The sequence below is a fragment of the Bidens hawaiensis genome, unplaced genomic scaffold (assembly GCF_021521415.1).
Source record: "Bidens hawaiensis isolate Kalapana, Puna unplaced genomic scaffold, B.hawaiensis_p1.1 tig00027754_1, whole genome shotgun sequence".
Taxonomy (NCBI): Eukaryota; Viridiplantae; Streptophyta; class Magnoliopsida; order Asterales; family Asteraceae; genus Bidens; species Bidens hawaiensis.
In genome coordinates this window covers 15527-87615 of record NW_027505104.1, presented here as the reverse complement: position 1 = coordinate 87615, position 72089 = coordinate 15527, and the positions used below count along the sequence as shown (strand labels likewise).

The window sequence follows — 72089 nt, the reverse complement described above, 5'->3', positions numbered from 1 at the left end:
ATTTTAGAACATAAAGTTAATGGGGATTGAAAATCAACTATTCATGTATCACCATGACTTTTCGGATTTTCAATGTTAAGTCCCAACAACAAACGAATATGTAAGTAAAGAAACGAATTGAAATTTAACAATAAAAATCGAAAGATCGCGGATAAAACATGAAATCATGTGCTGCGTATGCGCAAGCATATTTTATAAATATCGAGTAATTAACAATTAGCGCGCAATCATGAGATTTTTCTCATGCGCGAGAAGGGACTCTTAGGTATTCTAGGTCGTTACGTCTAACCACCTAATCCTAAAGTCACGGAGCTCTGATACCAATCTGTAACACCCCGACCGACGGCGGATTATACATCGGGGCGCTACGAATTGTTTCATTACTCGCGACACTATTTGGGTGTCAATATTTAATAAATACATTTCATTGCGCATGCGCAGAACACACCATAAAGTAACATAAATCACATATCATAACTCATAATATTTAAGTACATAAATTTGTCTTGTTATATTTTAAACTAGGTCCAAAGTAAAAGAAAACATCCTACGTGTACTCGAGTTTCCAAAAGCAGCTACAGCAAACCTGAACATGTGTTAAAATAAAACGTCAACACTTGCGTGTCGGTGAGAAATCAAGTTTAATAGATATAAATAGATAATAACAAAGCACTGCGCGCAATATGTGTATAACTGGTGTTCAACATAGTGTGTAAACAGATTGTGATCAAGCCTAAATAGATCATAGCTCATAGTTCATAGCGTGCTCCAAATCGAGCAAAAACAATTAATCATTCGTGTATGTGCAAACAAACCAATAAAATCAAAACAATAGGTCTCCCGTGTTCATCTAATGGATCCATGAAAACTTCGGAATAGGCCGATCAAAGCGGTTAATGATCCACACATACAAATATACAACACTAGTAAACGTCCATAACACATGGGTTTTGCGCTCAAAATTTCATAAACAAGTTTAAGACTCAAGTTGTAAGAACACATGAACATCCCAAAACGTTAAAAATAAAAGGGGATTAGGTACGAGATTACTCACTTGTAAAAGGTGCGTTGAAAGATAATGCAAGAACCAACTTTTAAACAAGCGAAAGTTAACCTATAAATAAGAGGTTATTGATATAACGATTGGTTTTTATGTCTTGAATATATGCAAGTCAGTTAAACAAATTATTTAAAAGAAATTATATATTAATTATTTACCGAGATTTCTGGGCAGAAAAGAAGAGAAGACGGATAGCAAAGAGGGGAGTTGGAGGCGTCGCTGAAGATCTTCGGCTGAGAGTAAGGAAGAGAGATTTTGGGGAGTGTTTAAGTGTTTAATTATCCAAGAAATTAGCTTTATTTATAGGAAAACCCTAGGGAACACATCCCTAGAATTGGGGAAAAAGATCTTATCAAATCAAAGCAAAAGATATCAAAAGCAAAAGATATGGTGGCAGCTGCAGGGGATGGGGAAGGCTGACAGGTTACTGCTCATAGCATGGGAGGGGTCAGTCAAAGTACTGTTCAAGACATGGAAAAGAAGATTTTAAAAGATTATGCCAGTTACTTTTTCTAACAACCAAGAGGGTTGGTAAGCAAACTGCGCCGAAAGTGACTTTTCGGACAGATGTCAGATCTGGCCTACTGTGCCCATACCTTGGCAGGTATAGCACAGGAGATAAGATATTTCAAAAGCATACAGGCTGGCTTAAACTGGGGAAAGGACTTAAGTGTCTAGCGCGAGAAGGCTTGAGTGCGCGAGGGCGAAGGCAGACATAACAATCCTTAGCGCGCCGCGGGAAGAACTACAATCCTTAGCGCGCCGCGGGAAGAACTACAATCCTTTGCGCGCCGCGGGAACAGTTCGCCTCGCGTATCACAGGAACAGCTGGTCTTCACGCAGGCTTCCTTGTAAGGAGTCTGGCGCGTGGAGCTGCGCAGACATCCTTAGGCGGGAAGAACCAAAGGACAAGCAAAGAGTTAAGAGAAAGGGGTTCAAGGCTTAAGGGTTAAGCAGAAGGGCGGGACGGCGACAAGAGAGAAAAAGGGCGGGACGGCGGAAAGGATTTATTATTATTATCATTATTATTATTATTAATAATATAAATATATATTTGATAAATTTATAAAGATTATAATCAATTTTTAAATCATAAAATCGGATCCGAAAACGGGTACCTGGGTCGGGTCGGATTTGGGCGGTTGTCACAGAGGACATCGTGATAGTGGGAGCACCGGTCGTGTTTCAGTTACAGTTCCAGATCCACAGTGGATTAAGAAAACCACTATTCCAGCTGTTAAAGTCTCTCCAGTGAATTAAATGTTGAATATGGAGAGTGTTTGTTCTTGGGGTATCTCAGGATCCGGCAGTTCGTTACAGTGGGAGCCGGTAGGGACAGAGAACGGGTCAGGGGCAGTTTTAGCCATGACTGACGTGTTGGAGCTCCGGGGAGCTTCAACGGGCCTTCAGGTTAATAGATGAGAATGCGGTGACAGCTAGAAGTTTAATGTTAGATTACAGAAGTACGATGAGGAGTGCAGACGAGAGTACTCAAGGCCTTCGAGTGGGAGATTGTTGGGTTCGTAGGCCTTTTGTTTAGGTCCGGTTTATTATTTGAAGTCTAAAGGTCAGACAGGAGTAGGGTGGCCAGACCGAAGCCCAACCCGGTTTGGATTTCTAGTTGAATAAGATGCAAACCCTAGATTAATCTTATATATTTGACATTTTGTACTTGTAATCCTTTGTCACTCAATAAACAATATCTAGTTTTTACCTATGGACGTATGTCAGTTTAGACCGAACCACGTTAAATCATCGTGTTCGTTTATTGCTTTCGTGTTTGTGTTCGGATCGTGTGTGTGTTTTTAATTCTAACAATATGTTATTTCTATGTTGTAATTAATGGAATGGATCAAGATTTATTCTCATTCATTTATTCTCTCCATATTTGGTTATGTAAATATTTTTCTGTTTTTAGCTCACCAAATTATAGCCTCATTCCTTACCTTGCTTACAAAATCCTCCTTATTATATAAAAGGATGTCTTATCTATCTATTCTAATAAAATGCTACTTATTATTACCACTTGTCAATGTCATAGTCCTCCTCACATTTTTTTCACTTATTTCAATATATAGTCCTTATCTTTCAAGTCATTTCAATATATGAATTCAAGTTTGTTTTTGTTATATGTAAATCCTAATCAATTCATTCATTAACATTAATAATGAAATAAGAAAATAACGAGATATTAAAATTCACGTTGTTTTTTATACTGGGATTTGAGCAATAGTGCATAATTTTTTATATAAGATTAGTTTCAAATTTGGATTTAAAATTTTCTCCTATGCATTTGAACTCAGGAAAATGTGTATTTTCTTAGTTTTCTCCAAACGTTTTGTATAAATATTGCAAACATGGAGAATACCTATTATATATATCTTGGTGTTTAGCATTAAATTATTGAAGTTGAATGTTATAATTAGTTTATATGAAGTATATGTCATTTATTTATATGATTTTTTTTTGTTTAGTATAAAGGGTTTTAGCAATAAGAAAATCAATATTTAGTTATCAATATTTTCTTTTATAACTCGGACAAAATGTTTCAGAAACATATATTTTCACATTAATATAAAAAATAGTTAATCCGGTTAAAATTCATTTACCATGCTTTCAACAAATTCGAAATCTCTCCTTTTTTTATAAGTTGTTAATATATATATATATATCGATTAATTAAATATTCCAACAACTCCCTTAATATTAACTAATAACACGGAATTAGTATTCAAAATTTAGGAAAAATTCCCAAAGTAGCCCCTTTCAAGAGAGAAAATATTAACTAATAACACGGGATAAGGATTTAGGGCTAAAACACACTGAGAACGTTTTACATGTTCTCGAATTCAAATGCAACTTATTGTTGACTTACAATGTTCTGTAACATTTTTTTTCCAAGTTCTTTGTGATGCAGGACTTACACTCGAGGGGCATTGATTGGAGCGGGTCAATGGTCTATACAAGATGGGGATGATCGGAACCGATAGGCAAACGATGTTGGTAACGTCTAAGACATGGCATAAAATTAGATTAGGTCATGCATCTATCTCTAAACTTTCCGATGTTGGTTTATTAAGAATGTTTCTTCAAACATGAGGGGTGTTTGTGATTCTTGCGTAAAGGAAAAGTTTTATAGAATTTCCCTTTTTCTGATAGTACCACGAAAATTAATGCTTGTTTTGAACTTATACATTGTGATGTGTGGGAAAAATATCGGACACCTTTCACAAAGGAAAACTATTTTCTCACTATTGTCGATAATTTTAGTCGTGTCGTATGGGTGTTTCTTCTTAATTCATAATCATGAATCAAGTACATGCTTAATTGATTTTCATAAAATGGTTCAAGTCCAACTTGAAAAGGATATTAAACGAGTAAGCTATGACAATGGGGGAGAGTTCACATATAACAACATGCTCGATTTTTATGCTAAAGAGGGAATTATGTTGGAAACAACGTGTCCACACACACACCTTAACAAAATGGTGTGGTGGAAAGAAAACACGACACCTCTTAGAAACAACAAGGGCTTTAAAGATCGAGGCTTACCACCCCATTAGATTTTGGGGCTAAGGGCGACCACATCATAGTTATGAACACTTGCTTTTTAGTTTCCTTGTGTACTATCGAAGCATGGATGCAAAAGAGGTTAAGTTTGCGATGAGCTGAAGACCCGAAATCTTTTTGGGGTATCCACCGGGCACAAAAGGTTACACATTTTTTGATCTTCAACACAAAAAAATATCATATCTAGAAATGTGAAGTTTGTAGAAGATGTTTTACCCCTCCTAAAATTCGATATCCCATAGAATGAGGAAGAAGCATTTATTTATTTTTTTTTATTTTTTATTTTTTACTTTTATGCACTTATGTGATTAGTAAAAAAAACATAGATATTACATCAACATAGCAGGTAGGCGGGCAACAAGCTGCGCCGTCACCCCTTTCTGAATTGCAAACCCTAACCTGCTAAAGACATACCCCTGCCCCTTTGAAGTCGACACATTGCTATGCACAACCCGTTGGACCCTGGTTAGGAAACGGATAGCTTCCGGTGCCAAGGAGCCAAAGGTATCAAAAGCCAAAGGGACAAAAACATGTTGGTTCTCTTCGCAGGCTTTAGCATGTTTCTCCACCTTCTTCGTTTCAGCCCTTTTCATTGCTTGCCCAGCTACAAACCCATTATCCCTCAAACCAGCTAAGGGCGATACCCCTGTGAGGTCAACACAAGCGTGTTTTCCCCCGGCCCAACCAAAGACGAGCAAATCTGCCGGTCGTAGAGTGGATCTCTCTTCCGTGGGGTCTGTAAGGAAGTTTACTGGGGCTTCCTTTTTAGCTGATATCCCAGCTCGCCTTAAGATGTCCCAAAGAACGTCCCGCACCCTATCATGTCGGTATTTGAACCCAGGCATCTCCTTGCAATGAACCGCATGCTCTCCGAATTTATCCAGGCAAGCCTTACGGCAGATTGGACATGTTTCGTCTTCTGGGTACATTGGGACCATCAAACGGTACTTAAGAATGGCCTTATACTCGACCGCAGACATGCTTTGGCCCAAGCCATCAATCGGGATAACGGTCAGAAAATCTTGGGCATGAGGACCTTGTTGGGAAGTTGAACTTTCTGTTGATGCAAAAAATTTTCCAATACACTAAAGTGAGGAGCCATTAAGTGATTTAATTCAAGAACCCAACTCCAACCAACAAGAATGTATGGACCATGAAGATATTAATAGTCTATCATGGTGCACCAGCCTACGAACAACAGGATTAGAAGACTTGACCACCCCATCCACACATACTAATGAGGCTACGTCATCTAGTACAATACCCGAGAATGAGCCCACAAAATCCAATGCCACCACATATGAACTAACGTCCGAAAGTGAAATTTTTTTTGAAGCTGCCTCAAAACCTTTTGAACGGTCCAAACATAACATAAATGTGTCAAACCTATTTGAAAGACTATGATATGAAGCTTCCCCCATCTTTAGACCAAGAGCATTCATCCTCTAGCTCTTATCAAAATCCCTCAACGGTATACCCTATAGCACATTTTGTTTCTTATGATAATTTTACTAACTCACATAAACTTTTCTTGGCGACCATTACTAAAAATAATGAGCTAAAACATTTCTGTCAAGCAGCTCACAATCCAAAATGGATTGAAGCCATGTAAACTGTAATTCATGCTCTTGAACAAAATGGTACATGGAAATTGGAAGAGTTGTCAAAGGGAAAACATGACATGAACTCGAAGTGGGTGTATAAGATCAAATATAAACGGAATGGAGAAATAGAACGGTATAAAGCACGTTTCGTCACTAAAGGTTTCACACAACTGGAGGCATCGACTTCCATGACGTGTTTGCACCTGTTTCAAAACTAGTAACTGTTTGAAGTCTCCAAGCAGTTGCGGTAAAAAGAGAATGGAATATTCACCAACTAGATGTTAATAATGTCTTCTTGCATGGAGATTCCTCAAGGTTTTGGTAAAATAAAAAAAATGATAAACGGGTTTGCAAACTCAAGAAATCACATTATAGGCTCAAGCAAGCATCAAGAAATTGGTTTCAAAAGTTCACCACGTCCCTACAAAGACTCAGATTTAAACAATCAAAAGCCGATCACTCTTTATTCTTGTTCAAAAGAGAAAGAGTTTTTGTTGTCGTCCTTATAAATTTTGATGATGTTATCATTACGGGGAAATACATCAAAAAAATATAAGAAACCAAAAATCTCCTTGACAAGGAATTCAATATCAAAGATCTTGGTCCTTTGAAGTTCTTTCTCTTGATTGATGTCGCTCGAACGAAATGTGGCATGGTTCTTAGTCAATGAAAGTACACGTTGGGCATTCTTGAAGACACGGGTATGTTAGGTTGTCAACCGAGTTTATTTTAAATGAGACAAAATTAAATTAGACAAACGAGAAGATGAAGCTCGTGTGGATGCCTAGGAGACTCGTTGGGAGACTTCTTTATTTACAAGCAACAAGACCCGATATCACTTACTTCGTTAATGTCCTAAGTCCGCTCGTTGGTGACCCACGAGAAAGTCATCTCGAGGCTGCAAACTGAGTGCTTCGATATTTAAAGGCCACACCCGGACAAGGCGTCCTTCTTACAAAATATAACGGAACAAATCTCACAGCCTACTGTGATGTCGATCGGCTTGGATGTCCTATTACAAGAAGGTCACAAATGGGAAATCACAGTCGTGTAGAAGGAGTTCCCAGGGAAGTCAAAGAAACAATTGGTTGTTTCCCGTTCTTCTGTAGAAGCCGAATATCGAGCTATGGCATCCACCGTAAGTGAAATCCCGTGGATGCGATGGTTTTTGCAAGAACTTGAAGTATCATGCTTGGGCCCACACAACTCTTTTGAGACAACCAAGCTGCAAGACACATCGCCACAACCCCGTTTTCCATGAATGAACCAAATATGTTTAAATGGATTGTTGTTTTGTCAGAGAACAAGTTGAGTTAAAGGACATACAACCCATGCCGATCAACACAAATGAACAACTTGCAAATGTCTTCTCCAAACCATTAGGGACACAAAGCCTACAGTCCCTACTCGACAAGTTGGGCATTACGAACCTCCATGCGCCAACTTGAGGCGGAGTAATGGAGTGGATCAAGATTTATTCTCCTCCATTTATTCTCTTCAAATTTTATCATGTTTCTGCTTTTAGCTCACCAAAATATAGGCTCAATTATATCCTAATATCGCTTACAAAATCCTAATATATAAAAGGGTGCCTTCTATTGTAATAAAGCAAAATATTATACACAAAAAATAATATACAAACTTGTTTAAAAGGCTATCTGAGTTTGGTGAGACCCATACCCGTCGGTTTAAATGCATGAGAAACATTCATTTACAAATAAAACAATCTGGTGGCTTGAGAGAACTTAAGGAGGTTTCGTTTATATATATTTAAGATTAAGATTTAATACATAATCTTGTTTTATTATTTATGGTTGGCTTGTACTTGAAAGACATGTGTTTTCACACGTATATCTATACGTCGCTTTGTCAAAATTTACATGCATGTAGGCATTGACTAAAAATTTTGATTATTGATAAACTAGTTATATTGACCAACACAATCGCAAACGTAATTTTTTTTTCTTATTAGTAAATATTTGTGTAATGTTTCTTTAATAATTCCTATAATTTTAATATAAATTTTAATTTTATTTCCAATATATGATAACTGTGTTGTTAATTGTATTTTGATCAATGTTCAAATTTTAAATTTTATATCAATTCTCCGTGTAATACACGGTGCTCAAAGTAGTACAATATAAAACATATGTAATAAACTTAATTGTTATACAGTAACTTAAAATATTTTAAATTTTAACTGTTATTATTATCGACTTAGTTGTAATTAAAAATGCTAAGTATTAACAACTGTTATACGGTAATTTTAATAAGCAAATTCTTCCTTATAGTGCTATACTTTTTGAATAAACAAAATTAAACCGATGAGAAATGAAATAATATTAGTAAAGAAAAACAAATAAAGGACTTACAAAATGCGGCCGAAACTTTAATGCTTTGTTCAACGCTTTCTCAAGTTTATCAACAATAATGAGAATATGTGGGCGGTTTGCTCGCTCTTTTTCTAAGCATGAATATGCTATTTTAGAGTATATTCTGAGTGAATACGGAAACATTTGAATCTTTAGATCAGGATGGATTATATCTTGCAACGTTTCGTTTTCGTAATGATATTTTGCCAATCGAGCTAAAAACCTATTAGCCTCGTTCTTAATATATGCTCTCCTCCCACACAATAATTCGAATAAAACCACACCGAATGAATAGACATCCGACTTGTGCGACACACCTTTGGTCTTTTCAATTTCTGGGTCCACATACCCTATTGTGCCAATAGGTTCAGAAAGGATTACCCGGTCCATTCGGTTAAGTGATTGTTTGAAGGAAACTTTAAAACCAGATAACTTGGGTTCCCAGTTCTCGTCTAATAAAATTGTGGAGCTGTTGATGTTAAGATGTATAACACCATAACCACGTTCCTCGTCATAATGGAGGTAACTCATGGCTCGAGCCACTCCTACACATATCTTCAGTCTTTGAGTCCATGTGAGGTTCTGGCTGTTTAAATGCTCCTTCAGACTTCCTTTGGCTGCACGCGTGGTTATGATGATCTTCTCATTTTGCTCATCACAAAAACCAATTATAGAGACTATATTTGTATGCTTGAGATCAGAAAGCACTGAAACTTCCGTCCAGAACTCGACGTCTCCTTCCCCTTGCTTACGATCTAACCTCAATGCAACAATATCAATCAGCTTCCCGAACCTCTGGAGTCGTCCTTTGTATGCTTGTCCAAATCCACCATGTCCGATGATGTTATCGTCATGGAAGTCGTTGGTGGCCTTTACTACATCTTCAAGTGGGATTTGCAAGTGAGCAAACTTGGTGATTGTTGTTGATGCCATTATCAAGTACAAATTAAGGATAAACAATTAATGGGTTACGAGTGATCAATGGGAAGCTGCAGTTAAGATCTCCGCGCTTTTATAAGTATATACAATTAGCAACTGGCCGGCAAGCAACCTTAACTAGATAACCTTAGCTAAACGAATAAATTATATTAATTCATCATGTGGTACACTGGTACCTACGACTTTAACAGCTGGCAATCAACCCCTGTATAAGCGCATCTTCATGTGGCAAGTAACACCTGCACACAAATTTAACACTATCAAATTGTTACGGCGATTAATTATACAACTTTCTTAGTATACCAACAAATAAAAGATGTCAAAATATATATTATCGAACGAGAAAAGGATAAATAATTTCATCTTTAAATAAGCAAACATTTACAACTACGTACTTAATTAGGAAAAGGGTCTTTTGGAAATTGAGGGTTACTGTCTGGTGAATTACAATTTTTTTTCAAGGTTATATGTAAAAGCTAGTGGACGGAACCCAGACGTTCACGTTGGGGCAGACATGCAGCACGAATTTGATGTGTATTTGCAAGGTTTTTTACGGTACCGGAACTTACTATAGCAACTAAATGAGAAATCATAAAATATAAAGTTATAATATTCCAAAAGGATATCGATCGAAAATAATAAAAATGAAACAATGAGTGAAACTAAAACTTTAGTTAAAAAAAAAGGTCCATACTAACTAAGGAGGGTGTTAAATTAATTTTGTGATGGTCGATTTCGACGATTTGTACATTAGTGTTACCCCCATCAAATAAAATTCATGTCAAAGCATTGATAAAAGCACACATATATATCATATAATTATAAGAAAAAATTAATAAAACGAAACCTTGAAGCAAATTTAACGGCTTGTACGATTATATTATTTCGATAACTTATACATTTCTACTCATAACTAGGTTTTGAATAAAATTTATATCGAATCGTAGATAAAATATTATAAGTGTCACAACGGGAAATTCGGAATCTATGTGTGGTCCAAGTCACATCTTTTAAAAAATCGTAAGAGAAAAAAAAAGAAAACAAAAGAATGTATATGTCGTCCAAGTCTTACATAGTAATTTAAAAGGGTAGCATATAGTGATAAAACCACTTTTGTGCTTAAACAACTTGTATCGATGATGGTATATAGTAATTTAAATTTTGCTATTCCGAATAAAAAGAGTCATTTATATTTTATAACTGATCACTTTGGGTGATATAATGAATAAGCTAGTCAGACCTTTGGGAATGTAAAATTGACTAAAAATATGAACAAATCACATGATCCATGTAATATGCATTTCTATATTGAATCTAAGCACATGCTAGCCTTGGAATTGTAGCACGTTAACTTGAATGTAACATGTTTTGAGCCCGTGATGGTGATGGTGATGGCGATGATACCGACTTTTGCGAGTTGACTTTATGTTGAGGGCACTTGTTATCCGTGGAGGAGCTTGAATATTTAAACTGAGGGGCTGAAAATACATGTTAGATTTGAGTTTTTATTAGAAGGGGCTCAACCATATAAAACTAATATTATTCTAACCTGACGGGCTAATACTTAACCTTAATTGACGAAATCATAAAACTTTACTAGAGGGCCGCGTATACATATTCATTTCTTGTTATCATTTAATAATATAAAATGAAAAATTTAATATAAAAATCCTGAATTAAACACAATAACGAAAAGAATACATTGATTTAAGTTTAATTTTAAGCGGTAATGAGTACTTTATTTGTTTTTTAAACTTTTTAAAAAAAGTCAATTGAAAAGAAAGAAAAGGAATATGTGCAAAGGTTTTAGTGAAATGTCTAAAATGACCCAAAATATAACTACACATTAAAATAGAAAAGAGTTTATCTTCTTCCAGCCATCTCGACCTACTTCTTGCTGCAACTTTCGGTGCCGGGACACTTTCCGGTAATCATTATTTTCACCTTTTCCTTCTACTTGAACTACCTTTTGGCTTCAACTACACTAGTATTAACAATATTGGTGTCAAAAATACATAAATCCAACGGATAAACGGCTAATCCTTACGCTTCTAAAGGAAAAAAACATGGGAGGCCAGGGCCCCTTCTGGTCCTAAGAAAGCTTCGCCTCTGCTTGTTACACGAGATAATGATTAAAATGGCTTTTTTTATTATCATCAGTATTCCTTGACTAACTCTTCAAATCAAAAAGACCTAAAATGGCCACTTTCTAAATTGTCGGACCCAACATATTAGAACTGACAACCGACGGATCTATCTGACGCATTTCCGTTTTTGAACCAACCACATCTAGTGTAACATCGTGAAAGTTTCGGCTTTAAAATACCGAGTTTAAAAGATAAAAGACCAAAATTGCCAAGTTTCAAACCTCAAGGACCAAAAAGAAATTTTATGAAAACTAGACCGATCACGATACGCGACGGTCTTGGACTCAAGCCCATCACGTATCGCGATGGGGCTGTCTGATAGCAAGACACATAGCCTGCCACGTGTCCACACGTGGCACAACGTCCGCCACGTGTCACCACGTGGCAAGCCTATAAGGCAGGTCACCACCCTAGGTCGTGATACGCGACGGGTGACCAAGGGGACCATCGCGTATCGCGACGGGTCCCAAGAAATGTCTATAAATAGCAAGCCCGGGTTTTCTCATTTCATATACCAAATTTCATACATATCTTTCTCTAACATCTCTCTAAACCTCGAGAAGTGTGCCATCGATCACCTCGTAAAACGTGCCCAAATTCCTCGATTTTCGTGCCCAAACCAAAGTAATCTCGAAGTACGTGCCGATCACCGATGATGTTATTTTGAATAACAAAGCCATCCCGAGACATCCTGACGACTCGCCTCGATAAGTGTGCCGACGTGTGAAGAGGTATTGGTGTCTCGTTTTGTGTGCAAGATTGGTGTTGATCAAGGGGAGCTGATGGTTGGTTAATGTGTATATGTTTTAGTTCGTTTATTTATTAGTTTTAATCGTTTATTGTAGGAACTTTGGTACTTCATACGTGCTTTTGTATTTCAGGTCATTAATCGTTAAAGATGCTAAATTGGAGACTTGTACGAGTATGGAATGATATATCGGGAAGATCGGAGCCACTACACAAGTGTTGTAAATGAAAATAAACAATTAGGAGAAGATAGAGGATGTAATTACGAGAACGTGGGCGAAAACGGCGAAGAAAACGGAGTTGAAACGAGAAAGATATGAAGAAAACAAGATCTTGAACAAGTGTCCCACCATGGCCCGAGGTCAAAACCGTGGCCCACGGTCAACCCAGCTCAAAATCAACAATTTACACCGTACCGTGGGTTCTTGGACCACCGTGGGCCACGGTCTGGACCGTGGGTCACGGTCCGGAGTTCGTAACAACATTTTTTAAAGGGTTTTTGGCTGCATTTTGACCTAGCTTTCATTCCATATCATTCTTGGCGGCTAGAGGCGATTTCCAGCAGCTCCAAGAGGCGATTTCCACCACCATTTTCCACTTTACCTCATCCCACCAATGTCAAGGGCATAGATCATTTCTGGGGCATGCCGGGTTTTATAGACGGTTTATTAAGGGTTTTAGTGACATTACCAAACCCTTATGTAATTTATTGCTTAAAGATGCCCCGTTTGACTTTAATGACGAATGTGCTAAGGCCTTTGACATTTTGAAATTGAAATTAGTTGAAGCCCCGATCTTGCAATCACCCGACTGGAGTTTACCTTTTGAAATAATGTGTGATGCAAGTGATTATGCGGTCGGGGCTGTTTTGGGTCAACGGGTTGACAAGAAACCCGTTGCTATATACTATGCAAGAAAAACCCTCTCGGATGCTCAATTGAATTATACCACAACCGAGAAGGAGTTACTAGCAGTAGTATATGATCTAGATAAATTCCGGTCTTATATTTGGGGTAGTAAAGTTATTATATATTTGACCATTCTGCTGTCAGGTACCTCATGGATAAAAATGATGCAAAACCGAGGCTTATCAGATGAGTTTTGCTGTTGCAGCAATTTGATTTAGAGATTTGGGACAAGAAAGGGAGTGAAAATGTTGTTGCAGATCACTTGTCCCGAATTATGGTGGAAAATGGGAACACAATTGGGCCCATTAACGAGTCCTTCCCGGATGAGCATATTCTGCCAGTTTCACAAAATCCCTGGTTTGCTCATATTGTTAATTTTAAAGTTGCAGGTGAGTTACCAGAGCATTGGCCGAGGAGAAAGAAGAAACAGTTGATGTCCCAAGCAAAACAGTACATTTGGGACGATCCAGATTTGTTTAAAATCGGCGCAGATCAGATGATCAGACGATGCATACATGAGGAGGATGTCAGAGCGGTGTTGGAACACGCACATTCGTCTGCGTGTGGGGGTCATTTTAGTGGCCAGAAAACTGCTCGAAAAGTTTTAACGAGTGGTTTCTTTTGGCCATCCTTGTTTAAGGATGCTCACGAATTTGCTACACATTGTTTAAAGTGTCAACAAATCGGGAGTATTTCAAAAAGGGACGAGATGCCCTTGAACCCGAGCCTTGTTGTTGATATTTTTGATGTTTGGGGGATCGATTTCATGGACCCGTTTCCTAACTCGCACGGTAATTTGTATATCCTAGTGGCCGTTGATTATGTGTCTAAATGGGTCGAGGAAATAGCCACTAGGACAAATGATCATACAGTCGTTTTCAATTTCGTTCAAAGTATTAGTTTCTCGAGATTTGGAGTCCCCCGAACTATCATAAGTGATGGGGGATCTCATTTTAAGAATTTTAAATTCGGGAAATTGCTTAAACGATACGGTGTTGATCACAGAATAGCAACTCCTTACCATCCACAAACGAGTGGACAAGTGGAGGTTTCTAATAGGCAAATTAAACAAATTTTGCAGAAAACCGTTCGGGCGGACCGAAAAGATTGGTCAACTAAGTTTACTGATGCTCTATGGGCCTACCGAAGTGCTTATAAAACGCCAATTGGAACCACCCCTTATAGACTTGTGTATGGAAAGGATTGCCATTTACCAGTTGAAATTGCACAAAGAGCGTTTTGGGCTACTAAACAGGTTAATATGGATTATGATGATGCAGGTAAAGCGAGGAAATTGACTTTGTGCGAGATCGAGGAGTTGAGAGATGAGGCGTACGATTGCGCGTCCGCTTACAAGGCAAAGATGAAGAAAGTTCATGATGCTAATATACGGTTAAAGAATTTTGAAGTTGGTCAACGAGTGTGGTTGTACAACACGAGAATGAAACTCTTCCCGGGCAAGCTAAGAAGTAAGTGGACGGGCCCGTACTCGATTGTAAGAGTCGGGAATCATGGTCAGTGCGAGATTGAAGATTTTGATGATCATTTGAGGCAAGTGGTAATTGGCTATAGACTGAAGCCATATTTGGAGATGAAGGACATACACGAGCTGGATAAGGAATCGGTAAATTTTATTGTGACTTCACCGGTTTATGAAGATAACTGAGTTCGAGGCATTGTCGAGCTGTAGACATCAATTCAGCGCTAACCGGGAGGCAACCCGGGGTTTGTAAGTATCTTTCCAATTTGTTTTTATTTGAGTTATTATCTGTCGTGTTTGATTTATTTGTATATTTTGTTGTAATCAAACTTTGTGGGTGTAGTTCACTATAAACCCTCACGAGACCCCACTCGTCCTCCCGGGCTACCGGGGGGTTTACAGGGCTTGTTGCATACGCTAAATGCAATCGTGATTCCTACGAAAGTGAGTTAGGTCTTTTAACGTTTTAACTAATCTAACAGAATTTATTATGAAACGAATTAATTTGGCTCGGTAATTGTTTTAATAAATTTAACAAATATTCATTTTCGTAACTCTTAAAAGACCTATGTCTTACACTTGTGAGAAGCTTGCTTCTACACATCTCGAGATTTTGTAGGTTCGATTGTCAGTTTGGTAATTGGATGACACGAGAGTACACGAGTGTTTTTGAGAGTTCACGAGCCGGCTGGTCCTTCTCCAGTCACGTTGATATCAGGTGATTTCAGTTTCATAATTTATTTTGTTTTTATTACTTTAAACGTTAAAAGTGTAATTGTATAATTGTTAGTAGAACCGCCACACATAAGCCCCGAAATTTTAAAATTGCTTAAGAGACAAAAAGTCAATTTCAACCCCGTCCCTCAAATGTTCATTAATTGTTTTATCATTTTTAACTTTGAGGACAAGGTTAAGTGTTCTTACATTGAGGACAATGTAAACCTCGAGTGTGGGGATGGGGGAAATTTGAAAAATTTTAGCCCGATAGCACCTCGAATAGTGTTCAGAAACCAAAGTTGTTAACTGTTAATTATTGCCATCAATGCCAAGTTATAGGTTTATGGTCATGGTTGGTTTGTCAACTTCTCATTAGTCTTGCTCACAAATGTTTTTATAACGAGAAGTTGAAAATTGGGTCGTTTAGGCGGGGATAACGAGTCAAGGGGACGGGTATACATGTTTCATATCGGCAGCCCATTATGCCAGACATATTGTGAGATGGCTCCCTATACTTAATACACATATTATATAATAGATATAAAACATGCCCTACACCATTGATTGAGGGAAACCAGTATGTTTTACAGAGTTAGAACTTGCTTGTCACATGCTTATCAAGATCTTAATACCACGACCTGTATGGAGATTAGGACTTTAGAAAACCTTTACATACACTTTTCCTCCACTAAATAAATTTCCTTACCCGACAATATCCCCCTAGGAGCCCATTTGGACCTCATTCCTGTTTATTTGCTAAACCAAACATTACACACCATTTCAGCCTTGGCCTTCGTTATATTTTAACCCGGTGTGATGAAATCCAGTTCGTTATCGAGTTGTATTTAGTCAGTTGTTGAGCATTATACACAATGTACGTATGTCTCGGTTGAGTTGTAAATATATGTTTATCAGAGTTGTATAATTATTTGTTTCAGTGTATTGTCTATCAGTTTGAAAAAAAAATTAAAAAAAAATTCCGCAAAAAGTCAAAAAGAAAGTCAGTTATTTTTAGGTTATGTAATTAGTAATCTGTTTATTTTTTATTAGTTGTTTGTGTATTTGTAAACTGGGTTTCATCTACCTTAGTCACTAAATATGCCTATTCCGCACCCAACCTAAGTCTCAGCAAAACCTTAGTCCGAGTCTTTATGCAACCGGTGGGTAATGGGTGGAGATAAGATTGGCCTGCAAGCTTATTAAGTTGTAACTCATATTTGGTATTTGAGGGCAGAGACATATACTGGCACATCTTTTGCTAGTCCAGATATTAAACCGCGAGGAGTGTTGATAGTGTGAGGGATATGAACATGTATGCCTTAACCGGAAACAAAGTACACTCGTTTGGGCGGCTCTATTATTTTTATTATAGCACTTAACCGTATTTGTGTGATTTCAATCTATAAAAAGTGTCAGTCTGAGAAACTGGGTATGACCTTAAACCTTACTAGTATTAATGGCGATAATCTACATACCTATGATGGAGGTTGATGTTTGCTTTAGAGTTTGCTTGAGGGCAAGTAAAAGATAAGTGTGGGGATGTGATGGTTGTTTAATGTGTATATGTTTTAGTTCGTTTATTTATTAGTTTTAATCGTTTATTGTAGGAACTTTGGTACTTCATACGTGCTTTTGTATTTCAGGTCATTGATCGTTAAAGATGCTAAATTGGAGACTTGTACGAGCATGGAATGATATCTCGCGAAGATCGGAGCCACTACACAAGTGTTGGAAATGAAAATAAACAATTAGGAGAATATAGAGTATGTAATTACGAGAACGTGGGCGAAAACGGCGAAGAAAACGGAGTTGAAACGAGAAAGATATGAAGAAAACAAGATCTTAAGCAAGTGTCCCACCGTGGCCCGCGGTCAAAACCGTGACCCACGGTCAACCCAGCTCAAAATCAACAGTTTACACCGTACCGTGGGTTCTTGGACCACCGTGGGCCATGGTCCGGAGTTCGTAACAACATTTTTAAAAGGGTTTTTGGCTGCATTTTGACGTAGCTTTCATTCCATATCATTCTTAGCGGCTAGAGGCGATTTCCAGCAGCTCCAAGAGGCGATTCCACCACCATAGCTTGTGCTAAGACCCTACATATGATTCATATCATCCGTATTGAAGATCCAATGATGTCAAGGCTTGGCTAATCTCCTAGAATCGCACCCGGTATGTATAGTTTGTAATCTTTATAGTTTTTCTCATGTGACTAATAATATTATTGATTTATTATTGATGATTGAAATATGATTATTGATGTTTGGTATTTCTGAGTGTTCGGTCGGTTTAGGTTTACGTTAGTCTGAACGATCTGTTACCAGTTGCTAGATAATTGATCATATGACTGTTTGGTTAGATTGAATACAATAAAACATACAATTACCTTTAACTGAGTCACACTGGCAAGGACTGTTTGATAACCAGTGCCGTGTGTAAAGTGATTGTTGATGTCAAAGGTTTTGTCTGATTAATCAGTCTCTAGTTAATCGTTTATGATTAATCTGATAGGTTGCATGAGATAACTGTAGGTTTCTTACTTGAATTCCCGGGTGTGATTTGCTTTGTTAACTGTTTAAAACTCGTTTGCTTGCCTGTTGCTTAGTTCCCTCAATTCATTTCAATTGCTTGTGTGATCAGCACTAAACACTAGTTACTTCATAATATTAAATCTGTACACGAAATACATTGACCACATATTCCTTGTGATACGATACCCTACTTGCTCTAACTATTTTGTTTAAATTGGGTTTTTGATTGACTCAAACGACAGTCATCAGGAGCATAAAAGGGTAAAGACGTTGAAGTGCTGCCCAATTGTGTAGGGTTTCTCTAAGCCAACCAATGTAAGCATAATGGCCGAATAAAATAATAATAAATTATTATAAAAGGCTTAAAACATAAGTCGAGAAAAAACTCGATACCTCGCAATATAACAAAAGAAAACATAACAAAGAAAAAGGAAAGAAAGAAATGTGAATATGATATCAATGTAATTCTTTGTTATAGATATTATTTAAGTTTATTATATTATTAAATAATAAGTAAAAAAGAAAAGTATATGTTTCTTAAAGAAGAAGAAACGTAGGGTTTTAAAGAAAAGTAAAATAAGTTAACTGGAGATTTATCTTATAAAAGAAAAGAAAAGTAAATAAGTTTAAAGAAAGAGTTTTAACTTATAAAAGAAAAGAAAGTGAAGATACTTTTAAACTAAAGGTTTAAAATAAAGAAAGAATGTTTTGAACTAAATGTTCATAAAGAAAATATAATCGAGGTAAATATTATAAAAAGAGACTAAAGGTCTTAAGTTGGATATAAGATCCGACTAATGGTTATGCTCGTACCATAGGTGCGAGATAGCAAAGAAAAGGGAAAGACCCTCGGAAAGTGTATTGAAGCTGATACAAATGAAAAGGTGAATACGCCTAACTTATTAAACTTGTTTAATCAAGTCAAAATAAATGAAATAAATTACATGGGAGTACGTGTCTCTAAAACGTTATAAACAAAAGTAATCACTAGCCCTCAGGCTGTCGTGTACGTTTGTTTGGATCCTTACATATGTGGTAAAAAGCCGGTGGGCACACCGCACCACACTTTCTCATGACCTCCGCCACGATGGGTCGGGCCTAAGTTATGTCCGAGTGAGACTGACCATATGTATACGTATGGTACCTAATTAATGTCGAACGTTGTGGTGTTAGCTGGGGTGTCTTGTGTGTGACTTAAGTTTATATTTGTGTTTGTTTTAAAAGCTTGAGTATTCCTAAGCCACGATGGGCCGGACCTAAGTTATGTCTCGAGGGGTAATCAAGTAAAAGAAAATATTTTAGCGTCAGCTTATTCACCAGCATGTGTTGCTGACGTATTTTCTAAACATTTTGCAGGTAATCAAGAATAGGAGCTTGGAAGCTCAAAGTGCATAAGATATCCGATGGCTCGGATTATTTTGTTAAACATTAAATTATAAATGGTGGTTTAATATAACAATTAATCTTTTGTATAAACAAGTAATACATTAAAAGGGTATTTTATAATCCCTTCCTTTGACTTGTAAATAATAATATTTTAATCCACGTAAATATAAACTTCCGCTTTTAATCCACTAACTCTGATTTATTTACTAATGTGGTACCAACATAAGTGTCACACGCCTAGGCCGTGGTTTGGGGTGTGACAAGTGTTGGTATCAGAGCCATCGATCTTAGCGAATTAGGTATTAAAAGATAATACCTAAGCTTCAATCAAAGTAAATAGGAAAATATTTTATTACTTGTTTAAATAGGGATTAGATAGGCTGATAAACCTTTTCTATCCCTCCTCAATCTAAACCACTCAAACTATAGATGTCATTTAAGAAGATGGATGGATTCATGAGAGACGCAGGGAGAGCTGGAATTCCCGAACCCCTTCCAAAGGACAATATGAGCAAGGATTATTACGAAGCCTTCTTCAATCAAGATCACCCGATTGACCGAACCAAACTGGTGTACTTCCCTAGAACCGAACAATGTCCGATCAACTTACCCGATAGTCCACCAATACTAAGGAACGATCCCCCAAGACACTCAAGTTATCACCCATCAAGTATACCGATGTACCACCCATCTGACGTCAAGACGTATCATCCGTATGATGTTCCAACATATCAACCACCAAATCCTCATCCATCATATGCATTCCTCTCCAATAAGCAAATCACGGAGGAACCTGACTCTGATTCAGCCGACTGGATGTAATGCCACTCCGACCCAAGAAGATGACACACTGGAACTTCTGCCTTCGATTCAGTTGATTCTCACCCCAACATCTATTATGGACTGTCTCGAAAACCAAAGATGAGGGTTATGATGCCATATGATAGTTTCCATATGCATCATATAGTGAAGGAGACTGCCAAGTTGATGGAGGAAGAAGACAGAAAACCCTAATGAAGTAACAACTCCAATGGAGGAACTGTCTGACTGTGACTGCCCACCTGGACCAGGATGTGTGCAACTGTTCTTCCACAAGAATCCAAGCAATGGCTCCGTAGACCCATACATGCAATACCTCCAAGAACTTAAGAACAAATCGTCATCAAGTTTCCCACCATATCAAGGCAAGATTCCATCAGTTGAAGAACAAGCAGACGAGATCCGTGAGAAAAAGAAGCGGCTGAAGCTTTCTTCAACTATCCGTCTGACGTTACTTCATCGCTATACCCCAAGAACCACTATGACATCGTTATGATGGGTTACCGCGATCCGCCACCTCGATATGGATACCTGAATGAGATCCTGCAGTCCCAAGAAAAGCATCTTGACAGGGCCTTGCACGATACTGATGATCTGAGGAAGAAAGTAGCTGTGGATGGATTCAAAAAGAAGAAGATAGGAGACAAGCTTCTTCGAAAGTGTAACAAGATAACCAAGCTTGTGAAGAAATATATGAAGGACTGAAAACCTGAAGTGAATCGAGTAGTGATGTTGTAATGTGTGTTAAGTTATGTGATGTAATATTGTGTGTAATAAAGAACGTTGAAATGTTCTAAAAATAAGGATAGGGATATATATATCGAGTAATGATATATATAAATGTTTGTAATAATATATATATCATCATTTTATGATATATATGTGTGTGTGTGTGTGTGAAATAAATAAAATATGTATTTAAGAAAAGAATGTCGTTTAAATTTCAAAAAAGTGTCACAACAAAGTAATGTTGAGGCTTCCAGAAAGGGAGTAGTTAATCGGGCAAATAAGGATAAAGAAAAAGATAATGAAAAAAGAACAAGAAAAAGAACAAGAAGAGTGAATACCTGAAAAATACATGAATCAAATACAACAAATGATAAAAGAATCCGTTATGGCTGAATCACAAGCTAGAACTCAATCTAGGCAATCACAATTCATGGAACCTTCTTGTAAATCTTTCAAATCCCTTCCTAAACCATCTCACATAGAGAGAGTGTTCATGAATCAAACGCTGGAGGAGAATTTAATAGAAAATTTAAGAAGATGAAAATTGAAAGTTGCTCGTTCAAAGACTTTAAATACTTTGGACCAAATGAATTCTATGGCGACAAGAGCGCCATTGCGACTGTAAGATGGCTTGAAGAGATGGAATCGATCATGATTATAAGAAAATGTTCCGAGAAATAAAAGATACAATATTCGGCTCAAATGTTCAAGGGCGAGGCTTTGGGGGTAGGGGAATACACTTATCATGAGCAAGGGAAGGCAAGTGTTGTACAACTTGACGTGGGAGGAGTTCAAAGAAATAACGATGGCAAAATTTTGTCCCATGCACAAAACTGATCAAATCCAAACCAAGTTCCTAAATCATAGAGTCGTAGGAACCAATCTTCATGAATACAATACAAAGTTCCATGAATATTGTCGATTAGTGCCCCGGCTGGTAACCCCTGAGTCCAGCAAAGTCACTTTCTACATATAGGGACTTCTGCGGGAAATTCGCGACTTGGTAAGGTCTCACCTTCCACAAACCGACGACTCCGCAATGGAATTGGTTGGTTATCTGATAAGCGGCCTGGTCCACAACAAGGAAAAAGATAAGAAGGTTGTGCCGTCACGACCAAAAGAAGACTGGAAGAAGCGCCCGATTCAAGGGCAAAGGCGTAAATCGACACAAATCTAGATTTCATTCCAATTACGTTCCATGCAAGAATTCTAAGAAATACCACAAGGGTCGCTGCCACTTCGCTCCGTCCTCTACCACAACTGTCTGCGACTCATGTCATAGACCCGGTCACGCAACGGCCAATTTCTGGAAGAAAACGATGACTTGCTACAATTGCAAGGAGATGGGACACTTAAGTTTCGAGTGCCTAAAAAACAAACCCGTTGCTGGTGGTGCGGGTGGAAGTGGCCAAGCAAAGAAGAATAATGCAAGAGTCTTCATAGCCGGCACCAAAAAGGTGGTCGACATGTTGGAAACCATTACCGGTATGTTCCTAGTTAACGATATATATGCTAGAGTTTTGTTTGATTCTAGTGACAACTTAAGTTTCATAGATTATAACTTCTGTAGTCTATTAAACGAACCTTTAACGAAACTATATAAAACTCTAAGCGTCGAGACCGCTAGTGATGAAATTATTAAAATCTCTGAAGCTTTAGAAAACGGAAAGATCTTATTAGATGGTTATGTTCTGCCTATTCAATTGCTACTAATGACTCTTGCTGGCTTTGACATTGTACTTAGTATGGATTGGTTATCTAATAACCATGCTCGTATTATTTGCAATAGCAAAACCGTTGAACTTCGAGCCCCTGATAAATGAACCATTTGAATTGAAGGGGACAATGACGCTGGCCAAGTTAGCATAATTTCCATGATTGAATCAAGGATGCTTAGCATTCATGGCCTACGTCACCGAAAAATCTAAACCAAAGGAGAAAATGACGTACCTACTGTCTCCGACTTCTCTGATGTCTTTCCTGACGAACTCCCCGGTATCCCTCCCGATAGAGAAGTTGAATTTAGGATCGATCTTATGCCTGGTACTGCGCCAATCGCCAAAGCCCCATATCGTTTAGCACCAACTGAGATGAAGGAATTGAAGAAACAACTTGACGAGCTACTAGAGATGGGATTCATTCGTCCAAGTTCATCGCCGTGGGGAGCGCCAATTTTATTTTTCAAAAAGAAAGATGGATCAATGCGCATGTGTATCGACTACCGAGCCTTAAACAAAGTCACTATTAAGAATCGATATCCACTCCCTCGAATTGACGATTTTTTCGACCAACTCCAAGGTGCAAACTATATCTCTAAAATTGATCTGCAGTCTGGCTATCACCAACTCAAGGTTCAATCCGAAGACATTCTGAAAACCGCATTTCGAACAAGGTATGGAAATTATGAGTTCACGGTCATGCCGTTTGGTCTCACTAATGCACCAACCGCGTTCATGGACACGATGAATCGAATCTGTAAGCCTTACTTGGATAAATTTGTTATCGTATTCATCGATGACATACTTATTTATTCTAAGTCTAAGGATGAAACACACCTCTGAACTTTAATTGAATTACTTAGAACCGAGAATTTGTACGCCAAATTCTCAAAATGCGAATTTTGGCTTCATGAAGTGCAATTTCTTGGTCACATCTTAAACGTGAATGGTATTCAAGTGGACCCCGCAAAGATTGAAGCTATCTCTAAGTGGGAGATTCCAAAGTCGCCAACCGAGATCCGAAGTTTCTTAGGTTTGGTTGGCTACTGTCGTAGGTTCATTGAAAACTTCTCTCGTATAGTCGTTCCCCTAACCTCTTTAACTCGTAAAAACATCAAGTATGAATGGGGAACTAAGTAACAAGAGGCGTTCGATATACTTAAACAAAAACTCACCCAAGCACCTATACTAGTCTTGCCAGAAGGTACCGAGGATTTTGTTGTCTTTAGTGACGCGTCCCATTCTGTATTAGGATGCGTACTAATGCAACGCAAGAAAGTAATCGCTTACGCCTCTCGTCAACCGTCACACCCCCATCTAGGGCCTATGCGTGTGACTCGACAATTGGTACCACATTTGTAAATAAATCAGAGTTACGGGTTATTAGCGGAAGACTTTATAAAACATGTGGATTTAAAGTTAAAATATTTACATTACAAAAGACGAGACGAAAGTCTCGTTTAGATTTACTTGTTTATAAGTGTTTAACAAAATCATCATATTTTAATATTCAACAAAACATCCGAGCCATCGGATTCTTGAGCCTTCGTCCTTCAAGCTCTATTATTAGTTACCTGCAAAATGTTATAAAAATACGTCAGCAATGATTGCTGGGGAATATGCTGACGCAAAAATATTTTCTTTTACTTTGTTACCCCTCGAGGGTTACGCAAGCCTCGGCCCATCTTGGATTAGGAATAATAAAGTTTAAACAACATCATTATAAACTCAAGTCTCTACACTAGGTCACCCCAGCAAAACACCACAGCGTTTCGACGTACTTAGCTGCCATAAATATACACAAGGTCATTCTCACTCGAACATACTTTGGTTCGGCCCATCGTGGTTGGAGCTCGTGACCAGGCGTGGTGCGATGTGCCCACCGCATTCCACATATGTAAGGATCCAGACAAACGTATACTACATCCTGAGGGCTAGGCTCATACTCTTATTTACAATGTTTTTAGAGACACGTGGCCTCATGTAAAGTTTTACACATAACACATTTATTTTTTTGAAAACAAGTTTGTAAAAGTGGGGCGTATTCACCTTTGGTCGGGATCGGTTTCCAACACCGTCCTTGAGTCTCTTTCTTGCTATCTCGCACCTATAGTACGAGTATAACCATTTGTTAGTCGGATATACAATCCGGCTTAAGACCTTTAGTCTTTTCTTTACCTCGATGAACCTTTAGTTCAATTCTATTTTACTTGAAAACCTTTAGTTTAAAAGTAATGTTTATAAACATTTAGCTTATTATAAAAACCCAACGTTTCTTCTTCTTTAAGAAACGTATTCTTTTCTTTATTATTGAAGAATACTCATTAAACTTAAATAATAATAATAATAATAATAACAAAGAATTATATAACACTCAAATGTATATACACATTTCTTTTCTTTATTTCCTTTCTTTGTTATATCATTTATTCTCGAGGTATAGTATAATTTCGACTCAGGGCTTAAGCCTTATATAATATTGTATTATATACATTTGACATTACGCCTAACCTTGTTGGCGTTTTGGAAATCCTAAGGATTCGAGCAGCACTCCCTCACCACTTGATCAACACTTCCTTACGCCAAACGAAATCACCAATCCTTAACGCTCATTGGCACGCTTTTCGAGGCACTAACACTTCGTGGCACGCACTCCAAGGTGATCGTCGGTATGGGATCGCCTTCTTAATGTATTTGTCGTCCGAAATGGCACGAGTATCGAGGTATGCATGGAAAACAAGGAATCGGGCACGGTTTTCGAGGTGAATCGATGGCACGTTTTTCGAGGTGTAGAGAGATGTTAGAGAGAGAAAGGAGTATGTGAATTTGGTGTGCCTTGAATGAGATCCTGGACTTACTATTTATAGGCAAAATCTGGGGTCCCATCGCGGTACGCGCCCGCCTCCTGGGCACCCGTCGCATACCGCGACGTAGCCTTGGTGACGCACACAGTAGGCCTGCCACATGTCGCCACGTGGCAGACGGTGTGCCACGTGTTGACACGTGGCGGACGATGTGCCACGTGTTGCCATGTGTCGGGACACGTGGCGATCGGTGTGCCACATGTGGACACGTGGTAAAAATGTGTCAGACGTATCAGGCCACGTCATCGCGGTACGCGATGACGTAGGCTCAACAGCGATCGCGTATCGCTGTTGACTCCTTCCAGAAGTTTTGACTAAGCCCCATCGCGATACGCGATGGGCTTGTTCTTTGTCACGTCGCGTAGCGCGATAGGACAAGAAATCAGATTTTTCATTTTTAACCTTGGAGTTTGGATTTTTGGCAGATTTGGTCCCTTAACTTTGAAAAGTTGACATTTTTGGGCCAAAATTTCCGTGATGTCACATCAACTCAAGGTGCACGAAAAGAACTACACAACTCACGATCTAGAGTTAGGCGTGATAATCTTTGCATTAAAGATATGGAGGCACTATCTCTATGGAGTAAGATTTATCGTGTATACCGATCATAAAAGCTTGAAACACATATTCAAACAAAAATAGCTCAACATGCGTCAAAGGCGCTGGATGGAAACACTAAATGACTACGACTGCAAAATCGTCTATCACGAAGGTAAAGCCAACGTTGTGGCTGACGCCCTAAATCGTAAGGAACATGAGAAACCAAGAAGAGTCAGAGCGTTAAGACTAGAACTCCAAGTCTATCTCATCGAACAAATCAAATCCGCTCAACTCCAAGTGATCAACGAAAACAAGATCTCTGACGAAAAACGTAACGGCACCATTGACTCGCTAGTCAAGGGTGACGAATGTATACTTAGAATAGGAAACCGAATTTGGGTACTAATCGTTGGGGACTTGCGTGAAAAGATTATGAAAGAAGCTCACAAGTCCAAATACATGATGCACCCCGGTAGTGAAAAAATTTACCAAAATCTCAAGCCGAACTACTGGTGGAATGGGATGAAAAAGGACATTGCTTCGCATGTTGATAAATGTCTAACTTGTTTAAAAGTCAAGGCTGAATGAATATCAAAAGCCATCGGGATTGCTTCAGCAACACGAACTCCCCGTTTGGAAATGGGAATTGATTCCAATGGACTTCATCACGAAACTCCCGGAAACAACTCGCCAACATAATGTTATTTGGGTCATTGTGGATAGACTAAAAAAATCCACACACTTTATACCCATCAATGAATCATACTCAATGGATAGATTAGCACGTATCTATGTGAACAACATCGTTGCTTTGCATGGAGTACCACTATCTATTATTTCTGATCGAGACAGTCGTTTTACGTCTCATTATGGAAAAGCTTCTAACAAGCGTTAGTCACAAAGTTAAACCTTAGCACCGCCTATCATCCACAAACCGATGGGCAAAGCGAAAGGACAATCCAAACGTTGGAAGATATGCTCCGCACTTGTGTGATAGACTTAGGTCGAAGTTGGGATGACCATCTTGTAACATCCCGTTTTCTCGTTTCGGTTAATAAAAATAAAATATGAGTTATTATGAGTCGGGCTAGTGTTGGGTTAAATAGATATGGGTTATGGACTTGGATTAAAAAGGAATTAAGAAAAGACCATGGGCTTGAGCCCATGACCCATAGTATATAAACCAAACTTATGCATTAATCCATTCATTTCCACTAATTCCATACACCATAAAAAACACACACTTAGCTCTCTCTCATCCTACTTTCTCTCTCTAGCCGAAATCACCAATAAACCCGAGCATCAACCCAAGGTAATGATAGTATGATGTTGTATAGATCCAAAACCGCTAGATTTAGTTGCGAAACGACGAGCCGACACCCTTAAACCGTTAAAGTCATGAGATCCGGGTGGAATCGGGTATAAAGCGAACAAAAGATGAGCTTAGGGGTCACCCTAGCTCAGATCTGGATCAAAAGGGACGAAAAACGGTGAAAAGTGGTGGAAAACGAGTGAGATCTCGTTTTTTCGACGAAATCGCGGTTTTCCGGCGACGACGGCGCCGGAAGGCAGGTACGAGGTTAGGGTTAATGTCAGAGAATGTTTTGACATTCTCTGACCTAACCCTAATTCGTTACGGGAACCTAACGAACTAAACCCAGTTCGTTATGCCAATTCGCTAGGAAAAGATTACGAATTAACCCCAATTCGTTATGACCATTCGTTAAAAGGAGAAAACGAATTAGAAGGTTCAATTCGTTACAGAGGGGTCTTTCGTTATGCTGACCAGTTCGTTATAAGGGTTCAATTCGCTATGAAGTTCAATTCGTTAACCAGACCAAACGAATGAGGTCCAATTCGTTATAAGGACCAGTTCGTTATAAAGTCTAATTCGTTTAAGGACCAGTTCGTTATAATAGTCAATTCTTTATAAAGTAACGAATGGGTTCATTCATTATGAACCCCATTCGTTAAAGAACTAGCTAACGAATTAGAAGATTAAAGAATGACAGAACAGTCCCTGGACTTAGGGAAGAATGATTTAATTACAAAATAGCCCTTGAAATTTATTAATTTATAGAAGATACCTTAAAGGATTAAGAGGTTAACAATAAAATATTATAATGAAATCCTAATGGAAAATGTGTTAAGACAGTTAATGAAAATAAAATTTTTCCAAGCTGACCTGTCAGCTTAACCCCAGCCAGGGGCTCTGCCTCTTGGACCCCGCTAGGGGCTGCCGCCCCTAGAACCTCGCTTCCAGGGGCTCTGCCCCCGGACCCCCGTTCGTTGAGGGTAATAATTAAACTAGAAACACGATATGGGTAGTGATAGTTAAATTGATATGTGTAATTGTTATACAGTTAGTCGTGCACAACTCAATAAAGGAATAACCATAAACGGTGAACGTAAACAAGTTCAGGTGAGTTTCTAGCCCCATTCCCTGTTATGTTTCGGGGCTGTATGCATACTCGATGTGATTAGTTAATACACTTACCTTAAGGGGTAAGTGTATGCCTTACATGATTATGTATAAATGAATGCTTAACGGTGCATGAACGATCTTCTGATATTGCATGTGCCGTCGGGTGATAGTTTGAATATATGAATGATATGTATATAAAGTATGAATGATTGCTTGTCGGTACGTAAACGATCTTCGGATATTGCACGTACTGTCAAGTTATAATGTTATGTATAATGTACGAATGATATGTACGTATGTAATGAATGAATGTAAGAGATAGCCAGGTACAAAAGAAAGGGACTGAACCCTAATAATACTCAACGTAGAAAGGGGAGCGGACCCTAATAATATCCGAGGCAGAAAAGGGACCGAGCCCTTTATAAATCTCGAGGCAGAAAGGGACTGAGCCCTAATAATATATGAGGCAGAAAAATGGACCGGACCCTAATAATATTCGAGACATAATAGAATAATGTAAAGTAGAGTTTAAAATAAAGTATGAAGATAAGTATGTATATTATAAACAATTGAAAGTATGAAGTACGTATGGAAGTACGTAGTTATGAATGTATTGTATGTTGTATGATTAACAAGAACTTAGTCAGCATAGCTGACATTTAGTATGCACGCAAGTTAATCGACTGAGACAGCTGGTTTGAGGAGACACACAGCAGAATCCGAAGAGGCTGGCATCTGAAGATTCTTCGTGATGTATGAAATACTATGTTTTATGTTATGTTTTTAAAAAGACAAGTTATGGATGTTTGTAATGAATGGTTGACTTTTATATTATTATGTGAAAGTTTTAATTAACTATGATATTTATAATTGTGTTTTTGAGTAAATCCAACGTCCAAAGTGAGGCACCGGGATCGGGGCCTTACACATCTACCCCTAATGGAATTTTGATACAACAATAGCTAAAACATGAGTATTCAAGCCGCACCGTTCAAAGCGCTATATGGCCATAAATGTAGAACGCCCGTGTGCTGGTCTGAAACTAGATACAATCAATTTTCTGGTCCCGAGATAGTCCAAGAAACCACCGACAAAATCTTACAAATCCGAGAACGACTTAAGACGGCACAACAGAGTTATGCCAATGTCCGTCGAAACCCGTTAGAGTTCAACGTCGGTGATAAGGTTCTATTGAAAGTTTCGCCATGGAAAAGCGTTATTCGCTTCGGTAAGAAAGGAAAACTTAGCCCTCGATTCGTAGGACCATTTGAAATACTCGAGCGAATCGGGACTGTTGCATATCGTTTGCGACTACCCAAAGAAATGCAAGGGATACACGATGTATTCCACGTCTCTAATCTGCGAAAATGTCTAGCTGACGAATCTTTAACTATGCCTTTAAGAGATGTCGAAATTAATGAAAATCTAATATTCGTAGAAAGAGCAATTCAAATAGAAGACCCGAAAACAAAGAAATTAAAGAGAAGAACCTTAAAAATCGTGAAAGTAAAATGGGACTCGCGAAGAGGCTCCGAATATACTTGGGAACTTGAATCCGAAATGAAAAAAAAAGTACCCCCACTTGTTCTAAGAGCGAATCTCGCGGACGAGTCTCATTCCAAGGTGGGGAGGATATAACATCGTGAAAGTTTCGGGTTTAAAATACCAAGTTTAAAAAATAAAAGACCAAAATTGCCAAGTAGCAAACCTCAAGGACCAAAAATAAATTTTCTGAAAACTAGATCGATCGCGATACGCGACGGTCTTGGACTCAAGCCCATCGCGTATCGCGATGGGGCTGTCTGACAGTAAGACACGTAGCCTGACACATGGCACGACGTCCACCACGTGTCACCACGTGGCATCACGTCTGCCATGTGTCGCCATGTGGCAAGCCTATAGGGCAGGTCACCACCCTACGCCGCGATACGCGACGGGTGACCAAGGGAACCTTCGCGTATCGCGATGGGTCCCCAGAAATGCCTATTAATAAAAATTCTGGGTTTTCTCACTTCACACACCAAATTTCACACATCTCTCTCTATAACATCTCCCTAAACCTCGAGAAGAGTTCCCTCGATCACCTCGTAAAACGTGCCCAAATTCCTCGATTTTCGTGCCCAAACCAAAGTAATATCGAAGTACGTGCTGATCACCGACAACGTTATTTTGGAAAACAAAGCCATCCCTAGTCATCCCGACAACTCGCCTCGATAAGCGTGCTGACGTGTGAAGAAGTATTGGTGTCTCGTTTTTTTGTGCAAGATTGGTGTTGATCAAGGGGAGCATAAAAGGGTAAAGACGTTGAAGTGTTGCCCAATTGTGTAGGGTTTCTATAAGCTAACCAAGGTAGGCATAATGCCCAAATAAAATAATTATAAATTATTATAAAATGCTTAAAACCCTAAGTTGAGGATATACTCGATACCTCGATAAATAACAAAATAAAAAATAACAAAGAAAAGGGAAAGAAAGAAATGTGAATATGATATAAATGTAATTCTTTATTATAGATATTATTTAAGTTTATTATATTCTTAAATAATAAGTAAAAAAAAGTATATGTTTCTTAAAAAAGAAGAAACGTAGGGTTTTAAAGAAAAGTAAAATAAGTTAACTGGAGGTTTATCTTATAAAAGAAAAGAAAAGTAAATAAGTTAAAAGTAAGAGTTTTAACTTATAAAAGAAAAGAAAGTAAAGATACTTTTAAAGGTTTAAAGTAAAGAAGGAATGCTTTGAACTAAAGGTTCATAAAGAAAATATAATCGAGGTAAAGATTATAAAAAGAGACTAAAGGTCTTAAGCTGGATATAAGATCCGACTAATGGTTATGCTCGTACTATATGTGCAAGATAGCAAAGAAAAGGGAAAGACCCTCGGACAGTGTATTGAAGCTGGTCCAATACGAACAACTTATTATACTTGTTTAATCGAGACAAAATAAATGAAATAAATTACAAGGTGTGTACGTGTCTCTAAGACGTTATAAACAAAAGTAATCGCTAGCCCTCAGGCTGTCGTGTACGTTTGTTTGGATCCTTACATATGTGGTAAAAAGTCGGTGGGCACACCGCACCACACTTGCTCATGACCTCCGCCACGATGGGCCGGGCCTAAGTAATTATGTCCGAGTGAGACTGACCATGTGTATACGTATGGTACCTAAGTAATGTCGAATGTTGCAGTGTTTGCTGGGGTGTCTTGTGTGTGACTTAAGTTTATAATTGTGTTTGTTTTAAAAGCTTGAGTACTCCTAAGCCACGATGGGTCGGACCTAAGTTATGTCTCGAGGGGTAATCAAGTAAAAGAAAATATTTTAGCGTCAGCTTATTCACCAGCATTTGTTGCTGAAGTATTTTCTAAACATTTTGCAGGTAATCAAGAATAGGAGCTTGGAAGCTCGAAGTGCATAAGATATCCGATGGCTCGGATTATTTTGTTAAACTTTAAATTATAAATGGTGGTTTAATATAATGATTAATCTTTTGTATAAACAAGTAATACATTAAAAGGGCATTTTATAATCCCGTCTTTTGACTTGTAAATAATAATATTTTAATCCATGTAAATATAAACTTCCGCTTTTAATCCGCTAACTCTAATTTATTTACAAATATGATACCAACATAAGTGTCACACGCCTAGGCCGTGGTTTGGGGTGTGACATCTAGACACATATTCACTTAAATGGTCGGCTATTGATCTAATCAGTTGGGCTTAATATATATACTGTCGGGCTCGACGGAATAATATTAAATATGAAAACGAAGCCCAACGGAATAGATATGAAGGCTCGACATAGTATATATGAAGCCTGACATAATAGAACCATGGCCGACCGCTTAGGTGTATACGTGTCTAGATGTGGTTAGTTAAAAAGTTAAAGGGTATCATATAGATCTGTCGGGTGTCAGTCTTAATTTGTTGGATCCAACAATTTAGAAAGTGATCATTTTGGATAGTTTTGGTTTGAGAGGCTAGTCAATGAATGCTTTTGGTAAAAGGGTCATTTTGGTCATTATCCCCTTGTAAAACTCGATAAAGGTGAGGAGTGAGCGTGACGAGTGAGCATTGTCATGTAGGCGTTGTATAAATTATTATGTCTAGTTCATGATTTATATAAATATAAATATATGTGTGTGTGTGTGTATGTACGTACGTACATATGTGTGTGTGTGTGAGAGAGAGAGAAGAAGAAGAAGAAGAAGAAGAAGAAGAAGAAGAAGAAGAAGAAGGGTTATCTTGAAACCCTTTTCAAACTAGTGAACTCTTGAAACGCAACTTTTAACCATAGATCTCAAGAATGAAGGGTTGAGATCAAATCTTGAATTAGTTCCACAATGTTTAATAACTTTTTGAATTATTTTATTGCAAAAAGGCATAAAGGAAAATTCAAATATAATGAAAGAAGACAAAATGCTTCAAAAAAACAACATTGGAATGTGTGCATGGTTCTCTCTCTCCATCTTCATATAATCAGACATGTTTTACATCTGTTGCAATGTGTACATCTTTTGCATGCTTTACACTCATGCGTGTTTCACATGCTTTACACATGTTTACATATTTTACATGCTTTACAGCAACCAATAAATGTAAGAAATGTAACTAGTATGGGTAAAATTATATATCAGACGTATTTTACATTTGTTACATTGTTCACATTTGTTACATGCTTTACATTAAGGTGTGTTTTACATGTTTTAACGCATGTTTACATATTTTACCTAGTTTACAAAAACCAATAAACGTAACCTGTCTATGTAGAATTATATAATCATAAGTGTTTTGCATACGCTACATCGTTTACATGCTTTACATGCTTTAAAACAACCAATAAATGTAAGAAATGTAGCCGGTCTGGTTAAAAAATGCACATGAATCTTGCGAAAGCAAAAAATGTAATACGTACATACATTATTACAAAATAAACGTAACAAATGTAAATGATCAGGTCTATTAAGAGATTCAGAATGAAAATGTAACTAAATAAAAAAAGGGGGCATTAACATATTTCCCCTTTTTAAAGGTCATTAATTATATATTTCCCCACCTTAAAAAATTAATTACATATATTCCCTCTCTAAAATATACATATTACATATTTACCCATATCATTAAAAAGTAACTTATTATTGACAAATTTGCCCTTATTTTATCTGGAAAAACATTCTTGAATTAGAAGAAATAATAAAATTCACCAAAGTCTTCATCATCTCTAAAATCCTTTGCCGGTATATCACCGCATTACATCGCGTTCACCATCGCCATCAAGGTCGTAGACGTTCGACATCCTCACCGTACCGCCAACAGTTCCGGCGAGTCCAGATCTGACTTTACCTCTATACTCTTGTAGTTGGCCAAGAAGTTCAAAATTTTGTAAGAATCAAAGAGTTCACTTCTGATGTTATTCAAGTGGTGGTAGCAGCCGATAAATTGAAAAAAGTTTAGTACAAATGGTCATGGATGTTGAAGACTTGGTCAACAATGATGGAAGAAAGTCAATTCAAATAATGAGTATGTTTTTAGTGAACGTTAATCTCAAAACATATTGTTGGTTAAATACATGGGTTGGTTCGGTTATGGCGGGTTACGAATTATCTTTAACCAATACTGACCCGCATTTGGTGGTTTTCAAAAATTCGTTAAACCGACCCCACCAGTTATGTCGGTTATAATCGGTTTGGTTATTTTAGTTATGGTTCCGTTAATGGTTATGACGGTTATGTTGCTCGCCCCTACTGTTTAGTATGTCTTCAAAACCTTTTATATTTTCGTTTTCTTTTATCAGTAAACTTGATTTCAGTTTTGGAATTATGTCATTGTAGTGTGGATGGCCTCCATTAACAGAGCTTTAAAATAAACGAACTTCCCGCCGAATGGTTCACTAAATGTTCGAATAGTTTATAGGCCTACTCTTGTAGTTGGCCAAGAAGTTCAAAATTTTGTAAGAATCAAAGAGTTCACTTATGATGTTATTCAAGTGGTGGTAGCAGCCGATAAATTGAAAAAAGTTTAGTACAAATGGTCATGGATGTTGAAGACTTGGTCAACAATGATGGAAGAAAGTCAATTCAAATAATGAGTATGTTTTTAGTGAACGTTAATCTCAAAACATATTGTTGGTTAAATACATGGGTTGGTTCGGTTATGGCGGGTTTCGAATTATCTTTAACCAATACTGACCCGCATTTGGTGGTTTTCAAAAATTCGTTAAACCGACCCCACCAGTTATGTCGGTTATAATCGGTTTGGTTATTTTAGTTATGGTTCCGTTAATGGTTATGACGGTTATGTTGCTCGCCCCTACTGTTTAGTATGCTTCAAAACCTTTTATATTTTCGTTTTCTTTTATCAGTAAACTTGATTTCAGTTTTGGAATTATGTCATTGTAGTGTGGATGGCCTCCATTAACAGAGCTTAAAAATAAACGAACATCCCGCCGAATGATTCACTAAACGTTCGAATAGTTTACAGGCCTACTCTTGTAGTTGGCCAAGAAGTTCAAAATTTTGTAAGAATCAAAGAGTTCACTTCTGATGTTATTCAAGTGGTGGTAGCAGCCGATAAATTGAAAAAAGTTTAGTACAAATGGTCATGGATGTTGAAGACTTGGTCAACAATGATGGAAGAAAGTCAATTCAAATAATGAGTATGTTTTTAGTGAACGTTAATCTCAAAACATATTGTTGGTTAAATACATGGGTTGGTTCGGTTATGGCGGGTTTCGAATTATCTTTAACCAATACTGACCCGCATTTGGTGGTTTTCAAAAATTCGTTAAACCGACCCCACCAGTTATGTCGGTTATAATCGGTTTGGTTATTTTAGTTATGGTTCCGTTAATGGTTATGACGGTTATGTTGCTCGCCCCTACTGTTTAGTATGTCTTCAAAACCTTTTATATTTTCGTTTTCTTTTATCAGTAAACTTGATTTAAGTTTTGGAATTACGTCATTGTAGTGTGGATGGCCTCCATTAACAGAGCTTTAAAATAAACGAACTTCCCGCCGAATGGTTCACTAAATGTTCGAATAGTTTACACGCCTACTCTTGTAGTTGGCCAAGAAGTTCAAAATTTTGTAAGAATCAAAGAGTTCACTTCTGATGTTATTCAAGTGGTGGTAGCAGCCGAGAACTTGAAAAAAGTTTAGTACAAATGGTCATGGATGTTGAAGACTTGGTCAACAATGATGGAAGAAAGTCGATTCAAATAATGAGTATGTTTTTAGTGAACGTTAATCTCAAAACATATTGTTGGTTAAATACATGGGTTGGTTCGGTTATGGCGGGTTTCGAATTATCTTTAACCAATACTGACCCGCATTTGGTGGTTTTTAAAAATTCGTTAAACCGACCCCACCAGTTATGTCGGTTATAATCGGTTTGGTTATTTTAGTTATGGTTCCGTTAATGGTTATGACGGTTATGTTGCTCGCCCCTACTGTTTAGTATGTCTTCAAAACCTTTTATATTTTCGTTTTCTTTTATCAGTAAACTTGATTTCAGTTTTGAAATTATGTCATTGTAGTGTGGATGGCCTCCATTAACAGAGCTTTAAAATAAACGAACTTCCCGCCGAATGGTTCCCTAAATGTTCGAATAGTTTACAGGCCTACTCTTGTAGTTGGCCAAGAAGTTCAAAATTTTGTAAGAATCAAAGAGTTCACTTCTGATGTTATTCAAGTGGTGGTAGCAGCCGATAAATTGAAAAAAGTTTAGTACAAATGGTCATGGATGTTGAAGACTTGGTCAACAATGATGGAAGAAAGTCGATTCAAATAATGAGTATGTTTTTAGTGAACGTTAATCTCAAAACATATTTTGGTTAAATACATGGGTTGGTTTGGTTATGGCGGGTTTCGAATTATCTTTAACCAATACTGACCCGCATTTGGTGGTTTTCAAAAATTCGTTAAACCGACCCCACCAGTTATGTCGGTTATAATCGGTTTGGTTATTTTAGTTATGGTTCCGTTAATGGTTATGACGGTTATGTTGCTCGCCCCTACTGTTTAGTATGTCTTCAAAACCTTTTATATTTTCGTTTTCTTTTATCAGTAAACTTGATTTCAGTTTTGGAATTATGTCATTGTAGTGTGGATGGCCTCCATTAACAGAGCTTTAAAATAAACGAACTTCCCGCCGAATGGTTCCCTAAATGTTCGAATAGTTTACAGGCCTACTCGTGTAGTTGGCCAAGAAGTTCAAAATTTTGTAAGAATCAAAGAGTTCACTTCTGATGTTATTCAAGTGGTGGTAGCAGCCGATAAATTGAAAAAAGTTTAGTACAAATGGTCATGGATGTTGAAGACTTGGTCAACAATGATGGAAGAAAGTCAATTCAAATAATGAGTATGTTTTTAGTGAACGTTAATCTCAAAACATATTGTTGGTTAAATACATGGGTTGGTTCGGTTATGGCGGGTTTCGAATTATCTTTAACCAATACTGACCCGCATTTGGTGGTTTTTAAAAATTCGTTAAACCGACCCCACCAGTTATGTCGGTTATAATCGGTTTGGTTATTTTAGTTATGGTTCCGTTAATGGTTATGACGGTTATGTTGCTCGCCCCTACTGTTTAGTATGCTTCAAAACCTTTTATATTTTCGTTTTCTTTTATCAGTAAACTTGATTTCAGTTTTGGAATTATGTCATTGTAGTGTGGATGGCCTCCATTAACAGAGCTTTAAAATAAACGAACATCCCGCCGAATGATTCACTAAACGTTCGAATAGTTTACAGGCCTACTCTTGTAGTTGGCCAAGAAGTTCAAAATTTTGTAAGAATCAAAGAGTTCACTTCTGATGTTATTCAAGTGGTGGTAGCAGCCGATAAATTGAAAAAAGTTTAGTACAAATGGTCATGGATGTTGAAGACTTGGTCAACAATGATGGAAGAAAGTCAATTAAAATAATGAGTATGTTTTTAGTGAACGTTAATCTCAAAACATATTGTTGGTTAAATACATGGGTTGGTTCGGTTATGGCGTGTTTCGAATTATCTTTAACCAATACTGACCCGCATTTGGTGGTTTTCAAAAATTCGTTAAACCGACCCCACCAGTTATGTCGGTTATAATCGGTTTGGTTATTTTAGTTATGGTTCCGTTAATGGTTATGACGGTTATGTTGCTCGCCCCTACTGTTTAATATGCTTCAAAACCTTTTATATTTTCGTTTTCTTTTATCAGTAAACTTGATTTCAGTTTTGGAATTATGTCATTGTAGTGTGGATGGCCTCCATTAACAGAGCTTTAAAATAAACGAACTTCCCTCCGAATGGTTCACTAAATGTTCGAATAGTTTACAGGCCTACTCATGTAGTTGGCCAAGAAGTTCAAAATTTTGTAAGAATCAAAGAGTTCACTTCTGATGTTATTCAAGTGGTGGTAGCAGCCGATAAATTGAAAAAAGTTTAGTACAAATGGTCATGGATGTTGAAGACTTGGTCAACAATTATGGAAGAAAGTCAATTCAAATAATGAGTATGTTTTTAGTGAACGTTAATCTCAAAACATATTGTTGGTTAAATACATGGGTTGTTTCGGTTATGGCGGGTTTCGAATTATCTTTAACCAATACTGACCCGCATTTGGTGGTTTTCAAAAATTCGTTAAACCGACCCCACCTGTTATGTCGGTTATAATCGGTTTGGTTATTTTAGTTATGGTTCCGTTAATGGTTATGACGGTTATGTTGCTCGCCCCTACTGTTTAGTATGCTTCAAAACCTTTTATATTTTCGTTTTCTTTTATCAGTAAACTTGATTTCAGTTTTGGAATTATGTCATTGTAGTGTGGATGGCCTCCATTAACAGAGCTTTAAAATAAACGAACATCCCGCCGAATGATTCACTAAATGTTCGAATAGTTTACAGGCCTACTCTTGTAGTTGGCCAAGAAGTTCAAAATTTTGTAAGAATCAAAGAGTTCACTTCTGATGTTATTCAAGTGGTGGTAGCAGCCAATAAATTGAAAAAAGTTTAGTACAAATGGTCATGGATGTTGAAGACTTGGTCAACAATGATGGAAGAAAGTCAATTAAAATAATGAGTATGTTTTTAGTGAACGTTAATCTCAAAACATATTGTTGGTTAAATACATGGGTTGGTTCGGTTATGGCGGGTTTCGAATTATCTTTAACCAATACTGACCCGCATTTGGTGGTTTTCAAAAATTCGTTAAACCGACCCCACCAGTTATGTCGGTTATAATCGGTTTGGTTATTTTAGTTATGGTTCCGTTAATGGTTATGACGGTTATGTTGCTCGCCCCTACTGTTTAGTATGTCTTCAAAACCTTTTATATTTTCGTTTTCTTTTATCAGTAAACTTGATTTCAGTTTTGGAATTATGTCATTGTAGTGTGGATGGCTTCCATTATCAGAGCTTTAAAATAAACGAACTTCCCGCCGAATGGTTCCCTAAATGTTCGAATAGTTTACAGGCCTACTCTTGTAGTTGGCCAAGAAGTTCAAAATTTTGTAAGAATCAAAGAGTTCACTTCTGATGTTATTCAAGTGGTGGTAGCAGCCGATAAATTGAAAAAAGTTTAGTACAAATGGTCATGGATGTTGAAGACTTGGTCAACAATGATGGAAGAAAGTCAATTCAAATAATGAGTATGTTTTTAGTGAACGTTAATCTCAAAACATATTGTTGGTTAAATACATGGGTTGGTTCGGTTATGGCGGGTTTCGAATTATCTTTAACCAATACTGACCCGCATTTGGTGGTTTTCAAAAATTCGTTAAACCGACCCCACCAGTTATGTCGGTTATAATCGGTTTGGTTATTTTAGTTATGGTTCCGTTAATGGTTATGACGGTTATGTTGCTCGCCCCTACTGTTTAGTATGTCTTCAAAACTTTTTATATTTTCGTTTTCTTTTATCAGTAAACTTGATTTCAGTTTTGGAATTATGTCATTGTAGTGTGGATGGCTTCCATTATCAGAGCTTTAAAATAAACGAACTTCCCGCCGAATGGTTCCCTAAATGTTCGAATAGTTTACAGGCCTACTCTTGTAGTTGGCCAAGAAGTTCAAAATTTTGTAAGAATCAAAGAGTTCACTTCTGATGTTATTCAAGTGGTGGTAGCAGCCAATAAATTGAAAAAAGTTTAGTACAAATGGTCATGGATGTTGAAGACTTGGTCAACAATGATGGAAGAAAGTCAATTAAAATAATGAGTATGTTTTTAGTGAACGTTAATCTCAAAACATATTGTTGGTTAAATACATGGGTTGGTTCGGTTATGGCGTGTTTCGAATTATCTTTAACCAATACTGACCCGCATTTGGTGGTTTTCAAAAATTCGTTAAACCGACCCCACCAGTTATGTCGGTTATAATCGGTTTGGTTATTTTAGTTATGGTTCCGTTAATGGTTATGACGGTTATGTTGCTCGCCCCTACTGTTTAATATGCTTCAAAACCTTTTATATTTTCGTTTTCTTTTATCAGTAAACTTGATTTCAGTTTTGGAATTATGTCATTGTAGTGTGGATGGCCTCCATTAACAGAGCTTTAAAATAAACGAACTTCCCTCCGAATGGTTCACTAAATGTTCGAATAGTTTACAGGCCTACTCTTGTAGTTGGCCAAGAAGTTCAAAATTTTGTAAGAATCAAAGAGTTCACTTCTGATGTTATTCAAGTGGTGGTAGCAGCCGATAAATTGAAAAAAGTTTAGTACAAATGGTCATGGATGTTGAAGACTTGGTCAACAATGATGGAAGAAAGTCAATTCAAATAATGAGTATGTTTTTAGTGAACGTTAATCTCAAAACATATTGTTGGTTAAATACATGGGTTGGTTCGGTTATGGCGGGTTTCGAATTATCTTTAACCAATACTGACCCGCATTTGGTGGTTTTCAAAAATTCGTTAAACCGACCCCACCAGTTATGTCGGTTATAATCGGTTTGGTTATTTTAGTTATGGTTCCGTTAATGGTTATGACGGTTATGTTGCTCGCCCCTACTGTTTAGTATGTCTTCAAAACCTTTTATATTTTCGTTTTCTTTTATCAGTAAACTTGATTTCAGTTTTGGAATTATGTCATTGTAGTGTGGATGGCTTCCATTATCAGAGCTTTAAAATAAACGAACTTCCCGCCGAATGGTTCCCTAAATGTTCGAATAGTTTACAGGCCTACTCTTGTAGTTGGCCAAGAAGTTCAAAATTTTGTAAGAATCAAAGAGTTCACTTCTGATGTTATTCAAGTGGTGGTAGCAGCCGATAAATTGAAAAAAGTTTAGTACAAATGGTCATGGATGTTGAAGACTTGGTCAACAATGATGGAAGAAAGTCAATTCAAATAATGAGTATGTTTTTAGTGAACGTTAATCTCAAAACATATTGTTGGTTAAATACATGGGTTGGTTCGGTTATGGCGGGTTTCGAATTATCTTTAACCAATACTGACCCGCATTTGGTGGTTTTCAAAAATTCGTTAAACCGACCCCACCAGTTATGTCGGTTATAATCGGTTTGGTTATTTTAGTTATGGTTCCGTTAATGGTTATGACGGTTATGTTGCTCGCCCCTACTGTTTAGTATGTCTTCAAAACCTTTTATATTTTCGTTTTCTTTTATCAGTAAACTTGATTTCAGTTTTGGAATTATGTCATTGTAGTGTGGATGGCCTCCATTAACAGAGCTTTAAAATAAACGAACTTCCTGCCGAATGGTTCCCTAAATGTTCGAATAGTTTACAGGCCTACTCTTGTAGTTGGCCAAGATGTTCAAAATTTTGTAAGAATCAAAGAGTTCACTTCTGATGTTATTCAAGTGGTGGTAGCAGCCGATAAATTGAAAAAAGTTTAGTACAAATGGTCATGGATGTTGAAGACTTGGTCAACAATGATGGAAGAAAGTCAATTCAAATAATGAGTATGTTTTTAGTGAACGTTAATCTCAAAACATATTGTTGGTTAAATACATGGGTTGGTTCGGTTATGGCGGGTTTCGAATTATCTTTAACCAATACTGACCCGCATTTGGTGGTTTTCAAAAATTCGTTAAACCGACCCCACCAGTTATGTCGGTTATAATCGGTTTGGTTATTTTAGTTATGGTTCCGTTAATGGTTGTGACGGTTATGTTGCTCGCCCCTACTGTTTAGTATGCTTCAAAACCTTTTATATTTTCGTTTTCTTTTATCAGTAAACTTGATTTCAGTTTTGGAATTATGTCATTGTAGTGTGGATGGCCTCCATTAACAGAGCTTTAAAATAAACGAACTTCCCGCCGAATGGTTCACTAAATGTTCGAATAGTTTACAGGCCTACTCTTGTAGTTGGCCAAGAAGTTCAAAATTTTGTAAGAATCAAAGAGTTCACTTCTAATGTTATTCAAGTGGTGGTAGCAGCCGATAAATTGAAAAAGTTTAGTACAAATGGTCATGGATGTTGAAGACTTGGTCAACAATGATGGAAGAAAGTCAAGTCAAATAATGAGTTCTTTTGAAGCTGAAGTGGTTATATGGAGGTGGTCAAATTTTGGATCAAGACCTGAGTTAATAGATTTGTAGAATGTGTTAGAAATTTGCAGCTACATTTAATTTGATTTAGATCATTGTTAGATAAACGGGGAACATGTTAAAAATCACCAAATGTGTACTTTTAGGTTATATAGTCATCCAAATTGCTTATGAATTGAATTTTGAAGCTGAATTTTGAACCATTTTGAGATTTAGATTATTCTTATTTGAATGTTTTTGATATCTAATTTACAACAGTAGGTATATGTGATTCATGCAGGGTGTTTGATAAATTAAATTAATTGACTGCAGATTAGTTATAAATTGTTTTGACTTTTGTTAGTCAATCTACAAGTTCTGGTATGTGGTATTGTTTGTTGTATCATGAAAAGCACTAGATAAACTCATTTGAGAATCTATATTATTTTTTTTGTTTTAGTTTATAGAAAGCTTAATATGTGAATAATCTTTGTTGTTTTATTTTCTCAACCCGTGTAACACACGGGTATATAGTATAGTATTGATTATATAATGTATGATTTGGTAAATTGTTTAGTCAAATTCTAATTTTAAGAATGTAAAGTTTATTAAATGGTATTGATTAAGGGTAAATGGGTAATTTGATACGAAGAAGGGGAAATATGTAATTAATATTTTTAGGTTAGGGATATATGTAATTAGTGGCTTTAGCAAGGGAAAATATGTAAAAATCTCTCTAAAAATATTAAGGAAATAAATGTAAGACGTGTAAATGTATGGATCCATGAATGGACTCAAAATGTAACAAACGTAAATGAGCGGGCCCATTAACAGCTTAAGAAATGTAACAAATGTTAAAACCCAATTATTTTATAGATGGGAAAGAAAATCCAATTCACATAACATTCTCACAACCTCGTTACAAAGTCAGTGACTAAATTGGTGAGTTTAAAAATATAGAGTCGGAGCAAAAGATTCAGTCTACACAAAAGAATTTTTAATATAAATTACAAAAGAAAAATAGATATATCTGGAATGGAGAAGTGTAAAGGCATACCCATAAATGTAACATTTGTCATTTTTCGGTTTTACTTGCACTTGTATTTGTATCAAAAACCCGACCCGTTTTGATCTTTAGGATTCATTGTTATTAATAAAATGTTGGATTTTATGTTCGTTGATGTTTCACAAATGTCGGGTCAAGAAAACATCATTTTCGGTACGTTAAAACACCTCTTTATGTTGAAAAATGACTTAAAACAAACTTTAGGGACTATTATTGTCAATTATCAAAAGCTTGTTTGACCATTTTAACCATCACATGCATTTTTACCCTATTTGAATGAACCATACTCTTACCATTATAAAAGCAAGATTTCATACACCACTTTGGTTGTTCATCTTCTCCCTACTCTCTCTCAAATCCAGGTATTCATCTTCAACCTCTTGTTAGTTTGATTACATAAGGTCAAACAAATACTAACCTTGTTTCTAACTAAATATTATTACTTCAAGCTTGATGTTGCAACATATATATAATATACACCCCTCGTTTCCTTCGGCTTTCACTTCTCTGATCACGGTCGGTTGAAGTGTTGTGCTACAAGGCAAGGCTACATGGAGGACTATTATAGTCCTTGATATATACCTTAACTTATGCTTTAATTTATGTAAGTTTACTAGTGTTGTTTAGTTTCTAATTACTTTTAGTTTCCAAATCATTTTTTAATAGTTCAATGGTATTGGTATGTGGCCACCATTTTCGGTTTCATCCCGAGTTAAGAGCCGAACCAAAACCGAACTTTTGTTTAATACTTTATTGTTAACATATTGTATGAAATATTTGAGTATTATTATTTATAAGTTTATTTTAATGAGTTCTATGGTATTCGATATGTGGCCACCATTTTCGGTTTCATCCCGAGTCGAGAGCCGAACCAAAACCGAAATCTTGTTTAAATACTTTATATTTAAAATGATTTATGTGTTACAAGTATGAATTGTGTATTATAATTTATAAGTTCATTTTAATAAGTTCTATGGTATTAGGTATGTGCCAACCATCCTCGGTTTTATTCCGAGTCAAGGACCAAACCAAGACCGAACTAAACCGAGTTCATTCGCTTAAGACACACTAGTGTATTTTGAGCCATCTAATATCATATTTTCTCTAAAACTATTTTATAAACTAATCTTTAATTGTTTTCTCAAAACACTTGGTATGTTAGATATAACTTGATCTTATAACAAGTTTGGACCGACAAAACCAAACACTCGCTTAACGGACGTCAAGGTTCTTCTTAATATAACTACACACTTGGTTAAGCTTCTTTTGATTTCATTGAGTTATCTCATAACATTTTGGAACCTCGGCTTCGAGCTTGACCAATTATCAAGACTCGAACCGACAAATCCGAACACTCGTAAAGTCTCGTTTTGGTATTTGTTTAACTTTGCAATATTGCAATTGTACCCAAATATTTACATAACAAAGGTTAAGTAAAAAACTAATAAATAGAATACCGAGACCCGACTTCGAGTAAACTTACTTTTCAAAAATCAAATACTTTAATTCCTTACGTGTTAACATTTTAGCCTTCAAACTTTAATTATTTATGTTATTTGTCAAGTTATTTTACTTTAAATCTTTCAAAACCATCTACTAACTCAAGACCCTTTTTAATCTAGGTCTTGCTCGTTGAACTTACCCATACCCCGTTTTATCGCAAACTATCCTTCAAGTTACTTATTTCAAGTAGGTACATTTCATCCCCCGTTTCACTTTTATACTTTGGGGGTAACATGCATACTTATCCAAAACAAGAATGATTTATAATACTCTATCTTCAAACCACAAATTTTAGGGTGTATGATACTTAGAATACTTGCTCTATTGTGTGTTATATGTTTCATATGCTTTACGTGCACAAGTGTTTATTTTATGTTGTTGTGGAACGCAATAAGTATGATCATACGCACCCCTAACTACTTAGCCTTGTGCAAGTAGCATAGGGCATCATTATCCGAGTATGTCGGTTGCTACCGATTAGAAAGGATCCTCATTTACATATGTTTATATATCACGATTGATGCTTTTATTTATAGTCGCATATTTGTTTGTGGATTTTGCCTCATATTATATATACTCCAAACTGTGAAATTGCTCACCAACATACGTGTTGACAAATATTATTTTATGCATCATTACATGTTTGATTATTGGTTGACTGGAGTTTGAGGATGCTACTTTATTTTTAGACCGTTTAAGTTATTAGAAAAATGAACAATTTATTTCTTATGCTTGATGTTATTTTGTATGAACAAGTTGTGTTATTTGGTTGATTAAATGAAATGAATGAGTTGTTTAAATATTGTCACTTTAATAGTGTCTTGTGTTCTTGAGCAATCCGTTGCACCCCGACATGTTTACTAACAAAAGAAAAAAAAGTTAACATCCTCATCCTCATAACTCTAGGACTCACAATCATTAAAACCCGATATTTACTCATTTCCCTCATACTTATATCAATTACCTCGAACTTATATTATCTCTCTTTTATTATTTTAGAATGCCTCCAATTTGTCGCCAAACTCGCAAACCGAGCTCCGTTGCACCCCGGCATGTTTCGCCGCCTTTGGTAGTGGTGTGACAATAAATAACAAAATCTAAGGAGGTGATGGATCTAGTCGTGGTGAATCTTCTTCCATAGCTGACAAAATTGAAGATCTTGAACGTAATTACACACAAATCTAAGGAGGCAATGGATCTTGAATGGAATTGCATGTCTTGAACGACCGGAATTAAATATTGACGACGTAATGGTCGGGTGGTGAAGTTGTAGATCAGAGTAGCCACCAGGTATGAGTTGTAATATCTCGAAAATTTTGATCCAAAAATAACAAACATCTAAAGTTAAGGATCAAAAATGAAAAATCTTATTTTCTTGACCCATCACGATACACGATGGATCAAAAGACAACCCATCGCGTATCGCGATGGGTATGTCATAAAGTGGCGGCTAAGGCTTACCCAGCTTCGCTGACGTGTCACTTGTTTATTGGTCAAAAACTCAATGATTGAAGAGATATAAGCTAAATTAGACACGTCTATTTTGGTAAATTTTAAATTGAAGTTGTTTATTTTGGTAATTTTCCCATTTGTCTTTACATTTTGGTAACTAGGGGTGTACACGGACCGGATGATAGCATGTCTGTGTCCATTTGTTAAGCTTTTGACGGACAAACGAGCGGTTCACGAACACTCTACCGAACGAAAATTCATGTTCGTGTCCGTCCATTAAGAAATTTAGTTGTCTGTGTCCATCCGTTAATATTGTAAACGAATGTTAATGGACAATAATGGACAGACAAATACTAATGGACATTAACGGTCAAACGAACATGTGAATATTAATAGACAACATACACTAATGGAGACTAATAGACAAACATAAACGGTTACATATTAATTTCAAACATAAATTCAAACAACTTCACCTACAAATTTAGAGCTACACCATATAATATTCAAATATACTTATCACTTAATATATTAACAAAAAGTGGATCAATATAAGAGACATTAAATATATCTAGCAGTACAAAAGTGTGATTAATAACATTAGAAATTCCACAATTGACTTACAATACTAGATAGATTTAAACACCTACAATACCATGCGGACGTTACCGGACGGACATTACCGACGTAATCGGATGAACGTGACCAGAAGTTCACGAACATTATTGAACGGACGTGGCCCTTGTCTGTGTTCGTTTGTTAAGTTTACCGAACGAAAACTTTTTGTTCAAGTCCTTCGTTTTTTAAACGGACGAACAATAACGAACTTCTTGTGGACGGACGCCCTGGTTCGCTTACATCCCTATTGGTAACTCATTAGTTACCCTTTTATCCCCTTCCGGATGTTTCTGCATACGAAATCCAATCCAATGTACATAGACCACCACACATTATCCGTCAATAAATGAAATCATGGATTACCTCATTTTGTCCCCATGCTCTTCTGATATCGACTCTTTTCACCCACCGGTTTTCCCGGTAACCGGTTCCCACTCTATTAAACCCATCACAAGCCACTCCACTACTATTATTATTATTATTATTATTATTATTCTCTCCTCGTCAACATCCATTTCATTTCCACCATCTTCTACAACCGTCATGGGTAGTACACTAATTTCACTTTATTAATTCTTTCATGTTATATGTTTTACTTTAGGATGAGTTTTGATTGTGTTTTTTGTGCTGTGTAGGCAAGATCAAGATCGGAATCAACGGTACTACATCTTATAATACAATTTATTCTCCATTTTTGATATGTTATAGTCATTTGGTGTGGTTTAATTTTGAGTTAAACATGTAGGGTTTGGAAGAATTGGCCGATTGGTGGCTAGAGTAGCTTTGCAGAGAGATGATGTTGAACTTGTTGCTGTTAATGATCCCTTTATCTCCGTCGAGTACATGGTATAATTTTAACTTATGATTACTTTAATTTGCTTGATTAGACTGTGGGTATGTAAAATTATGGTGTTATTGAGCTGGTGTTTAATTTAAATAATAATAATAATTATTTGTTGCAGACGTATATGTTTAAGTATGACAGTGTTCATGGTGCCTGGAAGCACCATGAGCATAAAGTTAAGGACGACAAAACCCTTCTTTTCGGTGAGAAACCCATCACGGTTTTCGGTTCCAGGTGCATATAATATTTTATGTGTTCATCAAATTAGTGTAATTTTGTTATTTATTTGTTGAATAATTTTTGTTTTGTGATTATTTAAGGAACCCGGAAGAGATTCCGTGGGCACAAACCGGAGCCGAGTATGTTGTCGAATCCACCGGTGTTTTTACCGACAAGGATAAAGCCGCTGCTCATTTGAAGGTATATCCGATTTCATATTTAATCAATTAATTTGATCTTGTGTTAGTTATGAAATGTAACAATATTTTGTAACTTATGTTTAGGGTGGTGCTAAGAAGGTGATCATCTCGGCCCCGAGTAAGGATGCCCCGATGTTTGTTGTGGGTGTGAACGAGAAGGAATACAAATCGGACCTTCACATCATTTCAAACGCTAGCTGTACCACCAACTGCCTCGCCCCTCTCGCCAAGGTTTTTGTTTATTAACAATAACTAAGTCAATGCTTTTTACTTCAAATTTGTTTAAAAGTCCTTTGAAGTTAAATTAAACCGTGTACGTGCAGGTTATAAATGATAGGTTTGGTATTGTTGAGGGTCTTATGACCACTGTCCACTCCATCACTGGTATGCTTTCAATATCTTAGTTGGCTTCTTTATTTGAAAGCGCTGTGAATTTAGTTAAAAACATAAAGCCACCTAACTCGTTTATTACATAGAGTTAGATTATATTTAAGTGTTGCACATTAACAATTTGATGACAAAAAACCTCACTTATTTTGAGTTGCCCTTCATACCATTTTCGAATTTTGACACATTATGCAACCTGCTCGACCCCTGCTTGTGCATGGGTCGGTTTGGATCGGTTTTCGGCTAAAACGTAACCAAAAATAAGTAATTCAGTTTTTGAGTTCTTGAAAATGTTTGGTTTCGTCTTTTTTGGTTTGGATTCAGTTATTTTGGTTCAGTTTTTCTGTTTCATGCATACCCCTGTAGTTCTTTTGTTGACAGTTTATTGTTGATTTATGCTCAGCTACACAAAAGACGGTTGATGGACCATCAGCCAAGGACTGGAGAGGTGGGCGTGCGGCTTCATTCAACATCATTCCTAGCAGCACCGGTGCGGCCAAGGTATTCGGGGTTTCAAGTTCCAAATTCTTATGATATCTGTCAAGTTGTAACAAATTGTTTTTGTGTAAAATGGAACAGGCTGTAGGAAAAGTGCTTCCGCAATTGAACGGGAAGCTAACTGGAATGTCATTCCGTGTCCCAACTGTTGACGTCTCGGTTGTTGATCTGACCGTGAGGCTGGAAAAGGCTGCCACTTATGATGAAATCAAAGCTGCAATCAAGTAATAATATTATCCTATATCTTATGCAAAAAAATATTTAATTTTGTTTTTTTTTAACGAGTCGGGTTGGTTTGCAGGGAGGAATCTGAAGGAAAATTGAAGGGCATCTTGGGTTACACTGATGAGGATCTGGTCTCCACTGACTTTGTGGGAGACAGCAGGTAACAGAATAATGTTTCAAGTTTGTTTCGATCTTTTTGCGATATTCCTTTTAACAATAGGCTACTTGTTGCCAAGTGGTCCACGCATAATAAATGTACGCATAAAGAATGAAATTTAAGTGGTGGAGTTGTGATGTTATGTTACAGGTCTAGCATATTCGACGCGAAGGCTGGGATCGTATTGAATAATAATTTTGTGAAGCTGGTTGCGTGGTACGACAACGAGTGGGGTTACAGTTCTCGTGTCGTTGATTTGATCGTTCACATGGCATCTGTGAAGTAAATTTTGTGACGAGGTGTGGACGTGTTCTTATCCAGCCAGGTTGTGTTGTGTGGGATCCATTACAAAGTAGATTTTGAGTAATAAAGTGTTGGGTAAGATGAATAAGGTGTTTTGGTCCTACCTGTCTATTCATTGATGGGTAGGAGTCAATTAAAATGTAGGTGATACTTTTTTTTTGTGGTGTTATGTTGTTTTTGGAGTGGGTAAACTCCTGGTTAATGAATTTTATGGTGCGTTTTAAGACATCTGGCTTTTGATGGTGTTTGGTTTAAAGGGTATGGTTGAAGGTTGAAACCAGTGGATTTGAGAATCTGCAATACCTACATGGTGATTTGGTTTAAAAACCCATACCTGGAAACTTCTTAACATGGTTCGGCTCCGCCGTCTAAATTTTATTCTGAACTGTTAATTACGGTTTTCAGAAAAGACTAGGTCGGTTGGTTGGGTTGGCTGAACTGGTTTGGTTTTAAGCTTTGACGGTTTGTTTTTATTGTGTAATCATTTTTTTTTAAAAGCATGATATGGTATTAACTATCAAGTGTTGAAAGAATGATGAAGATCGAATATAGATACTGAAGAGGTAGGTCCCAGCAGAGCCCAATTGGACCCGCAAGACTTACCTTGAAGAGGGACGTCTGCGCAAGGACCAACTGGTTCCGCAGGACCCACCATGCTCAGAGATGAAGACCTTACGCGCAGTACGCCAGCTGTTCCCGTAGGAAAAGCCTCCCAATGGTGAAGTATCCCGCCTGTTCCCGCAGTTGCGGATACAAGCCATCAGGGAAGGCTACCCGCACTAATAGCAAGGCTACACGCACAAGGCACTAACTCTCAATAATTCAGTGTCACCTGAAGGAATGAGCAAGGCGGGAATACTCCCGCCCAAATGAGCCAGTCCGTATGCTTCTGGAAGATCTTTTGTACTATACCTGCCAAGGTATGGACAAAATAGACAAGATCTGACCAAAGCAGCCCATGAACCAATCACAGGGTGACAGCTCACCGACAACAGTACGAGGAGGACCACGCTCTAGTACAAAATGTCACTATCAGCCGCTGCCTACTCACCAACCCTTGTGGCACGTACATAGCCTGCAGTTGGTGGAAAAGGAACAGTACACAGCCGGCAGAAAAGGAATAGTACATAGCCGGCGGAAAAGGAACAGTACACAGCCGGCCTTGTCACTATCAGCCGCTGTCTACCCACCAACCAGCATGGCACGTGCGTAGCCCACAGTTGGTAGAAAAGGAATATTATACAGCTGGATGTACCTTCTTGGAAACCTACCTTCGGCTATAAATACTCCAACACCTTGGAACGGTATGATCATCTTACTTTCACTAGCTATTTCTCTCAATATACACTTATATTCAGAGCAATCTAGTCTGATTCTCACGCCGGAGGGTGGTCACAAGGAGGAACCCCCCCTTCTCAGTGACGAGCTCACGGTGTCTGTTTTGCAGGTCATCTGAAGAACATCCATCTTTGCCGGACCTAACCTTCGTGGGAAACATTACTTAGCCCCCAGATTATCCGTAATCTGCCCGGGGTCACTTAGTGTTTCTTCACATACGTACCTTTACATAACAAAGGTGATTTGCTTTCGAGTTGTCAACCTTACCTTTTAGTAAATCATTTAATACTGGTCTTCCTTTAAACTAAATAAAATAAAGATGCAACTTATAAACACAAGATGGATCCAAATTGGATTGGGATATTTGGATCGGGATACCAAAAACAGGTTTTTACACTGAAACTGATCCCACCTAGAAATTGGCAGGTGGTTTCTAATCAGTTTTGAGTATTCCTCACTTAAAATCGGATGTAATTGTATCGGTTTGGTTCCTTTCCACTAGTTAACTGATATTTTAAAATCAGTTTTAATCGTATCGGTCCAGTTCTTTTCCACATATTAACCGCTTTTTAAACCAAACTGGTTTGAGTTAACTGGTTTTTGACTAGCTTTGACTCGACCCTTCCAGCCCAAAACTGATTTTGTGCAACTCTAGTGGTGGTATTAAAAAATCGGGTTCGAAAAACTCAAACTTCGATTCAAATTTGAATATCAGGGTTCGAATTCGGTTTTCAAAAATTCAAAGTCGATTAGATTACTTAAATTGAATAAATATTTACGGTTTTTGGTTTTTGATTCAATTCGATTTAGATTCAAATAATGCATTTTATATATTTATTCTATAATAAGAAAAAATATATATGAAAGCTTTTAAGTTCATTACACTAAAATCCCAAGTTAATTTATTTGGGCCCATTTTCCTATGTTTAATCCACTAAGGCTAAACGTAGTGGACGAGAAAAGGGGCGATGTTGGGGCGAATTTAGGGTGGAACACCGCCCTCGGGCGAAATTTGGGCTGGGGCGGGGAGAATTTATCGCCTGCGAGATGGGAGAAATAATAATATAATAATAATAATGCCGTTGGGTAACGGCTAAATATAAAAAAAAAATAATTTAAAAACTTAATATATATATCAAACTTTATCTAACCATTTTCACCCTATCATACACAAACACAAACATAAAAATACCAATCATTTTTATTATTTTCATACTTCTTCAAACTCAATGAGTTCCCCGGATTCCACGAACTCTGCCGAGATTTTGGATCAATTAATAAGCGAGAGTCGAAGAATTCATCAGATTCACCGACAAGTGGTGGAAGAGCATTTAGAGGTCACGAACGCGGTTCGGGCCGTCGCCAATAACATGGGGTCCGGCTCTGCTCCATCTACGGCACCACGTAGATGGTCATATATCCTTCGGGATCATACGCAAGCGAACACTCGTTTGATGAAGGACTACTTCGACGACACACCTACATTTAACGACGCTATGTTTCGACGTCGTTTTCGGATGTCCAAGCGTTTATTTATGCGCATCGTTGGAGATATGGAGCGGGAGTATGAGTATTTTCAACAGAAACCCGACGCAAGAGGATATTTAGGATTCTCCGCCATCCAAAAGTGTACTTCGGCTATACGCATCCTCGCATACGGCAGCACGACCGATATCAATGACGAGTATTTAAAGATGGCTGAGAAAACAACGAGAGATGCGTTGGAGAGTTTTTGCATCGATAATATTTAAATTGTTTGTATTAACTATTGTTGTTAATATAAATATTGTTTATAATTTATATGTATAGGGATAATACAATTATACTCTCGTCGTTATCTGAGGATTCCTACTTCAAACGACCTGACTCGCATATACGATGTACACGAAAGCAAACATTCTTTTCCAGGCATGATCGGGAGTATAGATTGCATGCATTAGGAGTGGGCCAACTGTCCAACCGCATGGCGAGGTCAATACACTCATGGTGACCATGGAGTGCCAACGGTTAGTCTTCAAGCCATTTGTTCACACGACCTCTGGATTTGGTCAGCCTACTTTGGCTCAGTCGGGTCCAACAACGACATAAACGTTCTCAACGCGTCACCCGTGTTAGAGTATTACATCAGCCGTAGCATACCGGTCTTACCGTTTTATGCCAATGATACCTTCTATCGTCACGGATACTATTTGGGAGATGGGATATATCCAGAGTACTCGATCATCGTCAAGACGTTTCAAGACCCTATCGAAGAAAAAAGAGATTATTTTAAGAAGCAAGAGTCCGCGAGAAAGGATATCGAGAGGTGTTTCGGGGTTCTAAAAAACGTTGGCATTATGTGAAAAATCCTTGTCGTGTATGGGCGTAGGCAAAAATGAGCGATGCCATGTATACGTGTATCATATTGCATAATATGATTTTAGAAGACGAGGGAAAAGCAATATGTCAACACTATATACCAGGAAGCGTTCCAGAACAGTTCCCTGAACCAACCCAAGACCAACGAACGTATAACATTCACCAGCTCAAATCAAGTGATATACATAACCAACTGAAAGCGGATTTGGTTCAACACGTGTGGGATAATCGTCCCGTTGAGGAGGACGAAGACGAAGACGAGGAGGAGGACAATGACGACGATGGGGACGAAGACGAAGATGAAGACGAATAGATTAGTTTTTTTATGTATATTTTCATTTTGGTGTGTTTTTTTATTATAATTTATTTTTATTATTCGTGTATTTTTTTAGTTTATGTATTTTTTTGTATTTATTTTTTAATTTTAATACATTTTTATTTAATTATTTAAATATATTGGTTTTTATTTAATTAGTTTAGTTATAAAAAGAAAATAATAAAAAAGCACACTGTGGGCCCAACTTATAGCCCCTACACCATTACACCCCAAAAACAAATTTTCACTCCATACTGACTGGACGCCACGTGTCACAATTCGCCCCCAATTGTAGCCCCTCCACTACACATAGCTTTAATGCTAACTCATTAACCAATAATGACCCAAAATCACTCAATATGCAATAGTGCCCCATGCTCCATTGTTCTTTGGTTCAAAACTTCTACCCCAGTTCGCCACTAGTCAAATAATCGATAGTCACAACAAATTAGAAGTATCGATTCCACAATTGCAACAAGCTAACAGTCGCAAACCTTAATCTGTCATAACTCATCTCTCTAGTCACTATTTTGTTACAATATTCAAGTTTGTAGTGAAAACTAGAATTATTTGGATGATTTGTCTGAATTTCGAACTTCAAATTGGCTGCGAATTCATATCTAGCTGTAAAATTTTAAAATTAAAGTAATTCGATTTGAATAATTTAAATTTGATTCATTGAACACCCTTCCACCTCTACTATTTGCATTAGTTAATACTTAATAAATCATGCAACTAAGTTTGGTGTATGTATAATGTTGGTTATTTTAGTGTTATTGGATTAACTTGTCAATCTAAGAAATAACGTTAGAGATTAAAGGAGTTAGGTGACGCAGGAGTACGGGCTCGATTTAATTTTAATGTTATTTGGGCTTTATTATTGGATAACTTGGGTTCAACCCATAGTGACATCCAAGATATCCATTTTTAATACTTGTAGGGTAAATACACATGTGTTTTTCAATCCAAATTCCACTTGACACAATATTTTACTAGCCTGTGTCCTAATCCTTTAAAGAATATGAAGTTTAGCCGCTTCAAGAAGCTTTGGACTTGAACGTTGGAATATTCTTTGAAGGATTGAGACACAGGCTAGTAAAATATTGTGTCAAGTGGAATTTTGATTTGAAAACGCATATGTATATACCTACAAGTATTAAAAATGGATAATTTGGGTTCAATCCATAGTGACACCCAAGATATTCTAATATTTGTAACACATAAATACTAATATAAAAATTGGATCTATAGGACATCGTGTTTGTGTTTATGTGGGGATGGTTAAGTTATCCTATTGTGTTATTATGAACTAAGCTCAATTGAAATATAATTATATTACTGGTACTCATGTACCGTCAGTTTTTGGAAGATCATATTTGACATTGTGATTCCATGTTAGATAAAATGGGGGCATCAAATGATGTGGAGTAAAATTATAAATTAAAAATACTATAATTCTGAAACAATTATCCAATTTGGTAATAGTTATTATCAAGGAATCATGATTTACACTAATGCCATAAACCTTTATCAACATGCATGATTATTTGCTTACTGTGCGAATCAATTTTCTTTTAAAAATAGAGTGCAAATCAGCCACTAGTAAACCGCATGTATGTGTGAGTTATTAATATGTTCTTCCATATATATTTATTATAAAACTTTGTGAATAACCTGGCTTCTGTAGCAAAGATTATTACTATTGAATTGAACAAGAATATTAAACTCAATGGAGATAACTTTGGAATCCAGAACATGAAAGCCTAAGTTATCTTGTTGGAGATGTGGTAAATCGGGACAGATCAAGGAGATTGTCGAATGAAGATGGTGAATAGAAACAAGCTTAACATGGCGGGTTCAGGTGAGTTGAAAGACCCAAATGCTCATAAGGTACGCTTGGTGTTTTACTTTAAATTTAACAAAACCTATGAGTTCGTAGTTGATTCAGTTAGTCACTCGGGACATATTAATTATGTTGCAAAACACACAAAACTGGATTTGATTCAAAGAAACAAAAGCTATTTCATAGTTTGAATGAAATAAAATGTTATTACACACATGGGATTGATGGGCCACGACCCTAGTAATCAACCACTAGAAGTATACAAGTTGGGAAAACCCCTTGGGGTATGGATAAATGAAAAGACTATTTTCGGATTTGTTATTGAAATTAAAAAGTTCAATGGTTTCTAAATATAATTTGGTTAAGAATTATGTATTATTTATTTCTGAATCCTTTTATGTACAGGATGTCATGCTTGCATGGTGTGTAAACTCAGGTAATACGAGTCAAGTATGCAAGGATCTAGACTGGTTTAAAGAATTTGAACTAGTTGAAGATGGTCTAATTATAATATGTCGTCTCTCTTTCTTGGAGTCACCTTTTTGTTAAAATATTCAAGTTTGTAGTGAAAAATTGTAATTATTTGGTTGACGAGTCTGAATTTCGAACTTGAATCGAATTTCGAATTGGATGCGAATTCAAATCCAGCTATAAAATTTCAAAATTCGAGTAATCAATTTGAATAATCGAAATTTGATTCATTGAACACCCTAGCACCTCTACTATTTGCATTGGTTAATATTTAATAAGTCATGCAACTAAGTTTGGTGTCTGTATAATTGCGATAAATTAGACCGAATTTATTAGTTTCATTCAAAATATAAAATATAGTAGAATATAACTTATGTATAATGCATAATGGGTAAATATTAAGAACAACATATATTAATGGTACTATGAAAAGTTATATGAGATGAATCATTTTAAAAATACAACTGATAAGTGATAAGTTATCATTTGTTAGTAACTGAATTACGTATTAGATTACCATCAAATGATAAACACACGCAACCATTAACTATTCATGGTTATACATCCTACTTACCCTATTTAATTAAGTTAGAACTTTATATTTTCTTACCTTTGATCTGTAACACCGATTAGTCTACATGTACAAACAATTTAATTTGTTTTCTAAAAGCACCCCTTTAATTTTAAAGTTTATACTGAAAATGTTCGAAATCTTTAGTTTTACCTTCTAAGTAATATTTATGAATCACCTTTGAATTATCTGTCGATAGTTTCTTGATCTAATGATATAAGATGTTTATTCTCATTAAAGCAGGTCATAAAAGTAACCATTAAACGGAAATTTTCTCTCTTATTATTATTATTATTTGTTGGCCCAAACGGATCAAACGAACTTATCAAACAAACTAACACGCGATATTGGGGTGACAACCTTCGACTCTTTTCATCAAACGAACAACAAACGAACATAACTTCACGTCACATACAAGGAGAGAGCTTGACTCTCTTCTGTCTCTCTCTAGGAGAAACACCTCTCTTTCAACTATCTCTAATAAAACTAATAATCTAGACCCTATTTATAGATCCACTAAACTTGCTCTTCAAGACATATCTTTCCTAAACCTATTACAATTCAAATAACTAAATTATAACTTAAATTAATAAACCCTTAACTTTACTAATAATTCAAGATTAATCCTTTATTATTATTATTATTATTATTATTATTATTATTATGTCTACTTAAAAAAAAAATAGTAAAACTAAAGCCTGCAAATTTGTTGCAACTGAAAGTGAATCTTTTTTTAAAATTATTGTAAAAAGTTGATGAAAAATTAGAGGGTAAGTGGACTCAAAAGATGAACGAAAAGTATGGCTTGATGAAGTGTAGAATTGTCATCACTCAGATACGCAAACATTTTATTTTTTTTATGAAATTGCAAATTTTACTCTTAAATTGTCATCACCTCTCTTATCAAATTTTACTTTCTTATTATATTCACATGTTGTCACCTCTCGATCAAATTTCACTTTCTCATTAATATTCACATGTGAACACCTCTCCATATGATGCTCTCAAATTTATTAAAAGAAAAAAATACACTCATTATTTGTCAAATTTATTAAGCGCCTTCAATATCTTTAGTTTTTCTTCCCAATTTGTTTATTCACAAGTAAACACATTCGAAATCTTTGGTTTTATTTCACAGTCATAATATTTCACATCTTAGTAACCTTGAATTTTTATTTGCTTGAAAATTATGAATGCTAACATTTGATAAAACTTTGTAAATTGTGTGATTAAAGTTCGCAATTTTGATTATCAAAAACTTAAATAGAAACAAAATTGGACGGAAAACACATCAGAAATTTTCAATTTTCTTCCTGTTTTGTTCATTCCACATATGTCGACATTTAACACGCTCGAAATCTTTAATTTTACTTCCCAATCGTGATCGTTCATATTCGAATAACACAAATTCTTTGCCTTTTTTTTAAATCTTAATGTTTACGTGTGAATCTCTCCAATAATCTTAATGTTTAATGTTAACGTGTGAATCTGTCTAATAATCAATGTGCCATTAAAGTCTATATGCAAATTTGGAGATTCTGATACTGAATCATATTTAAGAATTAACCAAAAATGTTAATGAAAACATTAAAGAAAACAAAATTAGAGGTAAAAACTTTGCCGAAAAAATTGGAGAAAAAGCCTATAAAGACGTAAAATAAAAAACAAATAAATAAAAATAAATATCTAAATTGGTAATTTACTTAACTGAATTTAAATCTTTATTAGCGATAAGCATATTAATGTTAGTAAATATGGTATGTGTTATCAACTTATCATGATTCAGTGATTCTAGTCTATGTAGGATTGTCACGCCTATTCAAACTTAGCTTACATCTTTGGATCAACACACACAAAACCCTGATAAGTGATAACATCATCAAAATAATAATAATATTAATAACAAATCCTCCTATTAATTTGTGGCTATGGGGATTGAAGCTACAACAACTACAACTATGACTGCAGAGGAGAAGGCGTTGAATGATTGGCTGCCGGTGACGTCATCGAGGAACGGCAAGTGGTGGTACTCCGCCTTCCACAATGTCACCGCCATGGTTGGTGCTGGTGTTCTTGGCCTCCCCTACGCCATGTCAGAACTCGGATGGTACGTACGTTTTATTATTTATATTATTGATCATGTAATTATATGTTGTTTTTGTGTTTTAAATTCCTAATCATATAACACATGCATGTATATTATCTCGTGTATACACACAATGACACAAACACACATCATCATCATTGTTTGTGTTTTAAAAATTAATAATTAACAAAAACATTTGTTTGGATTGATATTCATGTTTTCTTGGCTAAGTTAATAAATTCAAAGAAAACTAAATTAGTTGAAATTGAATCACCTTAATATAGACATTGTGAGCCAAATCATATCGAAAATCACTTACGTTTTTTATAGAGTTTTATGTTTGTGAAATAGGATCAGATCTGATCCAGTCCGATCGGTTTTAGGTGTAAAAACTTTGGAATCTTGTGTTGAAATTAGTTTGGGATGAAACAATTTGTAACTGATCCAATCTAATGGTTATTCTTTAGAAACTGGTTTCTAAACCGATCCAGGTTCAACCAAACTAGTTTTGATTTTGTTTGGTTCGGTTTTTTATGCGGTCACATAGCCAAATCCAACTAGTTAATGGAAGGGTTAAAATTTCCAATTTTCCACCAAAACTTAAACAAAAATTGAATTTCTTACCTATACATATCATATTTACATAAAAAGAAAAATTCACATTTAAAAAAAAAAAGAAATTAACCTTTTTCTACAATTATTTCACACACCATGAAGACTAAAAATGATATAATTTAAATATGTGCAGGGGTCCTGGGATTACTATAATGGTTTTATCATGGGTGATTACTCTCTACACCTTATGGCAAATGGTGGAGATGCATGAGTGTGTGCCGGGTAAGAGGTTCGACCGCTACCATGAGCTAGGCCAAGAGGCTTTTGGCGAGAAGCTTGGTCTTTGGGTGGTGGTGCCCCAACAACTCATGGTTGAAGTTGGTGTTAACATTGTCTACATGGTCACTGGTGGAAAGTCCCTCAAGAAGGCCGTCGACACCTTATCCCCTCATGGCGGCCCGCCCATCAAAACCACGTATTACATCATGATGTTTGCAGCCATCCAGTTCTTCTTGTCAAACCTCCCTAACTTCAACTCCATCACCGGTGTCTCGGTCCTTGCTGCCATCATGTCACTCAGGTAATTAAGTTGGTTCTTGACTTTATGATTTATTATATTATGGGAAAATCACCAAAATACGCAATTTGATATGTAAAAAAAAAAAATAGACATCGACGAATATAAATAAGCATTTCCAAAAAGACAAATAAGCATAGCTGGCCAAAAAGGTTGAAATTTAAACAGCACGGGGAAAAAGGGAGCAAATCTTAGCTGACGGCTAAGTGGGCCAAATTATAACCACTAGCTAGGAGCCTAAGATTTAGCACCCTCGTTTTTTTTTGTGGCGGCTAAGATCTAGCCGGCATCTTACACTATATTTTGTGTAATTGTTTTACACTTTTAATTATTTTGATGGACTAGCTTGTCAAAATTTCAAAAGATAAACTCTGTTTTAAAATTTCTTAAATTAAATTACAAATTTTGATGATCATGCATTATATTATAATTTGATTGATTAACACAACTTTGTATGCAGTTATTCTACTATTGCTTGGACGGCTTCGTTACACAAAGGAATCCAACCCGATGTTAGTTACGCACCAAAGTCTCCAAAAACGTCAGAACAGACGTATGGGTTCTTGAGTGCATTAGGCGATGTAGCCTTTGCATTTGCGGGACATAATGTCGTCTTGGAGATTCAAGCAACGATCCCTTCAACACCCGAGAACCCTTCTAAGAAGCCAATGTGGAAAGGGGTTATCTTTGCCTATATTGTGGTAGCATTGTGTTATTTTCCTGTTGCAATAATAGGGTACTGGATTTTTGGTAATAATGTTGATGATAACATTCTTATGTCACTCCAACGTCCTCCTGTTCTTGTCGCTATTGCAAACTTGCTTGTTGTTATTCATGTTATCGGAAGCTATCAGGTACGCGTGCCCTCTAATCCTTGTTGCTAGTTTATCTTCCATTATCCGACTATTTGAATATAAGTTGATTATCATTTTCTCCTAACATAACATTACTAATGATAATAATATAATATCATGATATTAATGTTTTAGGTCTTTGCAATGCCGGTTTTTGATATGGTGGAGACCTTTATGGTACTTAAGATGAAATTTAAGCCTAGTAGATGCCTGCGATTTGTGACAAGAACTTGTTATGTTGGTAAGATTAATCATATTTTGCTAGTTTTAATATAATTAAGCTAGTTAAGTTTATTGACTGATTAGTGTTTCATATTGGGCAGCATTGACTATGTTCCTTGGTGTAACATTCCCCTTTTTTGGAGGGCTTTTGGGCTTCTTTGGAGGGTTTGCATTTGCTCCAACCACATACTTTGTAAGTCACTTGATATTTGGATTGTTTCATGATTTAAAAAATACATAATGTAGGTTGCTAGTGATCATAATATGTTTTTATGTGATGGTATAATATATATGCTAAATATTTTTATATTGTTGACAGCTTCCTTGTATCATGTGGCTAGCCATCAAGAAGCCCAAGAAGTTCGGTTTCTCATGGTTTGTAAATTGGGTATGTTGCAAAATTACTTACACTCTTTATTTCATAATTCTTTGTCTAGGTATAGTTTCAATTTTACGAAAATGTTAAATCGGTGTCACTTAAGTATTGGATATATTCTTTGTCTAGGTATAGTTTCAATTTTTCGAAAATGTTAAATCGGTGTCACTTAAGTATTGGATATACATATGACACATAGAAACAAATATCATATACTATATTAATTAGTGTCATATCGGTGTTGAGTGCATAGATCCGCCTCTAGTAATTGGTTTCAACTTTCAGCTTCTGACATCAATGTAGGAGGATGTTTGGACTCACTATCATTTGTTTTAAACACACACATTTGATCGAAGTTGTATATTAATTAATTGGTTTTTGATTTGTTGATGCAGATATGCATAGTTCTTGGAGTGTTGCTGATGTGTTTAGCTCCTATTGGTGCACTGCGACAGATCATATTGCAAGCGAAGCACTACAAATTCTACTCGTGATCTTGTGGATATCGTATTTATGTTCATTTGTTGGTATTTGTATCTAAGATTTATTTTTCGATTTCTTGATGGGATATTTATTTCTAGCAAAGTTATCTTTTAATACCCCATTAAATTTGTTAATTTTTTATTTTATTATTTTATTTTTCGGTAAAGGGGACGGTAACCCAACAAACATTTATAAATTTAAAATGAATACTTACAAAATAGAAGGGAATTTAAACCATCTCGGGACAATTCCCCAATTATAGTCGATTATAGTCTTAACTCCCGACCACAACTACCATGAAGGGCTAGACACAATTGGGTGTAAAATCCGCCCTACCAAAGGCTAAGCGGAGTGGGTGAAGGCCCAAAGAGAAGAAGAGTGGAGGTAAATAGACCAGCGGTGGTGGTGAGCGGCATCCATACCATATAGCCTAATTGTCTAATACCATCTAACCCTCTTAATCCCATATTGGACTTGTGTTACAACTCCAAAGCAAATGACAAATACAAAACATACTCAACATTACAAATCCGGACTTGGGCTTAAAGTCTATTTGTTTCCGATAACTCTTTGGGCTGTGATTCGATATTTTGTACACACACTTTTTTAGAGCAAAATTACTTTTATTTTCTTTTATTTTACTGTGTTAAGATATAGTGTTCATTCACATCAATTATTATTATTATTATTATTATTATTATTATTGTATAGTAGATTACTTTTTCTGTTAATGAAGTTGCTTTCATTTTGAGATTTTTTTTTCTTTTGTTAGTATAAACTATAAAATGATGAATTGGTATACGGATTATACTCGAGGAACTCGAAATTCGATTCGAATTTGAATTTGAAGGTTCGCTGTTTTCAATCATTTGAATTCGAGATAGCAATCGAATTTCGAATTTATGGAATTTAATTCGAATCTAGCTTCAAAATTTTAAAATTCGAATAATTCGATTAGAATATTCAAAATTCAATTCGTTGAGTATCCCCAACTTCTGGTATGGATGTATGCTAAGTGACTGTGATTCGAAAATTGTTTGATTATTGTTGTTAAACTTATACAAGTGGATGTAGCCCCCATGCAATGAATTGACTCCTACTCCAATACAATCTACTAATTTGAAAGACAAACTAATTCAAGTTTAAACAAAACAAATCTAAAAGATACTGCGACTCCATGAAATCTTAACCGAACCAACCTATAGTTAAGCGTCGTTATGTTTTACACTCCCTCTCAACACTTGTTTTCACCATTCCCATACATGCACAGAACTTGGTCAACTTCGTACCCGACAACCCCTTTGTTAGCATATATGCTTAGTTCAAGCATAAATGATTGTGTTCTCGACCAGCTGTTTAGATGAAGTATTATCACCAAACATCTTGACCCATCTCTTTCAACAATTGTGTAGGTTTCCAGCCGGATCTACACAGGAGTATCTCGTAACACGAGGGTGCGGAATCCCCACGAAATACGATACGAGCGTAAGATAGATAATACGTTGAACCGATAAACAAACACACGTCACAATACTAATAAACGCGATTGTATTGCAACACTTCAACACGTGATCTCTATAATCACCAATACACGTTCGGGAAAAGTTTACCAAAATAAGCCGAAGTGAGGTTTAAATAACCTCGACAACTTCGCCTAACATACTAGGCGAAGTTGTCATAACTTCGCTTATCTCCAAGTTCGCCTACATCCCAGGCGAACTTGTGTAAAACAATATTCAAAACCACAACAAACAATCTAACACGATTACAGACACATACAAAACACGAGATACTGAACTACTGACATCATGCACCAACAAATTGCCTTAACCATGTACACTCTTGTGCTGCCATAGTAGCAGCTCGAAACTCAGCTTTCATGGTTGATAAAGACATGGTACGTGAAGGATTAATCTTGATAAAGGTTTAAAGTTTAAAGAGTTTGAGTTTGAGTCGGTTTAGTTTATTTAATTAGTAGTAAGTTTTGGTTATTAATTTATTTAGTTTCCTAGTTTGAGTCTAATTAGGTTTCTTGGTGAGCAAGTTAAGGTTTTAGTATAAATAGATGGTTTAGGGTTGTTGTATTTTGTGTGGTTTTCGTTCTTAATAATATTGAAAGAGTCGTGAGGAGTTCTCACAAAATTATCGGTGTTGTTCGTGTTGCTCGATCCAATTAAGTCCAACAGTACGTAGATTGGCGTTTGCTACACTATGAGACAGCTTTGGATGCAACTAAGAACACGTATTTGGTGGTCGATTGACAGGGTATCTTTATCTTGAGCACATTCAACATAACAATATCCCGTTAGCTTAATGTATGACTTCCTCTCATACCTAACACCATAAGGAGTGGTCTTTATGTACCGCAACACCCTTCGTATAGCATCAAGGTGTGGTTTTCTTGGTTTTTGCATATATGACTTAGAACACCTACAGCATATGCGATGTCGAGCCTCGTTAACATGAGATAAATGTAACATACTTCCTACAATACAATACTTACTTTGATGTTGGATCAACCTGTTAGGTTCATAATTTATCTCAAGACTAAGAAAGTGTCCTAGATTACCAAGATCCTTCAAGTGAAACCTCACACAAAGATTAGTTGCTTTACTTCTTCAACTATTCTTTCCTTTATTATAAGATCGTCTAAATATACTATGACAATTGTAACATCTTTCACCTTGATTCGTACAATTGTACAAATAAACGTTCTAAAGTAGACTTTTTAACCATTAAATCAAGTAACCAATAACAATTTAAACAATCATGCCTAAACACCATCTAACCCATTCATTTTTAACAAATAAAAAATTAGCCTAATAAGAAGAATGAAAATTAATGTGGCATTTTTTATTACCGCCCCACCATCAAATTAACTTTTTGAGCTAAAAACTCATTTGATGATTCTGTCTAGATGTCTACAGCCTCCGGTTGGTTGTAAGGGTGTTCATGGGTGGGTTTAGGCTCAAAATAAATACTAACAGATTTGGTTTTTGAATTTTTTAAACTCGCTCGAAAATATGAATTTCAATTTGTAACAAAAAAAACTGATTGTGCCGAGACTCTTGACCAATTATTTTTTTACGCCTATTATTTCATTTGAGTTTAATTTGTAAACTAGGTTGTGTACCCAGTGTGTTGCATCGGACTAATGGTATTAGTATTCATATAGCTTATGATAACAAAACATGTTTAAAACGTCTAGTCAGCTACAAGTCGACATGATTTGATTGGAATTGGGTTACAGCTTCGTAACAAAACTCAAAAAACTATATTCGTTAACGAACAAATGCAAAAAAAATGAAGTTAAAAAATCATCGTTGCGGTAGCGAACCAGTGCGAATTCTTTCGGTATCCGCCTACGACACCGATAATTAACAAAAAATAATTTTTTCAACAATCAAATACGACAAATTAACATAATTAAAAAAAACAATGTGGTGCGAAGCGAACCAGGGTGAACTTTCCTAGAATCGACGGTGTCGACACTAAATATTAAAAAATTCACATGGTGCAGTGGTGAAATGATGTGAATTCTTTTGGTATCAACTTAAGGCTTCGAAAGTAAACCAACAAATAAATTATTTCACACACAAATATAAAAAAAACAAAAAATGACATATTTATAAAAAAACAACGCAAAACAAAAAACACGGGGAACAAACATGCACGTTGCTTCAACGAAAAAACACGAATTTGATCGTAAACAACGATGTTTACACTAAATCAAAACAAAATGTTTTAACCATGAAAATTGTTTTAATTTAAACAAATAAAAATCTGTAACAACACTCAACCATGTGCCATCAAGTAGACCAATTAGGTCACTTAGGCACCAACTTTTGAAACTTATGTTATGTATAATTAAGGAAATATGAATGTGATAAAATGATTTCTCAGAAATAAAAGATGGTATGAGAATTTGGTTTTATCTTCTGACTTTGTTATGTAAGCTGATCCGGCCAAAATGAAAAAATTAATGTAATGTTTGGAATACATGAATGTCAGACAAAAAATAGTTATCCGTTATGACATAATAAAAAATAGATGGTGTTTGATTGGTCGAACAAAATTATCTATAACACATTGATTCTTACTTCTTCTAAACATATCAAAACTATTCATCTGCATCCGTGGTTTTTTTTTCATTACATCCCCTTTTCACTATACTTTCTCGGCACCATCACATCACATGACCACCGTTGCCGCCAATCTCGCCTAACAGACAACACAAAATAGTGATTCATTTAATATTATATGTTAACCAAACCAGACAACAAAATGATAATAATCTATTTTATTTTATTTCATTATTCGTCCCATTACTTTATATAAAACAGACCCGTCCTACTATTTATCGACAAACCATGAAACCTCAAAAATCTAGCTCCTGGTAAGGTTCTTTCCCGTTTTAGCCCTCCTTAAAAAATTTATAGGTTCACCACTATTAGCAACGATGCCAGTGTTTAGCAATGATAGAACTTGAATAATTAAATGCAAAGCTTTTTCAACATATTAGAAAATTCACATTCAGTTCCTTATCATATATCCATATATATCATATAATTACTCTAAAAATTACTACATTTTATTTTTCCTTTTCAATTAAATAACACAATTTGATTCTTTTATCATTTTCATTTTCCTCTTTTTCACTCACAACCACTTTCAAAAAATATTAAAATATTATATGGTATGAACACTAAAACCTCAAATTTAACTTTCTCGTATAACATTTCTCTCTACTCTACTCATAACCACTTAGAGCATTCTCAGCCTATTCCTTATATTTATGTGAGGGGGTTTTGTAAATTATATGGTATGGTTATAAGTATTTGTGAGTAGAGGAGAGAGAAAGTTAAATTTTGGGTTTCACTGTTTCGTATAATATTTTAATATTTTTTAAAAGTGGTTGTGAGTGAAAGAGAGAGAAAAGATAATGATAAGACAGAATTACAGAAATTGTCTTTTTTGTTTACCCCAAATTTCACTGGTGGTCCTTTATCTTTCAAATTGTTGTTTATTATCCTTTACGTTTTAAAAAGTAACACCTTTTGTCCTTTAGGCCTAACCCAATTAAAAAATCTCGTTAAGTCTTTTCATGTGCTTCTCACATGGGGGTATTTCCGTCAATTCAAGTCCGGTTATGTTTCCCCCCATTAAATACCCAATTCCACCCACCCCGATTTCCCACGATCGTTCATTAGGTAAAATTAGGGTTCCCAGAATCCCCAAATCCCAAATTCGATTCTTCCCCAAATCCATCCTCACTTCATGGTTTCTGCAAATGTGGTAAAGAGGCAATAATCCTCACGTCATGGAAACCCAAGAACCCAGGTCGTCGTTTCTACTCTTGTCTGGACCAGGTAATGATTTGTTTGTTCGATTAAAGGTTTGAATGATAGTGGTCTGAAATTTGGTTTTTTATGTCGAAACCAAGGATTCAAGATGTGGACTCATTGGTTGGTTTGATCAAAGTTGTGAAAGATGCACAGACATCATTCCTGGTTTGATCAGGGCAAAGAACAAACTTGAAGATGCTCTTAAAAGTTGTGAAGGCAAACTGACTGCAAGTGAATCCAATGCAAAGAATCTGAAGAAGATGTTGGTTGTTAGCTGGCCAGGGTTTATTTTTTATGTTATGTTCTTTTGATGCAAGTGCAATGTTGTTGTTTTAGTTTATTAGGTAGGCCAGTTTTAAGCGCAAATATGCACATATTTTGTATCTGCCAAAATGATGTAATGTATCAACTTTTGTATCCTAATGCTAGTGCCAAATTATGCACATCTGTTTGTATCTGCACAATATGACCATAGTTGACTGCACATACAAGATGTTTATCCAATATGACCATACAAAATCAAACTTCAACACAATATGACCATAGTTGACTGCACATAGTCAAACATACTTCAACACAATATGACCATGGTTGACTGCACACCTAATCAAGTTCAAAATACACAATACTCTGCAACCTAATTTACTCATAAATACACAATACACTACAACCTAATTTACTCAAAAACTCAAGTCAACCTAATACACTATACACAATACACCACAATCAAAACTCAAAACTCAACACTTACATCATAATTTAGTTAACATTAAGATCATTAGTTCAAAAGACACAACAACCATTACCAAATCAAGTAAGTGATCCCACAAGTTCCAAAATACATAACCATAAACATAAACCATATTAAACAAGTTCAAAATACTAAACCAACTTATCTAAACAAGCACAAGAACCATATTAAGATGCCTTTTTCCCCTTCTTCTTAAGTGGGCCTGTGCAGGTCCTCACATTATAGCCAGTGCTCCCACACCTACTACATGCTCCCAAGGTGTTCTTTTTTGTCAATTTTCCTGTTGTTGGTACATTATCCTTTTCCACAGTTGACCTCTTTCTTGCCTTCTTAGATCTACCTGCCATTGTGTGATGCTTGGGTGCTACAATGGTTGTAGGAGCTTCACATTTTGTCCACATAGACATCCCATTTATTGGATTAATTTTGAATGAGTAAACCAGCTTCCACCTATCCATTGTGTGCACCGGGTGAACCCAACTTTCTAATGCCCTTACCCTTTCTCCATTAGCAGCCATGACCCAAAGTGCAGCCACAGCATGTCTGCATGGCAAACTTGTACACACTATATTAATCATTTTGCCCATAGAATTAAAAGTATATATTAAGCATTTTGCCTTGTACAAACATATCTGCAATTTCCCAGCCCCTGCAACTACAAGTCCTCAATATCAAATTCACAACTCTTGGATCAGTGGGTTTATCACTCACCTCATATAGATCCCTTCCATTACACTGCACATAGTTGTGATTTGCCTGATTTTGGATTGTTGTAAACAACTCAGTGGCTCTAGGTGTCAACAAGCCATCCCATTTATCAATAATACCAAGCACAGTAACAATCCTCCTCATTAGATACTCCCTTACATACTCAAGTGCAGATATTATAGGTATGTCCCTGCCTTCCACTATCTTGCCATTGTAAACCTCACACATATTGTTAATCATTACATCAGAAACTGAAACTGCCCTTCCTAAGATCAAAGTTCAAAATGCATACCAAATTAATCAAAATTGAACATGCATACCAAACCTAATTTACTCATAAATAATGTTAAAGTATATGAATACTAACTAGGGTAGTGTGACCTGGTCCAGGATTCAGGTGCTAATTTTGACAACCACAAGTGTGCGTCCTTGTTGAATTCTTTTAACTCATTCATTGCAGTTAAGAACTCAGGTTTTGTTGTTTTGGTAGCACAGTTGTACAACATGTTTTTGTAAAGTATACCTCTATATCCCACAAGCTTCATATTTTCATGGATATGCCTAAGACAGTATATGTGCTTAGCACAAGGAGATAAAGTTTGAATGGCTTGAAGAAGCCCCTGTTCAACATAAAGACATAAGGTTAAAAGATAAAATAATAAAAGAAAAGATTGAATATATGGAATTCCTTACCTTTTTCCTGTCACTCATGAAAGTAAACCTTGAATTGCTTCCAATTTTCAGATCTTCTGAAAAAAGTTCTAAGAACCAAGTCCATGAGTTGTTACTTTCTGACTCCATAATTGCATAACATACAGGATATATACCATTGTTGTTGTCAAGACCAACTGCAGTAAACATCTGACCAGGAAATGTGCCTTTCATAAATGCACCATCTAGACCAAGTTAATCCATGTTTAATGCTCTAAACCCATTTTTTAGTACATCAAAGCATACATAGATCATTTTGAACTGTCTGGTTGTAGATTCAGAATCTGTTGGTGGCTCAACCTCAATCTTCACAGTGCTACCTGGATTCTTATCAACTAACTCAGCAGCATACTCCTTAATCAAAGAATATTGTACTTTATAGTCCTTTCAACCTTTTTCTTTGCTTTCATCTTAGCCCTATATGCTTTCACCTTATGAACACTAACACCATACTTCCTTCTAAATTGACCTTGAACTGCTTTTATTGAGATGTTAGGGTTCTTTTCAATTTGTTCTAACATTTGTTCAGATAAAAAGATTGATGTACAAGCATAAATGTGTCTTAATTGAATGCATGTGTGGTTGGTATTCAACGTTCTAACCATCCAAGATTAAGAATCTTTTTCTTTGGAAAGTAACATCACCCATGGACATTGATATTCATTAGGATTTGTCCTTTTCCCCCTCCCGCCAACATTACTTTTTGCTCCTGTCCCCCCTCCACCTTTAGGTTTTCCTTTTTTCATAACAACCACCTTGCTTTTACAATTTTTACCACTTGCACCTTTGTCTTTGGTTTTCTTCCCTTTAGAAGCATGCACCCCACCATAATCAACTTCAAAATCTGGCTTAGAACCGGTACAAACTGCCCTAACCCTAATGTGATCATCTTTGGTGATTTTAATTAACCTTCCAGTTTCAACTGCATGTTTTCTAATAAGCTTCTTGGCCTCCTCCTTTGTCCCAAAAAACTGACCTAGGTAAAAGTTTGTCATGTTTTCATTTGATATTCTTATACCATGTAAAATGTGTTTCCTTGAGCTTGTTTCATTCCTATTTGACTCTGACCCACTTAGAAACTTGTCGTTGTATATTACATCCTCCCCCAAATCCATTTTCTGTTCATTTCCAAAGTCAAACCCATCCTTTACATCTGAATCAACATTCATCCTATAATCACTCATTTCAACTTCAGGGTCTGTCATATTATTTTCAGGATCCACAATATAATCATCATCACACTCATCCTCTGTAAGGCATCGTTCCCGGTAGCCCTACTTTAGCGTCAGATTTACTCATAAACACAGTTCTTATATATCATAGTTAATTAAAACATCCGCGGAAACGTTAACTTTGATTATTCATTACATAAAAATTAATCCTTTCTTTAAAACCATGACGTAAAGCATCATATTTAAAAAATCATTTCTTCCATCTTCAGATGCCAGCCGTTCAATCCATGTCATATGCCATCCTCATGCTAGCTCTTCAGTCTGATCACCTGCGTGTATACTAAAAGTCAGTCACGCTGAGTGAGTTCTAGTTAATCAAACAACTTATCATACAACCACTACATGCATTATATACGTATCCGAGGACACATAGCCCACTTTCTGACATGCTCACCTTATCATTTAACCTCTTATTTACCCCTACAGCTTAGCCACTTTAATAACGAATAACGTTATGTGTAACGATTCCGACGAAACCAGGTATACCCTAACCGGTAGACAATAGTTACGTTATATTTAATGTCGGGTACATGAATTACCATAGTAATTATACGAGAATACATGGTTCACTGTATTGATTGTACGTGAATACATAATTCATCGTATTGAATATGCGATTAATCGATCGATAGTTATTGAAACCCGAACGAATCGAGGGTTCAATTATAGACGATATCTATGATATTTAGTGATGTTTACGAAGTATTAAAGCTTCGGGATAAGTGAATTAAAACATAGAAAAAGAATTTTCGATTTAATGGTACGTCGGTACGTTAAACGAAACCTTTAATACCAAACCAAGCAAGAGACGATCGATCAAGCCGAACAATTATTAATAATGTGATGTTTTAAGTTAATAAATGTCATGGTTTAAGTTTTTAAAGTTTTTAAATCGATTTTATATAAATTTCGATTTTAAGCCGAAAACGACCGTTTTAGCCACGTTTTAAACCGAATTAAACATTTAACCGAAAACGACCTTTTTCTGAATTGTTTTTAAATATTTTCTCGGGGCGGAAGCATGTTACTACTGAAATGTTTAAGTACATACTGAACGCATGGATTTGCGTGTATTTATATATATTTTATTGTACGGGAATCCTACGGAAATGTACTAAGATGGTAATTGTCTGAGTTGCTAACATTGTAAGGCCCCGAACACGAGTGATTAAGTGAAAGCCGGTAGAGTGTGAATAGTACTATTGGTCTGACAAACCTAGCTGGTCCGGCATGGATTTGCTGATGTTTCGCAGCCAGTTGCACATGTCTATTTTGTTGTTATATATTTTTGCTATGTAATGTTAGACATAGCGGTTTGGGGCAGGTCCGTGGGCGGAGTATGCCACGGGGTTGTGTGTGGATAGTCAGAGGTTTCACTTGTGGGCTCAGCATAATTACAACGATAATATTATATTATGATATTGATTTATCATTGTTTACTCAAATTGTGAAACTCACCAACTATTCGTAGTTGACCCGTTTTCTCACATGCTTTTCAGGTACGATTAAGATGAAGTGTTTGCTTACGTGCTAAGTGCTTGATGTGTGTAAGATTTGCGTGCGGGATGTTATGATACATTATATTAAATAGAATTATGTATCGTATTGTATGATGTGTGTATCACCTAGACGGTAATGAAATATGAGATAATGTAATTTGAAGTATATTAATGTATTCCGTTTTCTTTATAAACAATGTGGTTGATATCAGAGGTGTCTGTTGCATCCCGTTTACGTTTCCGCTGCGGTTACGGGGTGTTACAGAAGTTGGTATCAGAGCCATTGGTTATAAAGGATTAGG

At 36.3% G+C, this 72089-nt stretch overlaps 4 protein-coding genes across 4 annotated transcripts in view; 2 read left to right on the top strand and 2 right to left on the bottom strand.

Moving 5' to 3' along the window:
- LOC143610739 (uncharacterized) overlaps window positions 1-9539 on the bottom strand; it is a 32035-nt gene extending 22496 nt beyond the window's left edge. Inside the window, exon 1 of the mRNA XM_077085136.1 lies at window positions 8607-9539. Within this exon, the coding sequence (XP_076941251.1) occupies window positions 8607-9539 (933 nt within the window). The remainder of the gene's footprint in view (window positions 1-8606) is intronic.
- Window positions 9540-47081: 37542 nt separating this feature from the next.
- Window positions 47082-49700, top strand: LOC143610737 (glyceraldehyde-3-phosphate dehydrogenase, cytosolic). Its single transcript, XM_077085133.1, has 11 exons — window positions 47082-47205; window positions 47294-47317; window positions 47404-47504; window positions 47621-47736; window positions 47823-47922; window positions 48006-48152; window positions 48245-48305; window positions 48712-48809; window positions 48888-49030; window positions 49108-49191; window positions 49339-49700. Exons 1-11 carry the CDS (start codon window positions 47202-47204, stop codon window positions 49472-49474), a joined length of 1014 nt encoding a protein of 337 aa, XP_076941248.1. The 5' UTR covers window positions 47082-47201; the 3' UTR covers window positions 49475-49700.
- An 8537-nt stretch (window positions 49701-58237) lies between these two features.
- On the top strand, window positions 58238-62150 carry LOC143610732 (lysine histidine transporter 2-like). The gene is made up of 7 exons (XM_077085128.1): window positions 58238-58495; window positions 59223-59609; window positions 60067-60460; window positions 60596-60701; window positions 60784-60875; window positions 61002-61070; window positions 61454-62150. The coding sequence occupies exons 1-7, from the start codon at window positions 58317-58319 to the stop codon at window positions 61550-61552; spliced, it is 1326 nt and encodes a 441-aa protein (XP_076941243.1). The 5' UTR covers window positions 58238-58316; the 3' UTR covers window positions 61553-62150.
- Window positions 62151-67804: 5654 nt separating this feature from the next.
- Window positions 67805-69577, bottom strand: LOC143610738 (uncharacterized). Its single transcript, XM_077085134.1, has 7 exons — window positions 69449-69577; window positions 69303-69407; window positions 69039-69206; window positions 68727-68965; window positions 68666-68670; window positions 68266-68611; window positions 67805-68180 (listed from the first exon to the last, which is right to left on the bottom strand). Exons 1-7 carry the CDS (start codon window positions 69575-69577, stop codon window positions 67805-67807), a joined length of 1368 nt encoding a protein of 455 aa, XP_076941249.1.
- Between the last annotated feature and the right edge of the window lie 2512 nt (window positions 69578-72089).

What these genes read in the sequence shown, in the direction of transcription:
- LOC143610737 (XM_077085133.1), top strand. An exon ending in GATCAAGATCGGAATCAACG is followed by an intron (nt 47,318 to 47,403) that starts GTACTACATCTT and finishes TTAAACATGTAG; the next exon opens with GGTTTGGAAGAATTGGCCGA. An exon ending in GACTTTGTGGGAGACAGCAG is followed by an intron (nt 49,192 to 49,338) that starts GTAACAGAATAA and finishes GTTATGTTACAG; the next exon opens with GTCTAGCATATTCGACGCGA.
- LOC143610732 (XM_077085128.1), top strand. Translation starts at nt 58,317, where the DNA reads ATGGGGATTGAAGCTACAACAACTACAACTATGACTGCAGAGGAGAAG. An exon ending in GCCATGTCAGAACTCGGATG is followed by an intron (nt 58,496 to 59,222) that starts GTACGTACGTTT and finishes AAATATGTGCAG; the next exon opens with GGGTCCTGGGATTACTATAA. An exon ending in TTGCTCCAACCACATACTTT is followed by an intron (nt 60,876 to 61,001) that starts GTAAGTCACTTG and finishes TATTGTTGACAG; the next exon opens with CTTCCTTGTATCATGTGGCT.
- LOC143610738 (XM_077085134.1), bottom strand. Translation starts at nt 69,577, where the DNA reads ATGTTAGAACAAATTGAAAAGAACCCTAACATCTCAATAAAAGCAGTT. An exon ending in GACAGTTCAAAATGATCTAT is followed by an intron (nt 69,207 to 69,302) that starts GTATGCTTTGAT and finishes TTTCCTGGTCAG; the next exon opens with ATGTTTACTGCAGTTGGTCT. An exon ending in GGCTGGGAAATTGCAGATAT is followed by an intron (nt 68,181 to 68,265) that starts GTTTGTACAAGG and finishes TTTGCCATGCAG; the next exon opens with ACATGCTGTGGCTGCACTTT.